The sequence below is a fragment of the Elephas maximus genome, chromosome 7 (assembly GCF_024166365.1).
Source record: "Elephas maximus indicus isolate mEleMax1 chromosome 7, mEleMax1 primary haplotype, whole genome shotgun sequence".
Taxonomy (NCBI): Eukaryota; Metazoa; Chordata; class Mammalia; order Proboscidea; family Elephantidae; genus Elephas; species Elephas maximus.
The window spans coordinates 104,739,708-104,811,796 of NC_064825.1; the positions used below are offsets into that span (position 1 = coordinate 104,739,708).

Here is a 72,089-nt window from a genome sequence, read left to right on the forward strand (position 1 = left end):
CCAAACCCAGTGCCATCAAGTCGATTCCGACTCATAGCGACCCTAGAGGACAGGGTAGAACTGCCCCATAGAGTTTCCAAGGAGCGCCTGGCAGATTCGAACTGCCAACTCTTTGGTTAGCAGCCATAGCACTTAACCACTATGCCACCAGGGTTATAGATTAATACAAATATTACCTCTTGTTCTCAATAACTGATCCCTGTTTTCCATGACTTTGAAACCAAGAGCATGGTTTCTGACTCTGAGTGGAACAAATGGTTAACACACTTAGCTACTAACCCAAAACTTTGAAGTTTCAAGTCTACATCTAGGCACCTCAGAAGAAAGGCCTGACCATCTACTTCCACAAAATCAGTTCTTGAAAACCCTATGATGTACAGTTCTTCTCTGACACATACGGGTTCCCCGTGAGGCAGATTAGACTTGATAGCAACTGTTTTTGTTTTCTAAGAATTTTTTCTGTTTTCCTTTAATTGGAAGAGAATGAATGATAGATCCATAGAAGTTTGAGTGGAAGCCTGGGTTTGAACCATAAGGCCACTTCAGAAAGGGGTCAAAACAGTTTTTTGCTCCATGTAATCTTTAAACATTTTACTTTACCTGTTTCTATGGCTATTCGTACCCCACAAAAGATGCAAAATTAAAGTGATTCATCGGAAAAGTCAAGGCCTAGAAGCACCTTCACATCAGTTGCCTATGGGATTAAAGAATGTGTGTTGTTTTCTTTTTATTAAAATTTTAGATGTCTGCCTCAACCACAAGAACCGGCTAATATGGACCACACACGCAGTGATACAGACAGAAATCCCCAGGGAACTGCCTGAGTCATGGCATGGAGCCTATGGAAGGTCTGGGCGATCTCGCTAGGTAGCAGCAAAGGGGCACTCAAGGTAAAGAATGTCTCCCCCCACTCTCAACACCCTCAGTCAGAGCATGGACAGGTGAGAGCTGATAAGGGCCCACACACACAGAGCACAAGGCCAAGGAGTAGCAGGGGACCATTTTTATCCCAGAGCCCTGAACATGTGCTATGTCACCCAAACTTAGCTTGTCAGCACCACTCTGGTAACCCAATGTGGTGCAATCCTGTGAAAAAAATAAATACTCAGCCTGCAAAAATCATTTGCTTGCCAGATGACCCAACTGGAGCTAGGGTCCCAGCCACAGGTCTTGGCATAACATCATTGGGGCTGAATAAGAGCTTATGGAGGCTGCTGGTTGACCCCATGGATGGGCTAGAGTATGGAAGTGCAACTTGAAAAGGAGAAATAGGAAGGGGCCTATGCAGTCAAGTCCAGGTTGGGGAGCCTCATCTGGAAAGCACCTCCAGCTTCCCAATACCGGGCACTGGAGAGCTTAGAAAATTTTCAGAAGACACTCTAAAGTGTGGAAGCAAGGATAGTGTTCTGCTGGCCCAGGTCTAAGGGTAACACATTGCTGTCACTTTGATTCCATACTGCTGTCTAAAATACCAGTTCTCCAAATCTATGAACATAAAGTGACAATTGAAGCAATTTATAAAGTCAGGGGAAAGATAATTGTTCCAGACAGAGGGAATAGCTTATGAATGCACAGTCCCTATGGAAAGAACATGACTTGTCACTAAGAGGAACAGAAAGGGGCCACGTGGACTGGCAGATCAGTCAGGGGTTGTCTATGAGAGAGGAGTTCAGACAGGTAGGAGAGCAGCAAGATTACTGCTCCCTGATCTTCGGCAACTGTAATGTTTTAACTTGCCCTTAGTGACATGGAGTGCAGTTGCAGTAGAGTTGAGTCATGATATGATCTTATTTATGGTTTTAAATCATTTCTCTGTGCTGAGGGTAGAGTATTGGGGTAGGGGGTTCAAAGTTAAAAGCAGGGAGACTCTGTAGGAGGTAATTGCAATAATCCAGGTGATTACAATGACAGCTTGGAATTAGGTGACAGCTCCAAAAATGATAAGAAGCCATTGAATTTGGGATACATGTTAAAGTTAAAGCCAACAGGATTTCTGGATAGAGTGGATGTGGGGAATGAGAAAATACAAATAGATCAAATGTGCCAACAGTCAAGATAAAGGATGATGTGGGTGGAATCAATCTCGGGGTGGGAGCAGAACCAGGAAAACAGCTTTGTGTTTATTCAGTTGGAGATATCTATTTGTCATTTAGATGGAAATACCATGAAAGCAGGTGGATGTCCAGGTTTCAAGCTCAAGGAAGATTCTGGGACTTAGATATTAATTTGGGAACCTTGGTCATGTAAAGAGTATGTGAAGGCAGAGGACTACGTCAACTGGGTTAAATGCTGCTAATAGATTTAATAAGATGAGAAACTGACAATTGCTGTTAAATTTTATGTTGCAGAGGTCTGAGTTGTCCTGGAGAATAGGATTTTCAGATAGTATTAGGTATTAAAGTGTGACTGACAGGAGTTTAAAGAGAATGGAAGAAGAGAAATGGGAGACAGGCATCACAGTGATCCCTTGAGTTCTGCTGCAAAAGAGGGAGAATGAAATGAGATATTACATAAAAAGGAAGTGATACAAGGTTTCTTTAAGGATGAGAGAGGTAATGGATTGCTTCTTTGCTAATGTAACTATTCCAAGAGAGAGGGAAGCATAGATGAAATAAAAGACAGAAGAGATTCTTAGACAAGTAAGTGTCCTTGTCTAAGCAGTGAGAAGATGACATCCCATGCAAAAATAAAGAGAATGGTTGCCTTTGGTAAGGGTCACAGACACTTTGTTTGAAACAGCAGTTAAGAAGGCAGCATATAAGTGAATGGAGGCTGGTAGAATGATAGATATAGTTGTAGGAGTCTGGAAGTTCTCTTTTGAAGGTTTAAATTATCTCGATTAAATATGAAGGAAGTGCATCAATGTTTCCCATTAAGTTTGACACTTGTGGTAGTTATTTAGGCAGGTACCTTTCTTCGAATTAAAGTATCCTCCTATTTTTTTCTTTGCTAAACCTTAGTATCATGAAGAGTTGTGAATTTTTCCAATTCTAATACAGAGGTGATCATATAATTTATCAGCTGGTATTAGTAACAAGAAGTCCCGATAACAAAAGAGTAAGACCAAGATTTGTTTCAGATGTCAGGGTGCCAAAAAAAAAAAAAAAAGTCAGACATTGAGCTGTTAAATAACATGCTTAATGAGTAAAGTCTATTTAACGTGAACTAACTTGGGGATCCCACAGAATGATAAGAAATTTGTGAGAACTAATTAACAGGGAATATCACAGCATTAATGAACAGAACAGTTCATAAATGTAATAGCTGATATAGATTCTGATATCACTTTATTTTTTAGCAGTGACTTAAAGTTTGAGCCAAGTAGTATGGGGCTGGTATTACAACTCTGTGATAGGGATATGGAATCCTTCAGGCTTGCTTTTCCACTAATCTTAACACACATCCTCATGGTCCAAAATGGCTGCCTGAATTCCCACACCGATTCCACAATCACAGAATTATCATTTAATATACCACCTTCATTTATATTTTATTGGCCATAATTCGTCACGTGGCCACCCCTAACTACATTGGATGCTGGGAAATGTCTTTTAGCTAGGAAGAAATGTGCCTAAAAAAAAAATTGCCATCCCTCGAATTCTGACTGGAAAAGTTTCCAGATTTGTGGTCTTTATAAGGAAAGCAGACTGCCACATCTTTCTGATGTAGAGCAGGAGATGGTTTCGAACACCCAGTCCTTATGTCTGCAGCCAAGGGCTTACTTACAGTGTCACTAGGGCTGCTCAACTAGGATCAGTACCCTAAAAGTAAACTTTTTTTTTTCAGTTAAAATAGCATCAGGAAGTTCCTATTCCTGATATCTAAGACATTTTTTTTCTTCTTTCCATAAAGGTTTTTCAAAGTATGGTTTGAATGGCAAGAAGCTTAATAATTTGATTCCTGTCTTTGAGTGAAATCTTTTCAGTATTATATTCTAAACAAACATAAAATTCAACTCACCTCAGATTCCCTAAGAGGATACCGAGCTGCCAACTCCAAGATATGAGTGATCTGAGGGTGGAAATAGCATTTTCTGACCTACCCATTAGTATTTTTCAGTTGCATTACATTACCGTCACCAATACAGTTTCCAGCCCCTATAAAGTATTTGGTCAAGCCCATTTTGATTTCTTTCCTCTTGAAATTTAATTTTTTTAAGTATAGTGTTTTATTTTTCATCAGAAACCACCAGCAATCTGGTTCACAATTTCCTCATGACATTTTTCACTTCCTTATTCCTGAAAGTATAAATCAAAGGATTGAGCAAGGGAGTTACGAAGGTGTAAACTATGACCACCATCTTGTCGAAGGGGAAAGTAGATGGAGGTCGGGCATACACAATTATGCATGGGACAAAGAACGAAACCACGACAGCAATGTGAGATCCACAGGTGGAGAGAGCTTTCAGCCGTCCTGCAGAGCTATGAGTTCTTAGCGAGAACAAGATGACACAATAGGAGATGAGCAACAAGGAGAAGATTATGATGCAGATAAACCCGCTACTGGCAACCAACGAAAGGCTAAGGATGTGAGTGTCAGTGCAGGTAAGCTTGAATAATGGGTTCAAATCACATAGGAAGTGATCGATAACATTGGGGCCACAGAAGGGCAGCTGTAAAATAAATACAATTTGTATCACAGAACACAAGAAGCCTCCTGTCCAGGCTACCCCCATCAGGATACCAAAGAGCCTCCAGTTCATGATAGAGGGGTAGTGCAATGGCTTGAAAATGGCCACATAGCGGTCATAGGCCATGGCGGTGAGGATAATCACCTCCACTCCAGCAAAGAAGTGCTCAGCAAAGACCTGGGTCATACAGCCCTTGAAGGAGATGGTTTTCTTCTCATAGAGGGAGTCTACAATCATCTTTGGGGCAAATGCAGAGGAATAGCAGGCATCCAGGAAGGACAGGAAGGCCAGAAAGAAGTACATGGGGGATCTCAGGAGTGTCAGGCTGCTGACAATGGTCACCACAACTAGCAAATTGACCCCAACAGTTGCCATGTAGCAGAACAAAAATACAACAAATTCCATTTTTTGAACACTTGGGTTCCATGAAAGACCCAAGAGGATGAACTCAGTTACAAAGCTTTTGTTTTGCATATTTCAGAGGAAAAGGTGGAAGCTACCACAGTGACCATGTAGAATCTGAAATGATGAGAAACATATTTGTCTCAAACCAGTTTATGATATTAACGTAGTCATCAAAGTATTGGTGAGTCCATAAGTAAAATTATTTTAAGTACTTTGTTGTTGTTAAAAATACAAAATTAGAAATTTCTTGAGCCATCAGCCAGAATTGAGGTTAAACTCTTTAAAAAAGTCAGAATTTCAGTATGTAGGTATGGAAACATTCATATGTGGTAGGGATGACAAATGGCTTTTAAAGTGGGTGCCAGCTTTGACCTGTTAGGTGTGGCTACCTAGAGTGAAATGTTGAGGAGGATTCTGAAGCACACCCAAGCTCTGAGAAAAGGAGGGGAATAGTGTATTAGTTATGCCTCCCATTGACATGGCATGGGAACCAGGATGACTTGAATGGGAAATGCATCTCTCTACAGGAGACTGTATTACCTGCAAATAAAAGAACAGCTAACATGAATTTTAAGAGACATTTGGAAATCATGACTACTCCCCCAAATGTTTCTTTAAAAGTTTGAGCTGAACAGGGCCTTTAAGATGAATTCCTTCATTCCGTATGAAAAATAAAGACCAATGGAAAAAGTGCCTAACTATATGCTTAAAGAAAATGAGTATATATTAAGTGTTGTTTTTTTTAATTCATCATTTTAAAATGAAAACTGAACCTGACAAAAATAATAATACCTACTTTAAAATGTTCTGTTGATGACTAAGTGAAATAACGCGAGGAAAGCAATTTCTCAGTGCCTAGTTTCTGGGATACAGTCCACGTTAGATTTTATTTTTTTAATAACCCTAGTTTGGGAGGTCAAGTTGAAAAATTAACAAAAGGTATATCTGGGATTTTCTGGCTCCAAAGCCAAAGTCCATTCCACTGGATCAATAATGAGTAGTGAGAACTTTTCTTTTCTGGGAGAACTTCAGAGCAAGGATGGCCTTTGTACAGTCTCCACACAGCTCTCAAGGTTAAAACCTTCTGATTCATTTGTTCATGTTTAAATTAGACACCTCAGTGAAAAGAAACTCCACATGATTTATAATCAGAAGGTAATGGCCCTACCATATATGTATATATCAAATACATATACAAAGGGCAACGACCATGGAAGTGAAGAATAGAAGCAACATATTCAACATAAGCCAGTCCGAAGACTTTATTAATTCTTAACCAATTCTTTAAATGATGTGACATAACATGATCAAGTTCAACTCCTCAAGGTATAATCATTTCAAGATTATATAACATTATTGTAAAATAGTTCATACTTTGCTTACCTAAGCATCTCACAAGACTATGATGAGGGCCAATTCTGAGAATGTGAAAGCGTTGCTTACGGCAAAGAACTGTTGTTGCAACCTGTGGTTATTATTATCTCACTCAATAAACCAGCTGCTTTCCCCATAGAAAGCATTTCCATGACTCAATCAGATAATTATTTCAACTTCTGACTTCATTTTCCATAGGTAGACACAGCTTTGAAAGATGACAGTATCCTTGTTTGTGCCTGTAATAGAAATTTATCACTCAAATCATTTCTATAATTATATGTTTGCTAAAGAGATGAATAAAATACTTGTGGGGCTTATATCAATAAACTGATTTTGTTGAATGCCACTTAGAATTGACAAATAAAACTAATGAATATACAATTTTACAGGTTAATGTCATCTGTTTGCTTTTAAACAGCCATTTTCCTTACGTCCCCATGGACCTAGGCAATCCTAAATTCTGCCAGCACTGTTAACTCCATATCCAGATGCAAGCTGTTACCCAGAAACAAACAAAATAAAAACATAAAACAAACCCAAAAGGGTCATTGGGTCTGTCAACAAACATATCTTAAATTATAAAGATTATCAATAGAATAAAGGGTTAACCTAACCGCAGAAGGCTATAACCACAACAAGCCAATTTATTTCTCAGGATACATAGGGCTTCAAACACTAAGAAACTGTATCAAAGGGGTAGGACTGAGTGCTCTAACTTGTTCAATGGACTGTGGAAGTGCCTACCAAAACTAAGTGACAATTTACCCCAGGGAACGAGTTAGAGATCTACCCAATATCACACATAGCCCACATCATAGACAGCAATTATCATATGACAGACCCTGGACCCCTGAGCCAATAGACCAAACTGTTAGAAAAGATAAACAAGAAAAGGTCATCCAATCTTCATCTTAGTTCTTTGTATTAACTTAAACCAAAGATAGTCTCTAAGTAATTTTCTCGTAGGCAATTATACCAATGACTGTGAAGAGCCCCTTGAAACACTATTACTCATAATGAATCCGCACCTGTCAAAATTGTATAAAAAGCACTTATTGATTATCCTTCTTTGGATTTTGGTTTGTTTGTAGCCTGAGTGCTTGCAGACAATTTCCCTTTTTTGTTTTCTGATATGTCACAATAAAAAAACTCTGTCACAGAAGGCTTTAGTGAAAGTTATCACTCTACAACAGATATAGGATTCAACAGTGGTCATTTTAGCCTAGGACAAAAGTAAGAGAGACAATGAAGTGAAATAAGTAAGAACATCAGCTCCAGACTCATACAGGCTTGGGTTCATATCTAAGCTCTTCTATTTAGTTATGTCTCATGGAACAAGTTACTTCAAATCCATGGTTTCCACCTCTGAAAAGTGAGCTAATAAGAATGCCTATTGATAGAATCAGATAACACAATACTCATAAATACATTCAACAGGAGATCAAGCCCCCAGACCACTGACACAGAGAAGAAATGTCAACATTTGTACTTACACTTAATTCCCCCTTTACCATGAGCAGGGCTGACAAATGTTTTTACTGATAAACTCTGACTCTTTCTTTTATTAATTTAAAAAGGGAAATTATTTTATTTGGTCATAGTGTAGGTATGCCAATTTTTTTAATGCATAGCACTGGTGAATGACCTTTGTAATCCTTTAGTAGCCCTCAAACCCACGAGTCGACTTCTAGTTCAGGCAGCTTCTTTATACAAAGAAAATCAAGTCATCTGTAAATTAATTGATGCCAATTTATATTAATGATTAAATAATGCTGAAAATGCAAAAATGTGAATTATAAATCTCACCATATATCATGTTTTTTTGAAAATTCTTTGTTGTCAACTCCTATTCTTTACGGAGAGAAGTCCGTTCAGTGGCTGGATAAAATGTGAATGCCATTTCCAAGTCTTATTTCTACATCTAAGAGAGAGAGTAAGTCTCACAGGCACACGAGGCAGAGAATGTTCCCCACTGCTTCTCAAGCGCTGTTTCCAATTTGGTGTCATGGAACAAAACACAGAGAAGCAAAAGTTTCCTCCTTTATTTCCAACTGGAATTTAAAGAGGTTTCCCTGAGAGGACATGAACCTGTAGAACTGCCTCTCAGTTGCCTCCCAGGGGTTTGAAAAGTTTCAGTCGGCATAATTATCCAAGACACTTTTACGTGGTTTGAAGTACATAAGCATTGGCAGAATTGCGACGTCCCAAATCAATTGCGAATTTTTTTTTTTTAATCTCCTTCTTTTATAACTACTCCTGAGAATCTATGTGAAGATGTTTTCACTTCCCTTTCTGTTCAGGAATATATCAATGTGTATGCTGGAATGGAAACACCTATGTTCTTACTAAATGCAAGAGCTCAGTTCTGGTATCAGGCACAGCATCTATACATGAGGATAGTATGTACTGTTCTTGGGCTGGTGTAGCAATGAGTGCTTATTAAGGAATAACATATTTCATATACAAATATGCAGAACTATGTAGATTAATCCAAATGTTATCTTTTTCTCTACATACCTGATCTTGATATTCCATGACTTTAAAAGTAAAAGCCTGATTTCCGTCCCTGGGTGGTACAAATCGTTAATGCACACACCTGTTAACCAAAAGGGAGAATGTTAATGTCCACCTTGAGCCTCCTCAGAACATGGTCCTGGCCATCTACTTCCAAAAAATTAGTACTTGAAAGCCCTATGAGGCATAGCTTTCCTCTGACACACATGGGGTCCCCATGAGTCAGAATCAACTCGACAGTAACTGGGCTTTGTTGTTTTGCTTGTTTAATATTTTCTTCTCTTCTTATATGTTATATGAAAAGAATGAATGACAGATCAGTTTACTCTAATGAAATGTAGCATTGTGATTGAAGTTTGAGGGAAAACCTGGAGATCCCCCATCAGTCCGCTTCAGAAAGGGGCCAAACCAAACACTTTGTTATTCCATTCAGTATCTAAACATTTTACTCCACCTACTTCTAGGGTAATTTTTAGCCCACAAAGGATGTAAAATTGAAGAGATTCATCAGAAAAGTTAAGGGCCAGAATCACCTTCACATCAAGCACCTATGGGAACAAAGAACAAGGGTTGCTTTCTTTTTATTAAAATTTTAGAGGTTTGCCCCGACCAGAAGAACTGATTGACATGAATACATTCCTTGTGATTCAAGGATAGAAATCCACAGAGAGCTGCCTGATACAGGCCCTGGAGTCTGTGGAAAGACTGGATGACCTTGTTAGGTACCATGAAGATGGACACTCAGGGTAAAGGATGTCTTCCTCCACTCTCAACACCCTCAGTCAGAGCACAGACAGATGAGAGCTTGATAAGGGCCCACACAAAGGGCCCAAGGCCAAGGATCAGCAGGGGACTATTTTTATCCCAGAGCACTGAACTTGTGTCCCCTGAACTGAGCATGTCAGCACCACTCTGGTAACTCAAAGTAGTGCAATCCTGTTGAAAAAATAAGTAAACAAAGATCCAGCCTGCTGAAGCCATTTGCATGCCAGACCATGTAACTAGAACTGGGGTCCCAGCCCCAGGACCAATCATAACTTGACTGGGGCAGAATAAGAGCTCCTGGAGAATTCTGATTGACTCCACAGATGGGAAAGAGTATGGAAGAGCAATGTTAAAAGTAGAAGTAGTCAGGGGTCCATAGAGTCATGTCCAAGTTGGGATGCTCTACCCAGAAGGCACTACAGACTTCCCCGTCACAGGCACTGGAGAATTTTGGACATTTTGCAGCAGGCACTCCAAAGCATGGAAGCAGGGACAGGGTTCTGCTTGCCCAGAGCTGGGCATTTTAGAGATCCCATTTATTTTTCCTTTCAAGGAGAGAGAATGAAATGGGATATTAGATACAAAGGAAGCAGAGTCAAGAAAATATTTTTAACGATGTGAGAGGTAATGGATTGCTTCTTTGATGATGTAACTGATCCAGTAGAGAGGGAAACATGGAAGAAATAAGAGTCAGAAGAGATCCTTAGGCAAGAGTCCTTGTGAAAGCAGTGAGATGAGTTCCCATGTAAAAGTAAAGAGAGACTGGGTGTCTTCGGTATGGGTTACAGTACTTCACTTACAGTAGCACTTAAAAGGTAGCATATAAGTGAATGGATGCTGTCAGACTGATAGATATAGCTGTAGGAGTCTGGAATTTCCCTTTTGATAATTTAAATTATTTCATTGAAATAGGGAGAAAGTACATCAGTGCTTCCCATTAAGTTTGATACTTGTAATTTTTTAAGCAGATACTTTCTTCAAATTGAAGTATCTTTCAATTCCTACTTTACTAAACTTCAGTATCATAAACAGTTGAGAATTTTTCAAATTCTAATACAGAGGTGATCATATAATTTACCAGATGGTATTAGTAACAACAAGTCTCCATAACAAAACAGTACGACCAAGATTTGTTTCAGATGTCAGGGTGTCAAAAAAAAAAAAAAAAAGTCAGACATTGAGCTGTTAAATAACATGTTTAATGGGTAAAGGCTATTTAATGTGAACTAATTTGGAGATCCTATAGAACTATAAGAAATTTAACAGAACAAATGAACTTGGAATATTGCATCATTAATGAACAGAACAGCTCATAACTGTGATAGATGATGTAGATTCTGATATTACTTTATTTTTTAGCAGTAACTTAAACAAGTTGGAAATTTATTTACCTCTTACATATAGGAAGTCTGAGCCAAGTAGTATGGGGCTGCTATTACAACTCTACAACATTAGGGTTTTAGGATCCTTCAGTCTTGCTTTTCCACTAACCTTAACACACTTCCTCATAGTCCAAGACGGCTGCCTGAATTCCCACCACAATTCCACATTTACAGATTTACCATTTAATATACCACTTTCATTTACATTTTATTCACCATAATTTGTTCACATGATCACACCTAACTACATTGGATGCTGGAGAATCTCTTTTAGCTAGGAAGCAATGATTCTTAAAAAAACAACAACAGCAACAAACAACAATAAAAACCATTGCCAACCCCTGAGTTTGGACTCAGAAGGTTTCTAGACTTGTGATATTTATAAGGAAAGCAGACTGCCACATCTTTCTGATGTAGAGTAGGTGGTGGCTTTGAACCACCACACTTTATGTCAGCAGCTAAGGGGTTGCCTACTGTGCCACCAGAGCGGCTTAACCAGGATAAGGACCCTAAAAGTGAACTTTTTTTCCAGTTAAAATAGTTTCATGAAGTTCTTATTGCTGATATCTAAGATTTTTTTTCTACTCTCCTTAGGGCTTTTCAAAGTATGGTGTGCATTGCAAGAAGTTTAGTAGATAATATGATTCCTCTTTTTAGTGATTTCTTTTCCTTACTATATTCTAAACAAACATAAAATTCAACTCTCTTTAAATTACCTATAAAGATACTGAGCTGCCAACTCCCAGATATGAGTGATCCGAGGGTGGTAATAGCATTTCCTGACCTACCCATCAGTATTTTTCTGTGGCATTACATTACTTTTTGACCTACAAGTTCCCACCCCAATAAAGTAATTTGTTAAGCCCACTTTGAATTCTTTCGTGTTGAAATTTAAATTTTTAAGTTTAATGTTTTATTTTTCATCAGAAACCACCACCAATCTGGTCCATAATGTCCTCATGGCACTTTTCACTTCCTTGTTCCTGAAAGTGTAAATCAAAGGATTGAGCAAGGGAGTTATGAAGGTGTAAACTATGGCCACCGTCTTGTCGAAGGAGAAAGTAGATGGAGGTCTGGCATAGATAATTATGCATGGGACGAAAAATAAAACCACGACAGCAATGTGAGATCCACAGGTGGAGACAGCTTTCCGCCGCCCTTCAGAGTTATAAGTTCTTAGCGAGAACAAGATCACAAAACAGGAGATAAGCAACAAGGAGAAGATTATGATGCAGATAAACCCACTATTGGCAACCACCAAGAAGCCGCTGATGCGAGTGTCAGTGCAGGCAAGCTTCAATAATGGGTTCAAATCACATAGGAAGTGATCGATAACATTGGGGCCACAGAAGGGCAGCTGGAAAGTAAAGACAAGTTGTATCACAGAATGCAAGAAGCCCCCTGTCCAGGCTACCCCCATCAGAATGCCACAGAGCTTCCAGTTCATGATACAGAGGTAGTGCAATGGCTTGCAAATGGCCACATAGCGGTCATAGGCCATGGCGGTCAGGACAGTCACCTCCACTCCAGCAAAGAAGTGATCAGCAAAGACCTGGGTCATACAGCCCTTGAAGGAGATGGTTTTCCTCTCATAGAGGGAGTCTACAATCATCTTTGGGGCAAATGCAGAGGAATAGCAGGCATCCAGGAAGGACAGGAAGGCCAGAAAGAAGTACATGGGGGATCTCAGGAGTGTCGGACTGCTGACGATGGTCACCACAACTAGCAAATTGGCCCCAACAGTTGCCATGTAGCAGAACAAAAATACAACAAATCCTATTTTTTGAACACTTGGGTTCCATGAAAGACCCAAGAGGATGAACTCAGTTACAAAGCTTTTGTTTTGCATATTTCAGAGGAAAAGGTGGAAGCTACCACAGTGACCATGTAGAATCTGAAATGCTGAGAAACATTTGTCTCAAACTAGTTTATGATATTAGTGTAGTCATTAAAGTATTGGTGAATCCATGAGTAAAATTATTTTAAGTGCTTTGTTGTTGTTAAAAATACAAAATTAGAAATTTCTTGAGCCATCAATCAGAACTGAGGTTGAACTCTTTAAACAGTCAGACTTTCAATATGTGGGAATGAAAACATTCACGTGTGGTAGGGATGACAAATAGTTTTTAAAGTGGGTGCCAGCTTTGACTTGTTAGTAGTAGCTACCTAGAGTGAAATGTTGAGGAGGATTCTGAAGCACATCCAAGCTCTGAGGAAAGGAAGACTATAATGTTTTAGTTATGCCTCCCATTGACATGGGATGGGAACCAGAATGACTTGCAAGGGAAATCCATCTCTCTCCAGGAGACTGCCTTACCTACAAATAAAAGAACATGCATTTTAACAGGCAATTGGAAATCATGCCTACTTCCCCAAATGTTTCTTTAAAAATCTGAGCTGAACTGGGCCTTTAAGATGAATTAATTCATTTCTTATCAAAAATAAAGGCCAATGGAACATTCCCTAACTATATGCTTAACACAAATAAGGATGCATTAAGTTTTGGTTTGTCTTTGCTTTTGTTTTAGTCATCATTTTAAAATGTAAACAGAAGCTGACAAAAATAATAATACCTACTTCAAAGTGTTCTGCTGATGACTGAGTGAAATAATGCAAGGAAAAAAGAAATTGCTCAGTGCCTAGAGTCTAGGATACTGTCCATGTGAGGTCTTATTACCCCTAGTTTACTATTAGCTAAGTTATGGTTTGAGAGTTCTAGAAACTAACAAAAGGTAGATCTGGGATTTTCTGTCTCCACAGCCAACATGCATTCCACTGGATCCATAGAGAAAGCGGTGAGAATGTTTCTTTTCTGGGAGAACTTCAGAGTGAGGATGGCCTTTCTACAGTCTCCACACACCTCTCAAGGTTAAAACCTTCTGACTCATTTGTTCATGTTTAAATTAGGCACCTCGGGGAAAAGAAACTCCACATGATTTATAACCAGAAGGTATTGGCCCGACTATGTATATACACACATACACATTAAATTCTTATGCAAAGGGCAACAACCATAGAAGTAAAGAATAGAAAAAACATATTCAACATAAGCCGGTCTTTATTAATTCTTTAATTAATTAAGACTTTATTAATTCTTAACCAATTACTTAAACAATGTGACTCAATACGACCAAGTGCAAGTCCTCACGGTTTATTTGTTTCCCAATTATATAACATTATTGTAAAATAGTTCATGCATTGCTTACCTAAGCATCTCATAAGACTACGATGAGGGCTAATTCTGAAAATGTGAAAGCCTTGCTTATGGCAAAGAAGTGTTGCAGATTGTGGTTATTATTATCTCACTCAGTAAACCAGCTGCTTTCCCCATAGAAAGCATTTCCATGACTCAACCAGATAATTACTTCAACTTCTGACTTCATTTTCCACAGGTAGACACAGCTTTGAAGGATGAGCGTGTCCTCCTTTATACCTATAACAGAAATTTATCACTCAAATCATTTATGGAATTACATGTTTGCTAAAGAGATGAATAAAATACTTGTGGGGCTTATATCAGTAAATTGATTTTGTTCAATGCCACTTAGAATTGACAAATAAACTAAGGAATATACAAATTTACAGTTTAATGTCATCTGTTTGCTTTTAAACAGCCATTTTCCTTACGTTCCCAGGGACCTAGGCAATCCTAAATTGTGCCAGCACAGATAGCTCCATATCTAGCTCCAAGTGGTTATCCGGAAAACAAAAACATAAAACAAACCCAAAAGGGTCATTGGGTCTGTCGACAGCCACATATTAAAATATAAAGATTATCAGCAGAATAAAGGGTTAACCTAACCACAGAAGGCCATAACCACAACAGGCCAATTTGTTTCTCAGGATCCATAGCGCTTTAAACACTAAGAAATTGTATCAAAGGGGTAGGGCTGAGTGCTCTAACTTGTTCAATGGACTGAGGAAGTGCTTACGAAAGTAAGGAACAATTTGCCCCAGGAAGGGAGTTGGAGATCTACCCTATATCGCAGGTAGCCCACACCACAGAAAGCAATTATTACATGACAGAGCCAGGACCCCTGAGCCAACAGACCAAATTGTTAGAAAAGAGATACAAGAAAATGCCTCCCAATCATGATCTTAGTTCTTTGTCTGTCCTTTAACCAATGATAGTCTGTAAGTCATTTACTCATAGGCAATAATTAAAAAAAAAAAAAAAAAATTTTTTTTTTTTTTTTTATTTATTCCAATGATTGTGAAGAGCCGTTTGAAACACCCTGACTCTTAATGAATCAGCACCTGTCAAAATTGTATAAAAAGCACTCATTGATTACCCTTCTTTGGATTTTGGTTTGTTTGTAGCCTGAGTGCTTGCAGCCAATTTCCCTTTTTTGTTTTCTGATATGTCACCATAAAAAACTCTGTTGCAGAAGGCTTTAGTGAAAGTTATCACTCTACAACAGATATAGGATCCAACAGTGGTCAGTTTAGCCTAGGACAAATGTAAGGGAGACAATGAAGTGAAATAAGTAAGAACATCAACTTTAGACTCTTACAGGCTTGGATTCAAATCCAAGCTCTTCTATTTAGTTATGTCTCATGGAACAAGTTACTTCAAATCCTTGGTTTCCACTTCTGAGCTAATAAGAATGCCTATTGATAGAATCAGATAACACAATACACATAAATACATTCAACAGGAGATCAAGACCCCAGACCACAGACACAGAGAAGATTTGTCAACATTTTTACTTAACACTTAATTCTCCCTTTACCATGAACAGGGCCGACAAGTGCTTTTACTGATAAGCTCTTTCCCTTGTTCTTTTATTAATTTAAAAATAGAAATTATTTTATTTGGTCACAGTGTAGGCATGCTAATTTTTTTAATGCATATAACTTTTGAATTACCTTTGTAATCCTTTAGTAGCTCTCAAATCCATGAGTCCACTTTTACTTCAGGCAGCTTCTTTATACAAAGAAAATCAAGTTGTCTCTACATTAATTGATGCTAATTTATATTAATGATTAAATAATTCTGAAATACAAAAATTTGCTTTATAAATCTCATCATATATCATGTTCCTTTTGAAAATTCTGGCGATGGCAATCTCCTATTCTTTTACTGAGAAAAGTCCATTCAGTGGCTGGATAAAATGTGAATGCCATTTCCAAGTCTTATTTCTACATCTAAGAGAGAGAAAAAGTCTCACAGGCACACGAGGCAGAGAATATTCCCCACTGCTTCTCAAGTGCTCTTCCTAATTTGGTGTCATGGAACAAAACACAGAGAAGCAAAGGTGTACTCCTTTATTTCCAACTGGAATTTAAAGAAGTTTCCCTGAGAGAACATGAACCTGTAGAACTGCCTCTCAGTTGCCTCCCGGGGATTTGAAAAGTTTCAGTCAGCATGATTATCCAAGACACTTTTACGTGGTTTGGAGTACTTAAGCACTGGCAGCATTGCGAGGTCCCAATCAATTGGGAATTTTTTTTTTTTTTTTTAATCTCCTTCTTGTATGACTACTCCTGAGATTCTATGTGAAGATGTTTTCACTTCCCTTTCTGTTCAGGAATATAACAATGTGTATGCTGGGTTAGAAACGCCTATTCTCTTACAAAATGCAAGAGCTGAGTCTTGGAATAAGGAGTAACATCTATCCATGAGGAGTCAAAAAAATATTTTTAACAATGAGAGAAGTAACAGATTACTTCTTTCATGATGTAACTGATCCAGTAGAGAGGGAAATATGGATGAAATAATAGACAAAGGAGATTCTTAGACAAAAGTCCTGTGTAAGCCGTGAGGAGATAAAGTCACGTGTAAAATATAGAAAGACTGATTTGCTTTGGCAAGGGTCCCAGATACTTCATTTACAGTAGCAGTTAAAAGGCAGCATATAAGTGAATGGATGCTCATAGTGTGATAGATACAGTTGTGGGAGTCTGGAAGTTTTCTTTTGATGGCTTAAATTATCTCCATGAAATAGAATGTTCATCTAATGTTTCCAATTAAGTTTGATTTTTCTGGTAGTTTTTTAGGTGGATATCTTTTTTTCAAATTAAAGTATCTTTCTATTTCCACTTTATTAAACATTTTTATCATGAGTAGTGGTGACATTTTCAAATTTTAATATAGAGGTAATCATGTATTTTACAAGCTAAGATTAGGAAACCCAAATCTCTATAGGAATCCTGGTGACACAGTAGTTAAGCATTTAGCTTCTGTCTTAGTTATCTAGTGCTGTTATTACAGAAATACCACAAGTGGATGGCTTTAGTAAACAGAAATTCTTTAACTCACAGTCTAGAGACAAGAAATCTGAAATCAGGGCACCAGCTCCAGGGTAAGGCTTTCTCTCTCTGCCTGTTCTGGGGGAAGACCCTTGGCATCAATCTCCTCCTGGTCTAACAGCTTCTTAGCACAGGAACCCCAGGTCCAAAGGATGTGCTCCAATCCTCATTCTTCATTCTTGGTGGTGTGATGTCCTCTTCCCCTTTGCTCTAGTCCCTCTCTTATATCTCAAAAGAGATTGACTCAAGATACAATCTAAACTTGTGGATTGAGTCCTATCTTATTAACATAACTGCCACTAATCCTGCCTCCCCCTCCACCATGAGCTTGTCAGTCTATAGTATTGTGGGGGCCTCCCTGTTGCTGTGATGCTGGAGGTTATGCCACCGGTATTCAAATACCAGCAGGGTCACGCATGGTGGACAGGTTCCAGCTGAGCTTCCAGGGTAAGACAAACTAGGAAGAAGAACCTGGTGGTCTACTTCCAAAAAGAATTAGCCAGTGAAAACCTTATGAATAGCAGCAGAACATTGTCTAATACAGTGCCTGAAAATGAGTCCCTCAGGTTGGAAATCACTCAAAATACAACTGGGGAAGAGCTGCCTCCTCAAAGCAGAGTCAACCTTAATGACAAAGATGGAGTCAAGCCTTCTAGACCTTCATTTGATGATGTGGCATGACTCAGAATGGGAAGAAACAGCCGCAAACATCCAGTAATAATCCAAACATGGAATGTACAAAGCATGGATCTAGAAAAGTTAGAAATTGTCAAAAATTAAATGGAACACAAAAACATTGATATCCTAGGCATTAGTGAGCTGAAATGGACGAGTATTGGCAATATTTTGAGTTGAACAATCATATGGTCTACTATGCTGGGAATGACAACTGGAAGAAGAATGGTGTTGCATTTATTGTCAAAAAGAACATTTCAAGATCTATCCTGAAATATAACGTTCTCAGTGATAGGATAATATCCATACACCTACCAGACCAGTTAATATGACTGTTCTTCAAATTTACCCACAAACCACTAAGGTCAAAGATGCAGAAGTTAAAGATTTTCACCATCTTCTGCAGGCTGAAATTGATCAACCATGCATTGATAAATACTGGTGATTGGAATGTGAAAGCTGGGAACAAAGAAGAAGGATCGGTAGTTGGAAAATATGGCCTTGCTGATAGAAATGATGTCAGGGATAGTGTGATAGAATTTTCAAGAGAAATGACTTATTCATTGTAAATTCCTTTTTTTCAACAACATAAACAGTAACTATACACTTGGATCTCACCAGTGAAATACACAGGAATCAAATCAACTACATATGTGGAAAGAGATAATGGAAAAGCTCAATATCATCAGTCAGAACAAGGCCAGGGGCCAACTGTGGAACAGACAATCAATTGCTGATATGCAATTTCAAGTTGGAGCTGAAGAAAATTAGAACAAGTCCACAAGAGCCAAAGTACGACCTTGAGTATATCCCACCTGAATTTAGAGACCATCTCAAGAACAGATTTGTCTCGCTGAACATTAATGAACGAATATCAGACTAGTTGTGGAATGACATCAAGGACATCATACCTAAAGAAAGCAAAAAGTCATTAAAAAGACAGAAAAGAAATAAAAGACCAAAATGGATGTCAGAAGGGATTCTGAAAGTTGCTCTTGAATGTTGAGTAGCTAAAGGGAAAGGAAGAAATGATGACGTAAAAGAGCTGAACAGAAGACTTCAAAGGTTGATTATAGAAGACAAAGTAAAGAATTATAATGACATGCGCAAAGAGCTGGACATAGAAAGCCAAAAAGGAAGAATATGCTGAGCATTTCTCAAGCTGAAAGGACTGGAGAAAAACTTTAAGCCTTGAGTTGCAATATTGAAGGATTCTACAGGGAAAATAGTAAGCAGTGCAGGAAGCATCAAATGAAGATGGATAGAATGCACAGTCCCTCTACCAAAAAGAACTGGCCTATGTTCAACTGTATCAGGAGGTAGCATATGATCAGGAATAGACAGCACTGGAGGAAGAGGTCCAAGCTGCACTGGAGGCATTGGTAAAATCAAGGGTCCAGGAATTGAGGGAATACCAATTGAGATGTTTCAACAAATGGATGCAGTGCTGGAAGTGCTCATTCATCTATGCCAAGAAATCTGGAAGACAATTACCTGGCCAAGTGACTAGAATAGATCCACATTTATGCCTATTCCAAAGAAAACTGATCCAACTGAATGCGGAACTTATTGAATAATATCATTAACATCACACACAAGTAAAATTTTGCTGAAGAGCATTCAAAAGTGGCTGCAGCAATACATTGACACAGAACGGCCAGAAATTCAAGCGGGAGTCAGAAGAGAACATGGAACTAGGCACATTATTGCTGATGTCAGATGGATCTTGGCTGAAAGCAGAGAATATCAGAAAGATATTTACCTGGGTTTTATTGACTATGCAAAGGAATTTGACTGTGTGGATCATACCAAATCACGGATAACATTTTGAGGAATGAAAATTCCAGAACACTTAATTGTGCTGATGAGGAACCTGTACATAGATCAAGAGGCAGTCCTTTGAAGAGAACAAGGGGATATTGCTTGTTTTAAAGTCAGGAAAGGTGTGCATCAGTGTTGTATCTTTTCACCATTCTTATTCAATCTGTATGCTGAGCAAATGAAATAAGAAGCTGGACTATATGAAGACGAATGGGGCATCAGGATTGATGAAGACTTATTAACAACCCACAATTTGCAGATGACACAACCTTGCTTGCTAGCATGAAGGAGACTTGAAGCACTTACTGATGAATATCGAAGACCACAACCTTCAGTATGAATTGTGCCTCATCATAAAGAAAACAAAAATCCTTACAACTGAACCAATAAGCAACATCATGATAAATGGAGAAAAGATTGAAGTCAAGGATTTCGTTTTACTCAGATCCACAATCAACACCCATGGAAGTAGCAGCCTTGGTGGCAAGGATGGCGAGACTATGTCTCACATACTTTGGACATATTAGGAGTGAGCAGTCCCTGGAGAAGGACACCAGGCTTAGTAAAGTAGAGGATCAGTGAAAAAGAGAAGACCCCCAACCAGACGGATTGACACAGTGGCTGCAACAATGGACTCAAGCGTAAGGATTTTGAGGATGGCGCAGGACTGGACAGTGTTTTGTTCTGTTGTGCATAGGGTTGCTATGAGTTGGAACTGACTCAAGGGCACCTAACAACAACAACAACAACTTGGAGGATACATAGAACAGATAAAAAATGCGTGAGATCTAATCGATAGGTAATAGTACATGAAGAGTCAGAACAACTCATGCAACAGAAGATGTAGATTCTGAGCATACTTTTTTTTTTTTTTAACAGTGACTTAAAGGAGACAGAAATGTATTTTCCTCTTACATAAAGGAAGCCTGGGGCAAGTTGTATGGGGCTGGTATGGCAGCTCCACAACATCAGGATTACAGGCTCCTTCTGTTTTGCTTTTCTGCTAACCTTAACACACATCCTCATGGTCCACCATCACTGCTTGAATTTCCACCAAAATTCCACATTCACAGAATTACTTTATATTATGACTTTCATTTACAATTCATTGGTCAGAACTTAGTCATGTGGCCACACCTAGATACATGGAATGTTGGGAAATGTAGTCTTTTAGCTAGGCAGTAAAAAAGTATGTCTTAAAAAAAAAAAAAAAGGAGAAAACAAAGCAAAACCTGTTGCCATCCAGTTGATTCTGAAACATATCAACCCTATAGGACAGGGTAGAACTCACCCTTCGGTTTCCAGGGTTGTGGTCTTTATGGAAGCCAACTGCCACATTTTTCTCCTGTGGAGCAGCTTTGCTTCATAGCCAAGCATTTAACCATGGTGCCACCAGGTCTCCTTAGTTATGTGTCTAGCTAGTACTTTAATGGGAGTTCTATTACTAAAAGGGAAGAGAAGAACAGGTGTTATAGACTGAATTGTGTCACCAGAAATAGGTGTTATAAATCCTAACCCCAACACCTGTGATTATAATTCAATTTGGGAATGTGTTTTCTTTGTTGTGTTACTGAGGCTGTTTTTTTTTTTAACCCGGATTAACCTGTTGCCCTCAAGAGGATTCTGACTCATAGCGAACCTACAGGACAGAGTAGAACTGCTCCATAGAGTTTTCAAGGAGTGCTCAGTGGATTCGAACTGTCAACCTTTTGGTTAGCAGTAGTAGCTCTGAACCACTACGCCAACAGGGTTTTCATTAGCGCAGGGTGTGTCTTAAATCAATTTCTTTTGAAATATAAAAGAACACATTGAGCAAGCAACAAAGCAAATAGAGTTGGGGGAAGATAAAAGCCATGCCGCATGAAATATCCAAGGAACAGAAGCTGAGAGACAAAAAGACCTCCCTCTAGAGCCAGAAGAGGAAGCCTTCCCCCATAGCCAGCACCTTGAATTCAGAGTTCTATCATCCTAAACTGTGACAAAATAAATTTCTCTTTGTCAAAGCTGTCCACTTGTGCTATTTCTGTTATAGCTGCAGCAGATAATTAAGTCAATAAGACTTCTGCCTCACCATGATTGCCTTAGACCAGAGATTGGCAAACCATACCCTAAAGGCCAAATTTGGTTTTCCACCTACTTTAGCTGTTTTTTCTTTCTTTTTTTTTTAATTGTGACAAGTATATTTATAACAAAACATTTGCCATGTCAACAATTTTTACACATACAGTTCAGTGATATTTGTGTTGTACAACAATCAGTATTATCCATTTCTAAATATTTTTGTCATCCTTAACAGAAACTCAGTGCCCCCTAAGCAATGACTTCTCATTTTCCCCTCCTTTCTGCCTCTGTTAACCACTAATAAATTTTATACACTTGCCTATTTTGTAAATATTTCATATAAGTGGGATCACATAATATTTGTTCCTTTTGTAACTCACTTATTGCAATCAGCATAATGTTTTCCAGCTTCATCCATGTGTCAGGACTTCTTTTTAAGGTGAGTAATACTCTGCCTTACGTATGTAACACATTTAGTTTATCTATCTGAGCCTACTTTTAACACTAGGAAAATTACCCAACAGATCAAAAATATTTAAGGTGAGGAATCTCATTTTGGTCCCTCCAGTTATTAAATTCTATAAATGAAATAAGAAAATGATTGTAATAAGGTTCTTACACAGGCAGACTTATCATGCTGTCACATACTTTTTCTTCTTCTTCAACGTGGAGCAAGGTGAATAAATATAAAACAAATCCAGGTATTTAATTCTAAAATATTGTAAGCAGGCAGCAAACATTATATTCTACTATAGGTATAACAAAAGTTAAATGGAAGCTATGTGCAAAGGTCTCGGTACTAAGTTTCTAGAGTCATCAATAAACCCAAGAAAGATTACTTTTTTAGTTGTTATTCCAATAGAGTCATGGTGATGCCCGTGTTCTTTTTGGACTTAAAGGTTAAAAAATAGTAGAACCCCTCTTATCAAGGCCCTGCCTAGTTTCCATATCTCATCCTGTACCAAATTCCCCTTGCCCTCTGTGTACTGATTACCCAGATCTTCTTAACTTCAGGCTAGTTGCTGCCTTAGGATTTCTGCATAAGCTTTTTTTTTTTTTGCTTGGGATTCTTTTCCCATTGATTTGTTTTGTGCTCCTTCTGTCTCATCATTCATATCCTAATTTAGAAGCCACCTCTCAAAAAAGACCCGTGTCCACCTAAATAGAATGCCCATCCAGTCGCACGTATACCACTCTATTATAATTTATTAAGAGTCTGTTATCACTATATGACTTTATTATCATCTTACATATATTTTTGTCTCCTCTATTGGAATATAAGCTCCAAGAGGAAAGCAAAGCTGATTGTCACATAGACCACCGTATATCCAGCACCAACTCAGCAATTATACCTCAATAATGAATAAACCTGGTGGTTAAGGAAAAATGTTGGTAATTTTTATAGCTAGAGAACTATTGTACATATAAATTTTGTACTTAAAAATAAAAATATTGATTTAAATGCTGTGCTTTATTTCAAATACTATAACCGATCATTACAATTATCATCATCATATATATCACATAATTTGTCTTAATAAGAAAATGATAACAATGTAAAATCATGCTATGACCTTTGACTTCCCATAGACCTAGTCAGGGGAGACCTTTAGAAAAGAAACAGTGTCTCTGTGGTGACAGCTTTTCCACAACAGGATCAGGGAGAAAATAAACACCCTTTGTATTTAGAAACCCACATCTAGAAGGTAACAGCAGGAATCTCTCTCCCATAGTTAAAAATAAAATAGGTCACTATCATTTCTCTTGTCCCATATCTGTTGCCCTCAAGTTGATTCTGACTGACAGCAACCTTATAGGACAAAGTAGAACTGTCCCATATGATTTGCTAGGCTGTAATCTTTAAAGAAGCAGATTGCACATCTTTCCTCCCCAGAGCAGCTGGTGGATTCAAACCATGAACCTTTCAATTAGCAGGTGAGTACTTAAGCAATGTGACACCAGGACTTCTTTCTTATCCAATAAAGAATGTGTAACTTCATGACACGGACACTGTCCTTGTTGTTGTTAGGTGCCATCAAATCGGTTCTGACTCATAGTGACCCTACGCACAACAGAACAAAATACCAACTGGTCCTGAGCCATCCTCACAATCGTTGTTATGCTTGAGCTCAGTTTTGCAGCCACTGTGTCAATCCACCTCGTTGAGGGTCTTCCTCTTTTCCACTGATCCTGTCCTCTGCCAAGCATGATGTCCTTCTCCAGAGACTGATCCCTCCTGACAACATGTCCAAAGTGTGTAAGACGCAGTCTCGCCATCCTTACTTCTAAGGAGCATTCTGGCTGTACTTCTTCTAAGACAGATTTGTTTGTTCTTTTGGCAGTCCATGGTATATTCAATATTCTTCACCAACACCACAATTCAAAGGGGTCAACTCTTCTTCAGTCTTCCTTATTCATTGTCCAGCTTTCACATGCATATGATGCAATTGAAAATACGATGGCTTGGGTCAGGTGCCCCTTAGTCTTCAAGGTGACATCTTTGCTCTTCAACACTTTAAAGAGGTCCTTTGCAGCAGATTTACCACATCTTTGCTCTTCAACACTTTAAAGAGGTCCTTTGCAGCAGATTTACCACTTGTCTGTCAGTTTGTCATACTGTGGGGGCTTCCGTGTTGCTGTGATGCTGGAAGCTATGCCACCAGTATTCAGATACCAGCAGGGCCACCCATGGAAGACAGGTTTCAGTTGAGCTTCCAGACTAAGACAGACTAAGAAGAAGGACTGGCAGTCTACTTCTGAAAAGCATTAGCTGGTGAAAACCTTATGAATAGCAGCTGACAAAGACACTAGAGTCTAAAATCCCTTGACTCCTGCATGAGTGGCTCTTAGTCTGTTTCTGTAAATGATAACAAAAGGCAGTGGAGAATTAACCATGTGGGGCAGCTCTACTCTCTCCTGTCCAGTTGCTATGAGTTGGAATAAACTCGACAACAATCAGTTTTTTTTTTTTTTTTTTGGAGTGGCTTCCATATGAAATAGCACACCACTAAACTGAGATTATGCTTGCCTTCAAAAAGGACACTTTGTAGTACAAAAACCAGGAGATTTCTAACTCCTTAGGCATTTATATGCATTTATCTTTACCAATTTTTCCCAACCATTGAATTTAAAAAGATTAAAAATCAACAACTAAGTCTCTTTTAGACTGACATTTATTGAATAATATTTATTAAGCATCTGCTAGTTGACTAGAGGAGTCCCTTAGTAGTACAAACGGTTAATGCTCTCTGCTGTTAAACAAAAGTTGGAAGTTTTAAGTCCACCCAGAGATGCCTCGGAAAAAAAAAAAACCTGGCAATCAACTTCTGAAAAAAATCAGCCCTTGAAAACCCTACAGATCACAGTTCTACTCCGACACACATAGGGCTGTCATGAGTCAGAATCAACTCCATGGCAACTAGTTAGCTGACTGGAAGTGTATAAACCACTAGGTTTACAGTGTGAATGAATAAACACCATCCCTGTCCTTACAATTATGATTTTGTGGACAAAACAGAGAAAATAAAAACACACTTACTTATAAAGTAAGTACAGTTTCTGCTTATTTATTGTAAGGATATAAATGGAATGGAAAGCAAGAGAATAACTGAAAGAAATTACTAGAGACAAGACTTCTAGAGGGGGTGGGTGGTCATCTGAAAATGAAGTTTTATATATATGTATAGGATTGAGCCAGATGAAGCATCTGGAGAAGGAGATGCCATCAGACAGAAGTGTGAGAACAAAAGCCATGAACTGGGAAAAGCTCAGGTTCTCCAAAAATCAGTTAAAAAAAAAAGAGAAGAAGAAGAAAAGAAAGACAAAGGGGGCTAGAAAAGCGAGCCTTGCGAAAATGATGAAGTACAAAATGTACCGGAGAGGTAGGCAGCAATGTGACTAGGCAGAGTACTGCAGTGTCTTGAGCAGATTTGTATGCTTAAAAGATGCCACTTAGTATTGTACATGCAAGAGATTTGATTGAATGGGGAGGATGAGACCTCACTGTACCTATAGGAAAAATTTGTTCATGGCATGGAAGCTAGTGACAATCCAGGATTTGTTGCCTCTTCCAGAGTTTCTTCATAGTATTTTTTACCTCTGCATTCCTCAGGGTGTAGATCAAGGGATTTAACATGGGTGCAATAATGGTAAAGGACACAGCCATTGCTTTGTCTATGGGATAAGTGGCCAATGGTCTTACATACAAGAAAATGCATGGCACAAAGAACAAGACAATCACTGTGAGGTGGGAGCCACAGCTGGAGAGGGCTTTGCGCCGCCCTTCAGAGCTGCAAGACTTCAGGGAGCAGTGGATGACCACGTAGGAGACAATGAGGATAAGGAAGATGGTCACACACATCACCCCACTGTTGTGGATGACCAAGAGGCCCAGAATGCAGGTATCCATGCAGGCCAGTGTCAGCAATGGAAATAAATCACACATAAAGTGATCAATGACATTGGGACCACAGAAGGGTATTTGGTACATGAAGAGAAGCTGTATTGTTGCATGCATGGACCCGCCTACCCAGGCCCCTCCCAGCAGCAGGCAGCACACCTGAGACTTCATGATAGTCATGTAGTGCAGGGGCTTACAGATGGCCACGTAGCGATCATAGGCCATCACGATGAGAAGGATGATTGACACCCCACCAAAGAAATGTTCTGCAAAGAGCTGGATCATGCAGCCTTCCAGGGAGATGGTAGCACTCTCAGAGAAGGAATCCACAATCATCTTGGGAGCTATGACAGAAGAATAGGTGGCATCCATGAGTGAAACAGAAGGAAGGAAAAAATACATAGGTGACCTCAGACTCTGACTTGCAGTCATAGTTACCACAATGAGTAAGTTTTCCGGTACGGTGGCCACATACATGATTAGAAACACAGCAGAGAATATTTTCCGTAGCTCTGGGTTCTTTGTAAGGCCCAAAAGGATGAATTCAGTTACATTGTTTTGATTTTGATTTTCCATTTACTGTAGGCTGATGTAAGCAAACTGCTGTGAGCTGGAAAATCTGCAAGAGCAATTTTTTTTAATTTTTGTAAAAACGTAATAATACAAATGCAACATTTGTCAATTCAGTATTTTTCACATGTACAATTCACCGACAGCAATTACATCAATTGTGTTGTGAAACCATTACCAATATTCGTTGCCAAATATTCCATTCCATTAACAGAAACTCAATGCTTCCTAAGTAATGATTCCCCCTTTCATCCTCTCTCCTGCCCCTAGTAGCTACTGTTAAACTCTGGTCTCTATGCATTTGCCTATTCTGGGTGTTTCATATTAGTCAAAGGACATACAACATTTGTCCTTTGCAAAAGCAATATTATTATATATTTTTATTGTGCTTTAGGTGAAAGTTTACAGCTCAAGTCAATTTCCCATTCAAAAATTTATACCCATTTGCAAACCTCACAATATGACAGCAATATTATTTTTAATTGATAATCACCAGGTGTTAGGCATTTTTTGTGCCCCATCTCACACCCTCTTGACCTATCTTGCCAACCATTACCCTCACAACCAGCTGTTCATAATTACAGCCTAACAATAGTTCGATTCTACAAATTGATCCAACACTACCTCCTCTCAAAGTCACATCTGTTGCTTTCTGTCCATGCACTTGCTGCTTGAGAGATTTTGGAGACCCTGATACATCATTCTCACACAAACACACACTTAGAAATATGAGGGATTTCACATTCCAGAGGGAAACTCTTGATCATTTGAATATAGGAGCCAGAAGATAAATGGTAACCAGCTTAACTCGACCTTGGGTTAACTTGCTTTCCTTCCCTCTTTCACTCTTCCCAGTTCCTCCATCCTGTTTCCCAGAATAAACCACCTACATACAAGGTCTTCTCTCAGCCTCTTCTTGGGGCCCAAGCTAGGATGCTGACCTTTAATCACTAGACATCCAAGACCTTGGGAATTTTCATGTGAATTTTCATTCATTTATTTCACGTATTTATTGAGCCCCTAGAATGTGCTATTTGGAAAGCCTGCAAGACAGAGAGGCCATATCCCAAGGAATCTCTACTTATTAAGGCCTATCCTCTGCTCCTCCCATCTACATTTCTTCCTTTTCAAATTGGCTTAGTGTTGCCATTGTTATTATTAATATCATTATGTATTTATAATATTCAATGAGTCTTTACTATGTCTCAGGCAGAAGAATATCCTATGAGATATTTCTGTCATTTTAGAGTTAAGATACTGAAGCTTTTAAAAAAAAAAAACAAAAAACTCATTGCTATCAAATTGATTCCAACTCATAACAACTCTAGAGGACACAGTAGAACTGCCCCATAGGGTTTCCAAGGAGCCTGGTGGATTTGAACTGCTGAACTTTTGGTTAGCATCTATAGCTCTTGGGGTGAAAGAATGACATCAAGGTCATCATATAACTAGTAAACACAGAAGCCAGATTCTTCTCCTTCTAAAATCATTTCCATTAACAAATTATATGGTACCTCTTACTCTAGTATCAAGTGCACAACATGTGTGAACCACTGCTTCATGATATAATTTCACTTTCTTAATAATCCAGTGAAATAGATATATTCTTCCCATACTCACCAGAACATTCAACAAGTCTAGAGTAAAGAACATGTTCTGCTTATATACATTAAGTACCCAGTCCTGAGCCTGTAAATTACAATAACTGCCTGACTGCCCAATTGTTTCTGGTAATTTCCCAGATGTGCTGATTACAGAAACTAAAACTTAATTCTCTTTCTCTGTTCCAGGAAGACCCAGGTTCACAATGTGATAGACACCATCTCTGCACATAAACATAGTGTATGTCATTCCTTCCATTCTTCCTTGGGAAGGGGGACTCTCAGATAGAACAAAGGGATCTAAAGATGAACCAAAGTATCAATAAATCAACTCATATTTTTTAATTTATTTTGGTCTGCTTTATGCTATTATCTTTTTTTTTTTTTTTTCCGTATCACAGGAAATGGGTGCTATCATGAATCCCATCTTGAGGATAAGGAAACTGAAGCTTAAAATCATTATCTCATCTATGATGAGTGTGGATTATGGATCCAAGTATCTTATTTCGAAGCACAAGTGCTTCACCGTTACACTCTACCACTGAAGAAGTGATCAGCAGCCTCTATTAGCTAGATGCAATTGTTTCTGTAGCAAAGAACAAATGATATGGTAAAAGCACTGTTTCAGTAGGCAGCAAACTCCCCTTTACTAAGGGTACTTGAGAACAGGCTGTCTTTTCCTTGACAGGAATGTACAAAGGGCGTTGCTTTAAATGGTGATATAAACTACATGTCCTCTAAATACTAAGAGTCCCATTCTTAGCATCACCCTTACCCCTTACTCAACAAAGCAAGCAACTTCCAGAAGACTCTTTTCAAATCTACACTATGGACCTACCCGAATTTCTTTCACCTGGAGCTCAAATAATTCAAAAGTTCTTGAATAGCTCTAATTAAATAGAAAGAATACATTCTTGGAAATCAGGATAGCTGGGTTTTATTCCACACTGTCTCTCTACTGCCTTAGGATACCTTGTTAGGATGCTTACCACATTGGGCCTCAGTTTCCTCCTCTGGAGTGTGACCTGATTTTGGCTGATGAAGGAATCCTAGGAGTTCAAGGGATACATCTCAGGGCTCTATCCCTTTCAAACACAGCAGCTCAGCTCATCTTCACTAAATGTTTACTCTTCCAAGTAAAATTTCATTTGAGCCAATTTAGGACTTGGAATGTTTTAAAACAACACACACTGGAATAGATTAAAGTGCTCCTCTGTTGAAATCTATTAATTTATCACAATTCGACTTTGACTACTAGTGCACATCTAAACAGAGCCTGACATTTATGACTCTCCCCCACAACTAGTCAACCTGCTATTTTTGTTCTTCTCCTTCCCACTGCAGTCAGGCCCATCTCCTGCTACAAGAACACACACCTCAGCCAATTATTTTGTACCCTGGGAAAGGCCATGGATTCACAGTGAGCAGACTTAGTTTTCCATTCCAATCAGGGACTGGAGAAAACAGCTGCCCTTGAGTCAATTCCAACTCACAGGGACCCCATGTGTGTCAGTGTAGAACCGTGCTCCATAGGGTTTTTGATGGCTAATGTTTTGGAAGTAGATCACCAGGCCTTTCTTCCAAGGCACTTCTGGGTGGACTTGAACCTCCAATTTTTCAAGTAGCAACTAAGAGTGTTAACTGTTTACACCACCCAGGGACTCCATCAGGCTGCTTACTCACTTCATGGTATCAACTTTCCTAACCTTCGAATCCTGCAAAAAATAAAAGAATGCAATAATAAGTAAAGTCAACATGTGTCAAGTACTTACCACTTGAGGGCACATGATTTTCTCTTTTAATTCCCACAAAAACTGTATGAGATAAGAACTATTTTTTATCGTTTTTTGAAATTCCAACCTGACTCTGATGCAGTGAATGAGGCTTAGGAACTTCTGAAACTTGCTTAAAGCCTTTTGGCAGGTACTTGATTGAGTTCACAGCACAGGCTACCAGCCACTATTGTCTACAACCCTTCCAAGAATTTTATATCCTGCCTCACAATACTGTAGTGAAGGTCAAAGGAAGTAAAGAGCATGAGATTCTTTGGAGTGCACTGTTCAAATATTCATGATTAATTTCCATTCATATAAGTTATTACTTCCTGCTTCCTCTGCCCATGCCCTCGGCTGGCATCCAATCCATCACCATCCCTCCTTTATGCCTCACTCCTAATACCCCGTTCACCAGTATCTTCATGAATATTTTGCTTGACATTTATGGTGTTTCTAATACTCTGCCTTTCATAAAACGCAGCAATGAACATCATTTTACAAATGTCTTTGTTTACTAGTTTGAATACTTTTATTGGAGAAGTTCCTAGAAACATCATCACCGAGACCAGAGGCATATCTCCGGAAAATAGTGCCTAAGGCGATTAGTTTTAAGTTGCTGAATGATGTCTCACAACTTGAGATGTAAACTGCGATGGTGAATAGAAACTGCTCTTTGGTGCCCTTCCCTTCCTCCCCTCAAGTGGTGTCCAGGGCCTGTCTCATACCTGCCATACCCTAGTTATGCTTCTACCCTAGATGTGCTTCTAAAAATATGCACATTTTTTAACTCTGATGGATTCTGTACCATTAAAAGCTTTGCCTTGGAGTTAATTTAGACACATAGTGACCCTGCAGGGCAGAGTAGAACTGCCCCATAGGGTTTTCAAGGCTGTAATCATTACAGAAGCGGACTGTTACATCTTTCTCCTTCAGAGCAGCTGGTGGGTTTGAGCCATGAACTTTTCGGTTAGCAGCTGAGCGCTTAACCACTGTGCCACAAGGGTTCCTTTCTATAGCATTACTCTCTCAAAATTCTGTTTTATTCCCATCAGTAGTGTATTAAAGAGTCATTTCCCTGCATTCTTACTAACATTAAAAAAAAACATTAGATATTATCAATCTTGCTTATATTCAACAAATTACAGAGTGAACAATAATATCTCATTTAATTTGCATTCATTCAATCATTCATCCAAAGAATTTCATTGATGACATAGGTAACAAATTGGTACCCAGAAAAAGCTGGGTGAAATACAGTGTAACATTTGTATAGAGATATACTGTCTATATACAACTATCCATATCAAACTAATAATAATAAATTGTTAAGCACCTGCATTTTTGTACTTGGCTAGTTTTTGATATAATTATCTTCTTTAATTCTCACATCTGGCAATGACGAGGCACACTTTATGACTGAGGAAGAGCAAAACAAACAAACTGCTCAAGGTCATACAGTTATTAATTGACAAAGTCTGGATTTGAATCTATTCACCATTGCACTTTACATCTCTAGTTGTGAGACATCATTCAGCAACTGAAAACTAATTGCCTTAGGCAGTATTTTCTGTAGATACGCCTCTGGTCTCGGTGATGATGTTTCTAGGAATTTCTCCAATAAAAATATTCAAACTAGTAAACAAAGACATTTGTAAAGTGATGTTCATTGCTGCATTGTAGGAATTTTATAGCTGATGTATGTTTCCTCTGCCTGAATTTCTCACAGAGATGATTTCTCCCATGAAATCCTGGATAACAAGAAGAGGTTAGCAATGTGCTCAGTGAGTGCCTCTGGGTCGTCATTTTTAATGAGCAATCAGCAGCCCTGCTTTCTTGGGAAGGTATGTGCCCCAAGCATATACATCATCAATAAGGACTTTAAAAGGACTATTGAATACACCTTGCTTTTCTTGAGAGTCGAGGACTTGTTAGTGAAGATGGAATAATCTCCAGTTGTGCTTTTGTGTAGGATGGAAGTTACTATATGATTGTAGACACAAAAATTAATGTTTACTTGGAATTCTTCTGCAGAAAGGGAGAGTTATTCTTTCTTAACTTCTCCACCCTCTTCCTAAGCAAATCACCAGCATCACTCCCAACACAACACTACCACCACCCTCTTCAACAGAGATGCTCACATATAGGTGTGTAAGTTTTTATGTTGATTGAGAGATATATTTTAAAGATTTCAACTCACCATGACATTGATAATGAAAACCAGAGATCTGAAATATCATTTACTAAGTAAAAGAAAAAAAAATAAAAACACCATGAAAATTTTTTCTCAGAGGCTATTACTAGAAAAATTAAAGTTAAAGAAATTGGTACAAAAGGAAACAAGATATATAGATATACAGAGAGAGAGAGAGAGCCCTGGCGGTGTAGTGGTTAAAGTGCTCAAGTGCTAACCAAAAGTTCAGGAGTTCAAACCCACCAACCACTCTGTGAGAGAAAGATGTTGCAGTCTGCTTCTGTAAAGATCGCAGCCTTGAAAACCCCATAGGGCAGTTATATTCTGTCCTATAGGGTTGCTATGAGTCAAAATTGACTCAACGGCAATCAATATGTACATATATATATATACTGTTGCTGTTGAGTTGATTCCGACACATAATGACCCTATAAGACAGAGTAGAACTGCCCCACAGGGTTTCCAAGGAACGGCTGATGGAGTCGAACTGCCAACATTTTGGTTAGCAGCCAAATGCTTAACCACTGCACCACGAGGGCTATATATATATATGTATTTTAATGTATTAAGTATATCTAAACATATGAGGGAGAATAGAAGGAAAACAGACAAAAAAATTTTTAACTATCCTCATCACACCAAGTGTTCCCATTCCTTTCTACAAGCACATCTTTGAAGCATGTATACACCCTCTTTTATTTGCTAATATCCATATCTGGATAAAGGCCCAAATATCAAATTATGACATTTCTGTTTTGATAAAGTGCCAAAAGTTATTAAGGTAAATGAAGTTAAAAACTGATAGCTCAAGGCTCTTACCCCGAGATCACAATTTGTGTAAACAGATCAAACAAACAGGTGAATTATTAGCGCATTTTAGGTATAATTGTGTGTGTGTTTAGATGACTCAATTATTTCAAAAATTTCAAAATAGCAGCTTAATTAATAGGAACATGTTTAATACTTAAGTTTTTAGGGCCATCTCCAAAGCTCAGTCTGGCGTCATCTCTGGTTTCTGAGAACCCAGGCAGTTACCCAATGATCTCGGCAGGAAGAGGGTAGAAGGCCATTGAGATAAATATTCTAGGATCACGTCAGAGTAACCAACCGTCGGACTCCAGCCAGGATTTACTCACATGAAGCTTCTTTTATAGAACAGCAAGAAATTAAGACACGTGAGAGTTTCAGCTTGGTTGTTCCAAATGTAGAGGCAAGTAAATCAGGACCTGTACAGCCAACAAATAGTCCTATTACTTAATGGGGAATTATTTTTATAGAACTCGATGGCAACAGGTAGAGTGTCTAATGATTTCAAAAGAAATTTAAAACAGGTGCTCTAAGTGACAAGGACTTATATAGGGAACAACCTTTGTGGTTGGCAGAGTAATTTAAATTTTCTCTAAATAGGAAAGATTGCCAAAAGACAGCCAGGAAAGCTATTTACAAAATCATTCCAGGGACGGTGCCTGCCATCTGGCTGTACTTTGAACTTAATTTGAAAGGAGTTTCCAATCCACATCTTAGAAGAAGCATCATTAATAAGATACCTGCCTTTGGGTAATGGACCTGTACTAAAAGGGGACAGAGAGCTATTTGCAAAAACTGGAAATGCACCAACTTGCATCACTGCAATTGCATCCCTTTGAGGCTGGGTCTCTGCTGACTCAGGAGCTAATCACCGTGCGGTGAATTCCCATCTAGCCCTCAGGGGCTGAGCAGCACTGGGACCAGGCCAAGCTGATGACTCACAAGCACAAACACAGATCCTAGTATTAACCATTCAATTATTTACTCCAGAACTAAGCTCTGTCCTTAAATAACAGAATGACCACAACCATCTTTCTGCTTAATAATATAGATCCAAAAAATAAAAAAGAATACAACTTATTCTTGGCCATCCAGCAAGGACCAGGACCGAATTTTTCTATGACCTAGCCTGATGATCTTTTCATCTTGTAACACTATCATTAAAATTATATCACATCTGACTTTGTGAATTCCAAAGTCAAGAAAGACCCTCTGTGCCTTGGGTTACTGGCACATTTGTATAATCACTTAGCATTTGATAGAACTTTTCCTTGATATTTTTAACATAATGCCTTAGTTGCATATAAAATTATGGAAGAATATATAATTATCTCATACAACAACTTTCTAATCTTCAATGGCAGTGCACTGCTGGATTGAAGAAAGATGTTCTTGGATTATTCATTTTATATTTGAATGTTTATTGTAAGACTCATTGAGTCATATTTTCATCCCCTACTCTAGAAACAATGTGAACAATTATTTTAAGGGCAAATAAAAAAGATGGTGCAAGACTGGGTGTTTCATTCTGCTATGCGTAAGGTTGCCATGCATAGGAACTAGCTCCACAGCAAACAACAACAACAAAAAGTTGGTTAAAGACAAAAAAATAGTTTCCACTATTAAGGACTGAAAAAAGTATCTCAGTCAAGAAAAATAAGGGTTAACTCTCTCTTACTTCATAAGAAATTTTATTCTCAAATACAATTTTTTCCAATTTAGATATATTTGAAGTTATAGCTTTTATTCTTTTCTACCTTCATTAATAAAAAAGATACTAATATCCTACTTTTGCAACTTGTTCATTGGAGTTTACAACTGGGTAATTCATATATTTGACCTTCCACTTGGGAATTTACAACTGGTTCATTGACATATTTGACCTTACACTTTGCAAGTCTCCTGAGAGGAAATTTTACAAAATATCATCCTCACAGATGATGGACAACCTCTGCATTTGGATCGTCTTTGCTAAATTACTACAATTACTCTACCTTCTCATCTAACGATTTATACATGGAACCTTCTAACTAAGGTCCCTGAGTGGTGCAGATGGTTAAGCATTCAACTACGAGCAGGAAAGTTGGCCATTTGAACCCACCCAAAGGTTCCTTGGAAAACAGGTCTGGTGCTCTGCTTTTGAAAGGTCAGAACCTTGAAAACCCTATGAGGCAGTTCTACTCTTATACACACGGGTCATCATGAGTCAGAATCAACTCAATGGCAACAAACAACAATGAGACATGCTTTTCCTTATCACACACAGATATATTATCTACCTATTTATGTACTTCATGTATCTCTGTGCTATATACGTACACACACACACACTTCAAACAACTACAAAAATCTACATCCAGTTATTATCTTTTGCATCACTCCTTAATAAAACTATTTTCTTCATTATACTTATTTCTAACAAACTCACATTGTTCATTTATTTGTTTACTTGTTTATTACTCATCTAATCCTCACTGGAATTTAAGTTTCACACAAACACGACCCTTGTCTATAGTGTTCTACACTATATGCCCAGTCTTTGGAACTGTCTGGCACACTGTAAGCACTGAACAATATTTCTTGGATAAAAAAATAAGCCAAAATTTCCTAACGTAATTGGCCACACAGCTGTTTTTCAAGTAATATATTGCATATAACACAGTATGCAATAACACTGGGAAAAACCCTTAAGAAACAATATTTACCTCTTCAAGATTCTACCTTCATGCCCAAGCAGAGTATTAATTCACCTGCATGGTTGAGTTGCTTTTTTTTCCTCCAAACTCCTCTCTTACTTATGGGTCACTTTCTTTTAAATTCAACAATTATTTATTCATTCCTTGAGTCCATTGAATCCCACTTTTTAAGTACACACACTCACTTGAAGGGTAGTACATTTATGGGAATGAGATCATTTTCTCTGACACAGGAATCAAGAAAGTGTGAGTAACCTGGGAAGCTGAAGTCAAGAAAGAGATGAAGGGAAGAAAGTGGATCCCTCAAAAACAATGGACAAAAGCCTCAAGGACAATCTTTATAAGGAACAGGTCTGTGTTTTGATATTTTTGCATCATGCCAGGAAGCATTGTGTGAAGTGAAAAGAATAAAGGAGACATAGTCTAAAAATTTGCCAGTGTTGCTTAACCTCATTGAGACTTGTTTTCTTCTTGTAGAAAATGGGGCAAAGGCCTACTAACAATGTTGTTATTGCTAGGTGCTGTCAAGTTCATTCTGACTCATAGCAACCCCATATACAGCAGAACGAAACACTGCCTCACCCTGTGCCATCCTCACAATCATTCTAACAATACTTGTGACTAGAATTAAGAGAGTTTTATTATATAAAGAACCTAACAAAGTGTACGCCTCATAATTGGCCCTTCACAATGGTTAGCTCACTACCCTCAATTAGATAATGACTAATATTCTCACTGATAAAACCAAAGTATCCTCACAAAGAAGATCCAAATATGATTTATCTTATTCATTTTAGGATAAAATTTGCATACTTCCTTTAAATAGAGAAAAGATTGAAGTTGTCAAAGATTTCATTTTACTCGGATTCACAATCAACACCCATGGAAGCAGCAGTCAGGAAATCAAAAGACGCATTGCATTGGGTAAATTTGCTGCAAATAAACTCTTTAAAGTGTTGAAAAGCAAAGATGTCACCTTGAAGACTAAAAGGCACCTGATCCAAGCCAAGGTATTTTCAATCACATCATATGCATGTGAGAACTGGACAGCGAATAAGGAAGACCAAAGAAAAATTGACACCTTTGTATTGTGATGTTGGCAAAGAATATTGACTATACCATGGACTGCCAAAAGAATGAACAAATCTATCTTGGAAGAAGTACAGCCAGAATGATCCTTAGAAGACAGGATGGCGAGACTGCATTTTACATACTCTGGACATGTTGTCAGGAGGGATCAGTCCCTGGAGAAGCATATCATGCTTGGTAAAGTAGAGGGTCAGCAGAAAAGAGAAAGATCCTCAATGATATGGATTGACACAGTGGCTGCAACAGTGGGCTCAAGCATAACAACAGTTGTAAGGATGGCGCAGGACCAGGTGGTACTTCTTTCTGTGGTACTTAGGGTAGCTATGAGTCAGAGCTGACTTGACAGCACCTAACAACAACAACATAGTAACATAGAATGACCTGCATAAAGAAGCATTATTGCTGGAAAATATTGTTACATGAGAAAAATATCTGCAACAAATTTGACGTAATTTTTCCTGGAGGACAAATTGAATCATTAGGACTGAAAGTAAATTTCTTATACAGAGGCGTAAACATAACACAGAAAGTATATTTTATTTGCAAAGAGAATATGACTGAGATATGGAAGTTCTGGATTTAAATTCTGTACCTGAGATCTTAGACATCTGACCTGAGACAAGTAAGTTAACTAAACCTCTTTTAGCTTCAATTTGCTTCTCTGGAGGATGGGCATATACTGAAACTACCAACTGAGTACGTAGATGAAATGACCTAACATTCGTTTAATGTAAATACATTTACAGAGCTATAGCTTTGGAACCTTACCTTAAGTCTTTGTGTTGAGATTAAATTAAATTAAAAAAAAAATGTTTACCTTCATTGTTTCAAGTGGCTCCTCAAGTCTTGGTAAGAAAAAAAAGTCCTTTATAGTCATGAAAAACTGCATGCTACAAGCACATTTGAGAAAATAAGATCATATTAAAGGTAAATTCAAAATGTCTAGCTTATATTTTGTGCAGAGAAAAATTTAGAAACATGAAACGAATTGTTTCTTCTATTAGCACCTCTTGCTTTTCTTGGTAGATTAGTGGTGAACAACAACAACAACAAAAAATCAGAAATGGTTTTTTCATTCCCAACTGTCTATCCTCCCCCCACTCCCTGCCCCCATATCCAGGAACTTCTTTTCTCTTTTTTGCTTACTGCAGGCAAAACCAAATAAACAAAAAAAAGAAGAAGAAGAAGTCCTGAGACCAAGGTGCTGTGGAAAAGCCAGTTTCACCCAAGTAACATACGATTGAAGAATTTCATAAAATAGTGGTGAGACTGGAGCAAAGTGTACTCTAGAATCACCAACAAGGGACTTGCAGTCCTTTCTCTGATGTATATCCTGAATGTATGCACAATGAGCACTGGAACCTCAATAAAGTACATGAAAAACTATCGAAAGCGCCTATCAGAGGGCCTAACCACCATTAAAAAAAAAAAATGCTCAATAAATGTTAGTTTCTGGGCCTTGTTTTGGTCAGTGATCTGCAAAACTTGAAAATCCTCTTTCACAGTTTACCACAGATATGATCCTTCCTATCTATTTACATCATCATTTTCTGGCATAATGAACAGCCTAAGCTACCCTTGTCTTCAAAAAACTTCTCATGGCATTTTTTACCTTTGTGTTTCTCACTGTATAAGTGATAGGGTTTAACATGGGAGTGAGGATTGCAAAAAAGACAGTCACCAACTTGTCCACTGGATAGGTGGCCACGGGACGCATGTAAGTGAATATACACGGCACAAAGAAAAGTACAACTACAGTAAAATGGGAGCCACAGGTGGAGAGGGCTTTGTGCTGCCCTTCAGAGGCATGGGATTTCAGGGAGCACAGGATGACTATGTTGGAGATGAGTAACATGGAAAAAATGAGCAAGCACATGTCCCCACTGTTGGCAGCCACCACCATTCCAAGTATATAGGTGTCTCTGCAGGCAAGCTTCAGCAGTGGGAAGAGGTCACACATGAAATGGTCAATGGTATTGGGGCCGCAGAAGGGCAAGTTGATCACCAAGAGAATCTGCAGTGTAGCATGAAGCATCCCGCCAATCCATGCCACAACCACCATGAGGTGGCAGAGTCCCTGTTGCATGATGGTAGTGTAGTACAGGGGCTTGCAGATGGCTACATAGCAGACATAGGCCATGACAATGAGGAGGATGATCTCTGACCCTCCCAGGAAGTGTTCCACAAAGAGCTGAGTCAGGCAGCTGCCCAATGAGATGGTTCTCCTCTGGTAGACCAGGTCAATGATCATTTCGGGGGTGGTGATGCAGGTGTAAGAGGCATCTATAAATGACAAGTAGGTGAGAAAGAAGTACATGGGAGCCGAAAGTGTGGGGCTGAAGGAGATGGTGATGACAATAAGCAGATTGGTCAGCACAGTAAATAGGAAAATGCACAAAAAGACAATGAAAAGTATTTTCTGCAAGTGTGGATTCTGTGTGAGTCCCAGGAGAATAAATTCAGTCACGTTGTTGGGAGGCATGAGACGATCCATTAAGGGAATGATGTCTTTCTGAGACCTGAATTACCTGCAAAAAGATCAAGAAAGATACCTAATTAATGGTGAAAGGGTTATAGTTTGAATTTCACAATATACAAATAGGGTAGTTGCCATAATTATGCAGCTTGTCTTTAGCATCCTTCACCATGGTAACTGGCTCAATTATTCTTTCCTGCTTCCTCCATGTGCTTTCTCCTTATTTTCAGAGACACCTAATCAACTATAAAGCATCTTCTGTAGGGCAACAACTGATGTGTAATTTACTGAGAAAGTACTCGGCAATATACATGAGGGGAACTGGATTCTCGTCCTGCTTCTGCCTCCAGGTGACTTTGCTAAGTCCTTTCCCTACGCTTCTGAGCTCTCCTCTACACCTGGGAGCTTAGTAGTCGTAACTGTGAAATTTATCTTGGGAGCTTCTAAGTACTGCACACAGGTAAGAGTTATTCCTTCTTCCAGGAGAATTTGCATTCGAGCCCCCAGTTCTAATTGCAGAATGAATGACATTATTGTCTCCTGGTCAAGAAATATCTATCATAAGGAGACAGATTAGGGAATTTTGTAACCAGTTGGAAACACCCACCACAAAACATATGCTATTCATGTCTGTTTCCTTGCTGTGCCTACTAAAGTGTCAAAGAATGTCTGCAGTGTCTGGCACTTACCAAGTAATGAATGCTTGGTGAATTGACACACTTTCTATACAACCCTGTGTAAGAATATACATGCTTCGCTAGTCCATAAACCTAGGAACCCAAGTGCTCTGGTACTTCCACTCTGTTTATTACTACTCTCTATGAGAAAAATAAACTTTTGGAAGGAAGTTGCATTCCAGTTTAACGTTTCCAACAAATTTTGTGGGGTGAGTTGAAAATATTAATTGGCTCTAGGAAACAGCATAGTACCAGATTATTGACTGTCAAGATAATTATAATTTTGGCTCATTAATACTGTTTATTTTATGAAATTATATTGCAATGTAATTTAACTTAGTTCCACTCAGTAAAATTACAGCCTTAATAAAATCAGATAAAACAAACAACCAACCAAAGCTCTTGGATAGGTTTTCAGTCCACGAAGTTCTATCAAGAAAAGGGAATCCTTATTTCCAAAGTTTTAAGAATAGAATTTTAACTTGTAGAAGAGGAAGAAATATATTTTTGGTAAGATAAATAAAATGTTGAATATATATGAATATATACATGCATATATATATATAATATATATATATACATGCAAACCTATAAAATCTACTTATTACATGTTCACTCATTCAATAGATATTTATTAGACTTTCATTTTGTACATTAATATATATGTTTGACTACATAAAGTCATGAAAAAAGTCGTTGTTACTGCTTTAGTGATACCTCTCCCTAGCACTTTATTAGCAAAGAGCAATGGCTCATTCATCCATGAGATGAATGATCCTCCTATGTCTTTTGTGCTCCTGCTATATGAATTCTTATGCCTTCTTCTCCCATCCTGCCCAGCAGGTCCATCATCCGTCACTCTTAGTTACAAGATTTTGCATTATTTATACAGTGAGGATAATCATCCCATATTTGGAAGCATAAAATTCCCAGAGAAAAGAGAAAACATAAAGGAAAATTTATTCTTTAAAAATTATGTATTTTCTTTTCAAAGGTAATTAGATAAAGTGCTTTTATTTTTTAATTGGCCAAGATGAAAATCTTACACCTATGTGACAACACAGTGCAGCAGCTTTTTTGCAATTCCTTTATTGTGAGGTGGACTCCCGCAAAAGAGTATGATGTACACAAAGGAAAAATAAGGCATTATTTATAAAAAGTGTTTTAACAATAGCTATGAAGAACTGGAAATCACTTTGTCTTTTTCCTTTAGTGCAATAATATTTTTCATTGAAAGTATTTTAAAAAGAAAAATTGTTATGTACAAATACGTTCAACACAATTATTATTAATAAACCAATAAAAAATAAAACTGCATGGCATGTCCAGCATTAGAAAAATGGTGAAGCCAAATATTTTGCATTTCATGGAATGGTGTATAACTTTTAAACGGGATTTTTTTTTTTTTTAAAGAATTGTGTAATGTCATAGGAAAACTCTTCTCATCATTTAAGTGGGACAATCTGCATACGAATTTGGACATCTAATTTGATTCTAACTAATTTAAAGATATTTCAATTGAAAGAATGGAAAATAATTTGAAATGTTGTTATTTGGTTGTTGGAGGGGGGGGGATGAAAGGTGACCATGTAGTTTCAAGGTCCATTTAAATCTGAGATTTTATAATTATATTCTATTCTCAAAAAAAAAAAAAAAAATTCTCACCTATGAACTTATCTGACACAGCTTCATGCCCAGGGCCCCAAGCCACCGTTAAATCACCCAGGCAGAAAGAAGGAATAAGTAAAGTTGTAAGATTTAAAGTGCCAATAGCTCAGCTACAATAAAACTCTTTGCTGATTTATAAATGGCACCCTTGAATACTTTCTCTTGAGGCTTAAAAGTGTTGCTACATATTCTACTTGCAGGCAACTTCTCTGAAGTTTCTTAGCTGTAGCTAATGAGACCTCAGGAGTATTTCGTCATCATTAGCAGAACTTGCCAACCACCCAATTATTTCCAGTTACCTAACTGAACATAAGAGGAGGACTTTTACAACAATCCATCTTTGATTTTTAAATTCTTCCCTAAGTCTACAAGAAGAAAAATCACATGACAAGGGAAAAAAATGAGTTGACCACTTAAGAATAAACTAAAAGATATTAGAATCTGGATATTTTGATAAGAAATTAGCTTAGTGGGCAGTTTCTAGGTGTTTGGCATTATATAAACAGCTGCTAACTTAGTTGTCTAGTGCTGCTATAAGAGAAATACCACAAGTGGATGGCCTTAACAAAGAGAAATTTATTCTTTCTCAATCTGGGAGTATAGAAGTCCAAATTCTGAGTGCCAACTCTAAGGTAAGGCTTTCTTTCTCTGTGGGTTCTGGAGGAAGCTCCTTGTCATCAGTCTTCCCGTAGTCTAGGAGCTTCTCTGTGCAGAAACCTCAGGTCCAAAGAATGCACTCTGCTCCTGGCATTGCTTTCTTGGTGGTATGAGTTTCCCAGGTCTCTCTGCTCACTTCTTTCTTTTCTATCTCAAAAGAGATTGTCTCAAGACACAATCCAATCTTGTAGACTAAATCCTGCCTCATTAACACAACTGCCACTAATCCCATCTCATTAATATCCTAGAGATAGGATTTATAACACATAGGAAAATCACATCAGATGACAAAATGAAGGACAATCACACAATACTGGGAATCATGACCTATCCAAATTGATACACATGTTTTTGGGAAGCACATTTCAATCCATGACATGTATGTAACTATCTGACTTTTTAATTCTTCGCTATAATATTTTGTGTCTTTATCAAGCCACCCTTTATGTGGCTCACAATTTTTAAGTGTTGTATTCAGGCATACAGCAAGAGACATACATGATGCCTTCATACTGAGTACATTGTTAAGTACTTCCTCATAGCAGTTGATTCTCTAATCCTGGAATTAGACTAATATGATAATGAGGAAATAATTTCATGTCTTGAATTATTTATACACAGAAGTAGTTTATACACTGAGCCATTTCTGCAGCCTTTTAAATTGAGTCAAACAATAGCCCTATGTAATGGGAATGACACAGCTATCAATATTCGCATTTTATAACCAGGAAAACTAAGACAGAGAATCAGGAAATTGACCGCCAAGGTAAAAGAAGAAACTAACCCTCCTGAATCCTGGTTCAAGTTTCTTATTCTTAGATTATTGTTTTACAGCAGAAGTGTCATGGCACATTTATGTTGACATCCATTTTGAGTATATTACAAGTCACCTATTAAAAATAATAAAATGCCATTGTTTGAAAAATTACTTTTAAAAACAAAATAAATTCAGTTCAGAAACATTCCTATACAGGACCACATTTATTCACCTATGTTCAACTCTGCTGTTTAAATAAAAGGAAAAATAAATTGTGTTTAGCTTCTGAATTGGTTCAAGAGGGTACAATCACTGCGAGCAGCATGTGTAGTGGGAGAAAAATAATTTAAGAAAGCTGTCTGTGACCATGTGACTAAACTTATTTTGACTAAACATCTGACTATTATAGTGCTTGTCATAGCAGGTTCTATAGTTTGAAAGGGGATGTGAAACTATACAAAGAACTATAATTAATATGGATTTCCATATATGAAAATGTCTTCAACTTTGTCTTTCAACTCTGGAATGAATGTACAAAGTCAGAATTAGTCAAATTAGCATGTACTTCCAAGGTCATTTTGCCCATTCTCCTAAAAGATTGAAATCCATTCACAGTGACCCATTAAATTGTCATTAATCTCTACTAAGCAACTAAAGTGGTGAGGAGAGAGATTTCTTTAGACTCCCTTACACCTGTCTAGTCTAGTTCTGCATGGCTTAGAGTAGTATGAAATAGAGAAAGGGCAGAGTCTATGGTTGTTGTTGTTAGTTGCCTTCAAGTTGGCTCCTACTCATGGCAACCCTATGTATAATGGAACAAAACACCATCCAGTCTTTCACCATCTTCAAAATCTTTGATATATTTAAGACCTTTTTTGGCTATTGTGACAATCCATCTCATTGAGGGCTTCCCTTGTTTTCACTAACCCTCTACTTTACCAAAAAAGATGTCCTTTTCTAGCAGTTGGTTTTTCCTGATGATGTGTCAAAGGTAAGTAATCAAAAGTTTCATCATCTTTATTTCTAAGGAGCATTCTGATTGTATTTATTCTAAGACTGTTTTGTTTACTTTTCTTGCAGTCCAACGTATATTCAGTATTCTTCACCAACACCACAGTTTGAATACATCAATTCTTCTATGGAGTTAGGTCTGAATCAGTCAGGGTTGGCTCCGAAGGTAATTTTCCAAAAGGGGTGTTCCTGAAGCTATATCAGAAAAGCTTGTTTCCATAATACAATTCCAAGGAAAGAGTGGAAAAAACACTGGAGAGACAGTAACACAGATTTTCAAACTGGAAAATACATTAGAATAAAAACATGAGAAATGAAATATGCATCAGCTCACAGTTGGAAAGAAACCAGTTGAGCTACAGTTTCATGTATGACAGATTTAGGGACCGATTCCACACCAAAAAGAAGTGTGGCTGCCAAAGTGTTCATCTTATGGCCAACTTCATACATTTCAATCAGCAGAGGTCCATGTTTTCAAGGCAATCAAACCTTCAAGAACAGAGGTCTTATCCTCAATTATTTAGTCCAGGCCAAAGATCCTTTCATCAAAAGAAAACATCTCCCGAGCTGTTTACCAAAAATGGAAAGGTTTAAGGTGGTGGGCTGTGGCCAACTCTTGGCCTGTAGAAATATAATCTCTTATGACTCTTCCAATTTTACTTCTTCCAAATGAAGTAGAATCAAATATAACAATATTTAAGGGAATAAAAATGGAATGAACATAATCAAAGAGCTTGGAAACACCTCCTAAGTTACCAAAGTAAACTACCAATAAATATAGGGAGACCTATTTAAGATCATACAATGAGATGGTGGCACAGTAAGGAAAAAAAAACAGTGTCTACTGATCCTGAAGCTGGTGTTCTTACCCTCCACTGTGTTTCACAGTCATAATATCTTGCTAATTATTGTTGCATCTTAGAGTCCTCTGAGTTCTCGAATAAAACGTATGATACTCATGAGGTGGGAGGCACTATGTCAAAGTGTCCTCTAAAGACATCTATGGCATACATTCATCTTGTGGTCTCAAACTTCATTTTTTAAAAGAACCAAAACTTATTTGCAACAAAGTCTTATGAGTTAGGTAAGTTCTTTAGCTGAGAAATCCTCCTTTGACCAACTGAGGAGTAATGATTTCTCTTTTCTTGTATGCCTTATGCTTAAGCCATCTCTGGAAGCAGTTTGTAAAGAGGAGTCTCAGATATATACTTAATAATGTTAGATTCAAGTAACAATATAGTGAATTTTTAATAGTGAAATTGATATGTTACAATGTGTTTTTGCGGAAAAAAAAAAACAGCACTTAATTACCACTAAGGAGCCATGGTGACCCAGTGATTAAGAGTTAGGCCTGTTAACCAAAAGGTCAGCAGTTTGAATCTACCAGCTGCTCCTTGGAAACCCTATGGGGCACTCTACTCTGTCCTATAGGATCTCTATGACTCAGAATCAACTCAATGGAAATGGGATTTTGTTTGTTTCTTTGTTTAAATGATTTTAAATCTAATAAAATATCACTTCCTATGACACATGGAGCCCTGGTGGAGTAGCGAAGCGTTTAAGAGTTTGGCTGCTAACCAAAAGGTAAGCAGTTCAAATATGTCAGTCTCTCTTTGGACCATAGGGTACTATAGGGTCGCTGTGTGTCAGAATCAACTTGATGGCAGCAAGTATAACATAAAATTAAAAAAAAAAAAAACCAGACCATAACTAAGGATAACTAAGTACTAAAAAAAAAAGAATTACATATAGTGAAAAAGTCACAGGATGTGAAGTGAGTTTGAGCACAAGACTGATTTATTTGTTCTATGATCTAATTATTTAAATTTTATGACCCCCCTATTTTTTTTCCAGTAAAATAATAACATGAACTAAATTTCAATGTTATAGGGTCATTGTGACCATCAAAGGACACTTTAGAATTTCACTTAGGTTTAAATACAATTAATTTTTATTACTGACAGCTTTTACTTGACAGAACAAGAAGCCCATATAATTTTAAACATTGGTATATTGTCAGTGTGTTGAGAGAGTATTAGCAAGTATTTTCTTTCTAAACTGTATTCTGCACTGTCCTAGATACCAGTAGCCAATATGGGTTCTGAGTAACAATAGCTCACATGTGCAAGTCAGTTATACAACTCTGCAATTAGAGAAGAGAATTTTCAATTTGCAACAAAGCAAGAAAGGCTTTGATGTAAAATAAAGGCTGCCTTTGATCCTGATACAATTTGAAATGGTTGAAAGAATATGGGATTTGTAATTAGAACAAATGCAGATTCAAATAGCTCTGCCTCTGACCTTGGGCTGATCATTTAGCCCTTTTTAACTTAATTTTTATCATCTGTAAATCAGGATAGTTATTGCAAAGTGTAATGTGAAGGATCATTTGTGTGGCCTGTCTACCCACAGTCTTGTAACTCCCAGCAGCACTCTGTGGTAGGGTAATTGTGGCCCACCAAAGGGATTGGTCAGTTTTGCCATCCAACTGGGCTTGAAATGAGCCACACCAAATGGGGTAGAGAAGAGATCCCACTGCCACCAAAGAATAACAGCCAGAAGCCAGCACATTGTTTGGACCTGGGGCTCCTGTGCTAAGAAGCTCAGAGACCAATAGAGGCAATGAGCTAAAACCCAGAAGATGGTGAGAAGTGGTGGGAAGAAAGAACTGGCAGGAGAAGGCTTGGTGGGCTTCCTGGCCCATGAAGAAAGTTGAGTGCCTTTGGGCAGTTGCCTAGGACCAGCGAGAGTTGTGCCTGTGAACACAGCTGGGAAGAGGCTGTCCTGATGGAAGAGCTGTATCTTGGACGTTCTTGGGCCTGAATTGTAACTCTTACTTCCCTAATAAACACCATATTCGTGAGTATTGTCTGTGAGTACTGTGTGGCCCTTCCAATGGATTACCGAACCCAGCAGAGAAGTAGAGAGCGCCATGGAGGGACAGCTGGTATCAGAATTAGTAAAGACGGCGGAGAAAGGAGGCACATATGACTTCCGCCAAGAATCAGTTTTGGGCTGTTGATTTTGATTCTCCTTTCCGTTTGTGAAGTTAGAGGAGGTCAGATACCACCTCCATGCCATTCTTGGGCAAAGGTTCTATGGGAGTTAAGTGATATAGGTGGGAAAGAGCTATATATATACATATATATGTGCATATATGTACATATATATACACACACACACACACACACAAACCCACAAACATATATATGTAACATAAAAATATAAAGATTATGATAGAAATAAAATCTTCATATTGGGTTATTTATTATCTGAAATTACATTTCTTTTCAGTAACATTTTGATGGCATTTTTTACTTCTGCATTCCTTAATGTGTAGATAGTGGGATTTAACATGGGAGTGACGAGGGTATAGAATACAGTTATGGCTTTATCCATGGAGAAGGTGGCTACTGGTCGCATATACATAAAAATACAGGGCACAAAGAACAAAACAACAACAGTGATGTGGGAGGTACAGGTAGAGAGGGCCTTTTTCCTTCCTGCAGAGCTGTGAATCCTCAACGAATGCAGGATGAAGACATAGGATACCAACAACATTACAAAGATAATCACAGACATTACCCCACCATTGGCAGCAATCAGGAGACCAACAAGGAAAGTGTCTGTGCAGGCAAGTTGTATCAGTGGAAAGACGTCACACATGAAGTGATCCATAATGTTGGGGCCACAGAATGGGAGCCAGAAAGTGACAAGAATCTGTCCAATAGAGTGGAGAAAACCCACAGTCCAAGACATCCCCACCAAAAAGCAGCATACATGATGGTTCATGGTGGTCACATAGTGCAGAGGTCTACAGATGGCCACATAACGGTCATAGGCCATGACCACAAGGAGGGCAATCTCAGAACCACCTAAGAAATGTTCAGTAAAGATCTGTGTCATGCAGCCATTGAAGGAGGTGGTTTTTGTCTCAGAGAGCAAGTCAGCTAGCATTTTAGGGATTATGCAAGAGGAGTAGCAGGCATCTATCAAAGATAAGAAGGCCAGGAAGAAATACATTGGGGACTTCAATGTCTGACTGCAGATTATGGTGACCACAATAAGCAGGTTTCCTGAGACGGTGACAATGTAGGTGATAAACAAAACAACAACTAGAACTCTCTGCATCTGAGGATTCTGTGTAAGTCCTATTAGAATTAAATCAGTCACATTCGCCCTGTTTTCTTTCATTTCAGTGCTGATGATGGACACAGATATTGGGATTATCCTGTAAAGACAACATTCTTAAGAGCAGAATGACAAGCATTTCATATTTTGTGTTTTCAAATAAGACCAAAACATTTTAATAAATAAACTGTTTTCCTTCATGGCGTACAGTAAGAGAAAAAATATGCTTTTTCTATTTTACAAACATATTAGAACCATTGAGGCTGTCTAATCCAGCTTCTATTGATGCTGGAAACCCATCTACAACAACTTGTGACAAGTGGTCACTGGGCATTTGCTGGAGGACATCTAGGCACAGGGAGCTCATCACATTATAAATTCCTTCTCAGCCAGCAAGAAATGTTAGACAACTCATATATGTGCGTGCGTGAATCCCTGGTGGTACAACAGATAAACACTCGGTTGCTAAACAAAATGTTGGCACTTCAAACCTACCAGTCGTTCTGTGGGAGAAAAGACCTGACCATCTGCTCCCATAGAGATTTCAGCCTAGGAAACCCTATAGGGCAGTTCTACTCTGTCAAATATGGTTGCTGTGAGTCAGAATCAACCACACAACACACAACAAAAATGACACACACACACACATATATACATATATATACACAAGTGTGTGTATACGTATCTGTATACAAGGAACCCTGGCGGAGCAGTGGTTAAGAGGTATGCCTGCTAACCAACTATTGATTCTAGTTTCACACACTGTTGATACACAGATTAAGACCAAACCACCTGGCTCTTCCATTCAAGAGCCCTTTAAATAGGCCACAGAGAAGCAAAGCTGCACCTGCCTTCTTCACCACTTTATCTCCAGATCTACTTTAATGTTTGACTCAGAGTGGTAGTCAATAAATATTAAGTGTGCAAACAAGTTGGAAGACAATTTACTTATTTCTCCTTTGTTTTCTTTTTCCAAAATAGGAGTGTTCACCATCTTACCTAGAAAAACAATTAAATAAAGTGTTGGAAAGTGAGCTAGATATACTCCCCTCAGCCCTTCAGATCTATTCTCACTCTTCTCCTCCATGGCGGGCTTCCATGGTGTTCCTCAATCAGGCCTTCTTCTTCTCTGTCCAACAGGAAGTGGTAGATAAATGTTAGGAGGACAGGATGGGAAGGAAAGAATGTCAGGGTTTATTATCCTGGGTCCTTCCCGTGGTTTATCAGTAACAGGGTACCTTTAACTAGGGTTACAGCTCTTGTTGGGTGGATATCTCCTACAGTTTTATTTCCTTTTGTAGTAATTTCTTCCCCTTGTCCCCTCAGGCCTTCTGGTGTTAATGATTTCCTATTGGTAGCTAGCCCTGGCAAGCTTTATTATCACCCTTAATTAATTTCCTTCATACCTTGATAAATAATCTTCATTAAACTTTTTTTTTAATCTGCCTTTTTGAGCATGCTGTTTCCTGTTAGAACTCCAATGGATATGGAAAGTTTGTATTTTTTCTTGGTAAATAATAGAAATAATTGAAAAAATTTTAGGTTATTTAAAAATAATCTCTACTTCTTTTGATGTATAGCTGCTAAATAAATTTAACTTCTGTGAGAAAAAAATTGTGAAAGACTTTGAAATATAAAAAGACTACTGGCTATCTTCAATGAAAAGCTATGTGTTGTCTATAGTACTCCCCTTGGGATTACATGATTCTATGAGGATTATGCCTTTCACTGTCTTTGAGCTATTTTACAACTCTTCCAGTTATAGAAAACTGATAATGCAAATAATTCTTGTCCATAAAATTGGAAACATTGTCTGATGGGGTTCAATTGATTTCCCTCAGTTATTGTGGATAAAGTCAGTTTTGCATCTATTTGTAAATTCATGACACATCCCTGACTGAACAAATGTGCTACACTGGATTCTCCTTTAAATGGATTATAACATACTCCTGGTTCCCTCCTTAATTAATGTGTTAAATAAAAACTTTGTCATGTATTCATTTTATATTTGTATGAGAGCCATGATTTTATATTTTTTGGAAAAGTCTTTTGTCTTCGTGTATTAGAATTAATTAGAGAGAAAGCTGAAAAACTCTCAAAAATCCTGATTCTCTTTCTCTGTGTCTTATTGCATTACGGGTTTTTCTGTATTATTTTATTCGGGGGAGTTGTTTTAATTCATTTATAAAATCTTTTTTTGAGACTTTGAAATCAAATATAAACAAGATATGATATTAAAGAACATTTTACCAGCCCCTCTAACTCCATTCTCAAAGAAAATTAGAGAAAATGAATGTCATGGATTTAATTATGTCCCTCCAAAAACGTGTGGATCATTTGGGCTGGGCCATGATTTCCAGTTTTGTGTGGTTGTCTTCCATTTTGTGATTGTAATTTTATGTTAAAGAGGATTAGGGTGGGATTGTAACAGCCTTACCCAGGTCACATTCCTGATCCAAAGTAAAGGGAGTTTCCCTGGCATGTGTTCTGCACCAGCTTTTAACTCTCAAGAGATAAAAAGGAAAGGGAAGCAAGCAGAGAGTTGGGGACCTCATACCACCAAGAAAACTGCACCTGGAGCAGAGTGCATATCCTTTGGACCTGGGGTCCCTGTGCTTGAGAAGCTGCTCAACCAGGGGAAGATTGATGACAAGAAATCTTTCTCCAGAGCCAACAGAGAGAGAAAACTGGCTCCTGGATCTGACACCCTGAATTTGGATTTGTAACCTACTAGACTGCGAGAGAATAAATTTCTCTTTGTTAAAGCCATCCACTTGTGGTATTTCTGTTATGGCAGCACGAGATGACTAAGATAATGAATATCCTTATTAATCAAAATAAAACCTGTGGAGTCTGGGGAGAGAAGGGGGAAAAGGATTACCTAATGAAATATAGTTTTGAGGTCCATTTAATAATCCATTTGTCAAATATTTATTAATCATCTATTATATGCGCAGCACTCTAGAAAGTTGAGAGATAGCAGTGAACAAACAGATAAAGTCTCTACACTCAAGTAGCATACATTCTAGTAGGGGGAGACAGAAAATAAACTAATAAAAAAGAAAGTAGATAGCATTTCAGATTGTAACATATGCTATAGGAATATTAAGCACGATAATGGATATTTGGAATCTGGGGTAGGTTGTTATTTTCTATAAGGTAGTTAGAGAAGGCTTCTTTGAAAAGGGAACATGTAAACTAGACTAGAAAGAAGTGAAGAAGGATACAAGAAGACATCTAAGGAAAGAACATTCCAGACCAAAAAAAAAAAAAAAAATCAGGAAGTGAAAACACTCTGAGGAGGGAATGTGGTTGGCATCATTGTCTAAAGGAGATCAGTGTGGCTGGAGAGCAATGAACAAGGACTGATAAGTGGCAGGTCTGACAAGGACTGATAAGTGGCAGGTCTGATAGGGCTTTGTAGATCTTTTTAAGGGGTATTAATTTATTCTAAGTGAAAAACAAAGCCATTGAAAGGTTTTGCACAGCAAAATGGCATGGCCTGACTGAATCTTAGAATTGATTGTTCTGGCTATTGTGTGGGGAATAGACTATAGAGGGGCAATAGTAAAAGCAAGGAGATGATTAGTTAAGAGGTTATTGTAAGAATTCAGCAGAAACTTGATGGTGATTTGCACCAGGATGGGCGCAGCAGAGGTAGATGTATGATGATAGTAGCTTCAATACTACCTGCTGATGGACTTGATGTGGGGTGTCAGAAAGAAAGAAGGGTAAGAATTACTCCAAAGTTTTGGACTTCACCCCATGAAGGACATTGTTGACCTTTATTGAGACTACTTCATGTACAGATGCCATGATTAACGTGGCTAACGTTTACTTGGGTGCCTTTGAAATACCAGGCACATTTAATCCTTGTATCATCATTGAGTCATACATTGTTATTATATTTATTTAAAAGATGGAATAACTAAGATAGAGGGTAAGGAAATTTTTGGATGTTAGTAAGTTGTAACCCTAGACTTACACTGAAATAAAGAGTTAGCAAAGGTAATTCTGTAAAATGTGTTTAACCTCTGAACCTCTCAACGATTTTCTGTCAAATGAGGACAACTAGCTTGAAGGGTGGCTGTCAGAGTATCAAGACTACTAGCTCTGCAATTGGCCCAAAGTAGAGGCACAATCAATATCAACTACTTTTTTTCTTATTGAAATTTTTAGGAGTAGGGTATGTTTACTGCCTCTGAAATTTCATAACATACGACTGTGACTACTGAAATTATATTGTTCTTTCTATGAGGCTGTATGTGTGCCACCCAAAAGCAAATACTTACAAAAAAGGATGAGGACACATTTTACTCTCAGTTATCTGCAAGGTTTTTAAGAACCTAGCATGAGCCTTTTATGTTTTTTCTTCTTTATCAAAGTGATTGTAAGGTCTTTCACACACACATGCACACACACACCACCGCCACCACCACCACCACAAGCACCACCATCACCAGAATTAATGGTTAATTTTGGCTTTGAGTAGATAGAAGCAGAATCTGTCACACGATTAGTGTTTTAATATGAAGGTGAAATCTAATTTTATGACATCAATATATAGATTTTCTTACAAGGTTGTCACTCACTGATGCCCTCCCCCCCAATCCCACCTTTTTTTTTTTCTTATTGCTAAGCATTCCCCATCCCCCAAAAGATCTCTGCTGTCCACTGGTCTCCAGCTCTTTCTCATACCTCCTTCTTATCTTTACCTCCATTTTCAGATCTCAGAGTGAGTTCTGAGGAAATTAAGGACTGAAGAAATTAAGCCTACTTTCCCCACAGGACATACGAAAATGTTTCATAAATTATAAAGTTTTGCATAAAGGTTAGGCATTATTATTACATGCATTGATCAAAAACTAATATTAAATGATTGCTTCTTATATTCTTATACGGTAGGCACTGTGCAAAGCACTTCACGTAAATTACCTCTTTTATTTTTTTTAAAGCACTCTATATAGTAGGAAGGTTATTCTTTCTATTTTACATATAGGAAAATTGAGACAAACAGGGAGTTAGCCTTTTACCCCAGAACATATGGTTAGTGAAGAGTAGGTCAGAAGACTAATTCAGCTCTCTCTGGCTTCAAATCCAGCTCTTGACCTTGACCCCATGTTATCTCCCATGTAAGAACTTACCTAAGTAGTTAATATGATCCTTCTTTATTATTTGTCTATCAACAAAGGCTATAAGAAGGTTCTCATCCTAACTTGTGGAGGCATAAAAATGGATTCAAAAAAACACTTAGGAATTTGAACTATGCCTATCTCTTTACTTCCCCTGAGAATTTTCCATCTTCCCTCTCAGGAGAATTTAGAACAAGAATTTAGAACTACTTACATACTTCTTTGGGGTCCTTGTGGCACAGTGGTTAAGAGCTACAACTGTTAATCACAAATTTGGGAGTTCAAATCCACTAGCCACTCTTTGGAAACCATATGGAGCAATTCTACTCTGCCCTATAGGGTCACTATAAGTCAAAATAAACTCCAAGGCAATGGATATATACTTATTTGTTTAAGTCAGTTTGTAACGCATTACTACCCCTGTCCAAATAGTATTTCTAACCCACTCTAAATTCATCATTAAGAGTAAGTAGGCCCCTGAGTGGCACAAACAATTTTCATTTGACTACTAACCCCAAAGGTTGGTGATTTGAACCCACCCAACAGCTCCACGGAAGATAGGCCTGATGACTTGCTTCTGTAAAGATTACAGTCAAGAAACCCCTATGAATCAGTTCTACTCTGTAACACGTGGTGTAACCATGAGGCAGAATCAGTATGATGGCAACAGGTTTGGTTTTGATTTTTTGGATAATATATTGAGCACTTACTTTCACATTTAAACTCAATAACCCCATGTGTATATTATTCCTGATTGATAGATGGGAAAGCCGAGGCTCAGAATGCTTCATTTCACTTGCACGGTGTGGTATAACGACTGAGCAGTAGAACTAAAAGCCAGCTTATTCTGTTTCAGTTCCATTATGTGTCCTTTCTAACTTGAGTTCTCCAAAATCAGTAGTCTCTGCAAAGAGTTGGACCCCATTTCCTACTGAGCAGAGTAAAATCCTATTCATATGACCGTATAATGAGAATTTTCTGAGAATTTAAGTACATACAGGCCAGAATGTGATTATATATAAATAAGGCGATAGATGATAGATGACAGATAGATAGATAAATGGATGAATAGATGGATGCATGGATGTATGGATGGATGGATAGAAGGATGAATGGATTGGTTGGTCAGTAGCCTGGTCTGTCGGTCGGTCAGTACGTAGGTAGGTACATAGATTCTTTTCATTTTGCAAATGAGGAAACTGAGACTGAGAAAAGAAACAGACATTTACAAAATTGCACATTCAGACTGTGGTAGACTAAGGATAAGTATTCAGATTTCCTGAGTCTCAACCTGTTTATCATTTCCCTACATGGAATAGCTGATATTCTCACTTGTTACAGAGTAATTCAAACAAAAGGTATTGCTTTGTCTAATTGATCTATATCATGGCTTCAATAACTGTAATGGATTGAATTGTGTGCCCCCAAAATATGTGTCAACTTGGCTAAGCCATGATTTCCAGTATTGTGTGATTGCTCGCCATTTTGTCACCTGACATGATCTTCCTGTGTTGTAAATTCTGTCTCTAGGATGTGAATGAGTTGGGATTAGAGGCAGTTACGTTAATGAGACAGGACTCAATCTACAAGATTAAGTTGTGTTTTAAGCCAATCTCTTTTGAGGTATAAAAGAGAGAAATGAACAGAGAGACAGAGGGACCTCATACCACCAAGAAAGTAGTGCTAGGAGAAGAGTATGCCCCTTGGACCTGAGATCCCTGCACTGAGAAGCTCCTAGTGCAGAAGAAGTTTGATAATAAGGACCTTCTGAAAGAGCAGACAGAGAGAAAAGTCCTTCGCCTGGCACCAATGCCCCGAATTTGGACTTCTAGCCTCATAGACTGTGAGAGAAAAAACTTCCATTTGTTAAAGCCGTCCACTTGTGGTATTTCTGTTATAGCAGCAGTAGACAATAAGACAGTTAGCCACATTGGTTTCCAAATGATACCAGCCTTTTGGGAAATGAAGATGTTGAAAGATCATAAGCAAATAGCCTTTGAATTTGTTCTAAAGGATTTATCATATAAAGACAAATCACAAAATGTAAAGATCAATGATACAGAATTTTTAAGCTTCTGCTTTCCACACATATTAAATCTGTCTTTCCATCTTTTTCCAAGACAAGCAAGTAAATTAAATTTGAACGTGATAAGAATCACCCCCACATCCTTCAAATACCTTTGGTAACCTACAAACACAAACTCTACATTATGCAAAAGAATGGATAATTCAGAAAGCAGAATCAAAATCCCAAATGTATTTTGGGAAAAGATGCATGGAAAAATCACTACCAGAAGTACTGGACAGATAACCAAGGACCTGGAAATAACGTGTGTCTAAATAGGTTGTCAAAATTTCTATGGAACATCACTTCTGTTCACCTCTCATGTTTCCCCTTTTTGAACTTAAGTGTGTATAGAAGTTATCCTATACATGTCAGAGGGGGCGGGAGGTGGGGGACAGTGGGGCTGAGGAAGCAGATAATGTATCTCTAGTTCATAGGTCTTCAGATTGAATGGAACTACACCTCAGTAGTCTCATCCACACTTGGACATGATTTAGATGATAAGATACTGACCCTTAAGTCAGAACTCCATACTGTATTTGGATGAGGGTTGAGGGAGGGACCTTGTGAAAGGGGACAGTGAGTATATTTTTCTTGTGGAGGGGATGTGCATTGCTGAGGCCAAAGGACATATTGTGGCGTATTATATTTCTACCACATTATATCCTGTTATATATGCTTTTCCAGAACATTGCCACTTCCTCCTCAAATGGTGGCATCTATGCCCTTTCTATTTGAACACGGAAGGGAATTTATGACTCTGGGGACTAATAGGATATGACAGAAGTGATTCTATGTGACTTCCAAGGTTAGGTAAAAGAAAAAGACAATGTGCTTCTACCTTGCTCACTCTCTCGGTACACATACTTTTAGAGCTCTGATTCACCATGTAAAAGTCTCCATGCTTGAGAGACTATATGGACAGACAACACAGAAATAGAGGGAGATGCCCAAAGAGTGCCAGTTATTCCAGGCATCACTTTTCAAGACTTTCAAGACCAGGTACCAGATATATTATAAAGAAACCTGTTAGATGACCTCATCCTCAATCACTTCTGATTTTAACCTCCTGAGAAACCATGAACCAGAAGTACCCAGCTGAGCTGCTTACCAATTCATGACCTAGAGAAACCATCTGAGATAATAAAGTGGTTGCTGTTTTCAGCCACTAAATTTTGGAGCAATTTGTTACACAGTTATAGTATCTGAAACAATACAGTAATTTAAACACTATAGTATTGGCTCATAGATAGACAGACCAATTGATCGAAATAGAAATTCAAGAAACAGAACAATGGATCCATAAATATTTTATATATAATAGTGACAGCATTGCAGGGTAGTAGGAAATAGAATGGTTGTTCAATATATAAAAAAATTTTTTTTTTTATGGTGCTGGAAAAATCCAGTTATCCATATTACCACCTCAAACACTACCTTAAAATTCAAGCTGTATATAGATTAAAGACATAAATGGGAAAAGCAAAGCTTTAAAATTTTTGAAGTAAATTATCTTTTTAACCTCCAAGCAGGGAAGGACTTTGAGAAGTAGTTGCATTGGCCTTTCCTTCTGAATCCAGCTTCCTAATCTCTGGATCACAGCTCAGATTGTCAATTCTTGATCTCAACTGGGTCCACTCCAATATCCAAAAGCCAGCTCCTCCAATCCCTCCAATGATTATGTAAGTTTTTAATTCTGTGTACTGAAACTGCACACACACATTTGTATGTGAATACATGTGGATCTGTTTCTGATGACACACGGGTTCGTATCTGCCTACTGAGATGACTATTTGACTAAACACAGGTCTATATCCATTTACACATGATGCCATAGTTTACCATACAATGGCATGTATCTGATCACATATGGCCTGTACTCAACCACACGTGGTTTTTTATGTGACCTTACAAGGGTCTGTACTCAACCAGGTATGGATCTGTATTCAGCCAAACATGGATTTAGCTATAACCAACCTCCCATATATCTGTATTCCATCCTTGGGTGGTGCAAGTGGTTTGTACTTAATGAATAACCTAAAGCCTGGTGATTTGAACACACCCAGCAGCCCTGTGAAAGAAAGACCTGTTGATCTGGTTCTGTAAAAGTTACAGCCAAAAAAAAAAAAAAAATCCTGTGTGGAAGTTCTACTTTGTAACAGATGGGATCATCATGAGTTGGAATCAATTCTATGGCAATGGGTTTGGCTTTTGGTTCTGGCCATGGGAAAATTTTTGATTTGGTCCAATGAGATGTAATTTGGAAGAATTAATTGATATGTAATGTCTTATTTGAATAGTTTACTAGTGTTTTCAGCTGTGGTTTGAATTATAGACTAAGTGAAGCCCAAAGTGGAATTAAAAATCTTTCAGAAAAAAAAAATTATTTCAGGATAAATTCATTTTAAGCCACCAAGAATTGTAGCTAACGGTTCTTTGCAATTTCTCTACAACTATGCATTGGTCCTTGGCCCTGTTTTAAGAGCTTTCCTGCTATTGCTAGACAGCATGGTCTCCTACCACATTAGTGACTTTGGTTGGCTTAGTGGAATATGTTGTTATTCTGGGCATAATTGTATGTCATTCATTTTAAATATTTAAGTGACCACTTCTGGGGGTTATGCCAAAGGCATTCTATTGTTTTTTGAGCCAATGCCTGGGTTTTTTGTTGTCATCTACACGACCCACTTTAATCTTCCCTCAGAACACCCATAATGCCTTCCGTAACAGCATTCTGTACCACTTCATTTCTTGACTGTCCATTTCTCAAGAGATTGTTTGCCTGACCAAATGGTGAGTGCATTAACCACAACCCATGAGTGTGTAAAGAGCCAGACACAGCTCTGACTGTGAGAACCAAGTGCTTCCTGCATGCTGAATATACTGCTCATACATCTGGGCACTGGGTAGAATGAACTTTGCCTTTTTTGACTAAGTTTGTACCATTCAGAGGGAGAATTTCAGCAGATTTCCATATTGAATCACACCCTTCTACGTGAGAACTCTCTTTTGAAAACAAAGTATCTTGTTTTTCTTTAGCAGGAAGTGAATATTGCATTCATATCTCACAACAAGAGAAGTGGAAATCTTGCCAGAGTTTCCATTTTGTTTTGAAAAATATGCTTTTGAATATGATAGACTTCGCCTGAGCCACATTCCTTGCTATACATCTGTATGTACTGTTTTGTTTTTTTAAGTTTTGTTATGCTGATCAATCTCTTAGCAAATGAGCCTCTGACATCACCCATGACATAAAGGGCACTCATGATGTCATTTATTCATGTCTCTATGAGAGCCCAGTGATCTTCTACTAGTTGTCGTTCAAATAGCATGCATCTCGAAACTCTATCAGGGAACTTTTGAACTCTACCTCCTAGTGTTGTTCATCACAGGGTGGCAGCATTAGGCTTCTGCCAATGTGTCCATCTGCATATGTTCATAAAATAGACATTTCCAAAGTTATCTGAGCACTAGGATTATGGCTTTCTAATGCAAAGCTGTACTAAGAAAAAAAGAAGACAAAAAACAGAACTGATACATCTTAATTGTGGTATTAGCAAAGGATAATTAACATGCCATGGACTGCCAGAAGAATGTAGTGAATTAACTTAGAGTGTGCTCATGTCTAAACTTTATCTCACAAAATTGTGAGTATGCTAAGCATATCCTTGGGAAAAAAGTAAACATATATTTTGCTTCTTTCCACATATAACTATGCCTAACATTTCTTTGATTCTAAAAGTTCATTTCAAAGCAGAACAATATGGAAATTTTGTTTAAATTTTGAAAAAGTAATGAGAGATTATAATGAAAAGATTAAATCAATTAACACTGGCTCAAAAAAACACACTCATACACATAAATTAATCAAATTCATATATGCATTTAAGATCAGGGTGTTTCAGTTAGGTTGCTTTTGGTTGCAAATGACAGAAAACTCAACGAAAAAATTTTTGAATATGAAGTATTTATTAATTGGACAACACAACTGTAAACTTCAAGGTTATGGCAAGCTCCAGGGTTAGTTGATAAAATATACCAATTTTGTGTAAAGGAGCCATGCATGCCAGTAAAATTTTAGCTGGTTCAAATTTAAGGTACCAGTCTGAGGTCCTAGTCAAGTTGAGTCTTGGTCCAACTGAGAATAAAGTGATTAAATTAAGACACATCCTCTTGGATTGGGAGTTAAATCTTTATGCTGTGACTATTGATGAAAGCAATTGTTGATTGTGTTTCAGAAATAGATCAGTACGGTTCCAGCTGACCTAGATCAACATTTGTTCCTATCCAGAGCTGCAGAATTGTGCCTATCTGCCTTTTCAAGAATTGGAAGTAAGTATCAGTCACTTAGCTAGTTCCAATGTTCTCTGCCTCTGAGCCGTAGGGTTTATTGGGTATACATGCTCTAACAGTCAGAGTAAGGCCTTCCTCTACTAGGAATGTGGTTAGGCAAGATAATCTGGGGCTTGTTCTCCCTTTATTTTGAAATAAACATTATCTGCATTACCTAAAGATTTACTAATATAAAACTCATAATTTATTATTCAACTTATTTTAGAATTTTCTCTTCACATTACAGACTTTTCTCATTACTTGCTTGTCTGCTACTTTTTCTTGGCAAGACCCAAGCCTTTTTCCTTTAGGGATTGTCTAGGGAGGAAAACTGTCCAGGAGAGGTAACTTCACTTGAATTTCTTGCAAATATTTAACAAACAAATTTAAAATGAACTTGCATTGTCTTTCATTTAAAACAGTGATGATGTAAAAAGCCACACACTACGTCTGCATTTATAAATGGAAGAAATATTTCCTGACAGAATGACCCAAAAGATTTCTGAAAACTCCAATTCCTATCCAGGCTGGAGGCTTTCTTTAATTGGCATCTAGATCTGTAGATGTTTTCTTGTTATATTTTCTGTTAATACATATCTCTCATTGATTGTAGGAATTTCTGGAAGTGTATGATTCTCTGAAGTTGGAGGGATGTAGGGGCATTCTTCTAATGAGGAAAGAAATGGTCTTTGGATATGCTTTTTGAATGACTGAATTGCTGAAAAGTTCTGCTCCTACCTGTGAGAAAACTCTGTCTTGGCTCTTCTGGGAAGATAAATCCCAGCATTTGCCTTGTTAGGTACAGAATTAATGACTAGGGACATGAGTGTTACCCTAAATCCTCGGTCAAAGTAAAATACTTTTTGGTCGCTTCATCTTAATTGATTAAAAGGAGAAAAATTCAAATAACTAATATCAGTAATTTTTCCTTTTTTCTTTGTGTCACTAAATAACAGGCTTGGCCAGGTTAATTTCCATTAATTTGCCCAGTTTTTACAGACTCATGCAAACATACCATCTTCGTTATTCTTTGAACACATTTTCCCAACAGGTAAGAACATTCATCTATATACTATCTTTGTACTGTAAAAACTGACCAAAACCAAAATCAAGCCAAACCCTTTGTAGTCGAGTCAATCTTGATTCATAGCAACCCTATAGGACAGAGTAGAACTGCCCCCATAGAGTTTCCAAAAAGCACCTGGTAGATTTGAACTACTGACCTTTTTTTTTTTTTTTTTTTTTTGTTTAGCAGCCACAGCACTTAACTACTAACCATCAGGGTTTCCGTTAAAAACCGACAATATTTTTAAATGTCTCCATATTCCTTTTTTTATATTCCAGACATCCACTTTGGATACATATACACATCCACATTTATCAAAAACACACACACACACATATATATATATACGATGAACAGCTTGTATGGAAGTATGAAAAGTGTAACCACTTGGAACTATTTCTAGATCCACTGAGCACACGTTGCCATGTGTTCTGTGTTTGCAGGTAAATACATGAGGTATCTGCAATTATTCTCAATGAAAGTAGCCCTGATTTTCAGGACCAAGGACAAGACGCAAGAGGAGAGTTTTTGAAACCTCTAATGGCACTGGGGTTTTTGGCTGGGGGGTAATGGAAAACACGCATTATAAATTTACATGATATATTGAAACATAGCTAATGTCTTAAATATATTTCATTAGGTTAATTCTGAATTTGTAAAATTAAGCAAGAGAAACACAAAAATTAATCAGAATATAGTCTACTTGACTTTAGTATTTTAACCTGATAGACATTTACTGTCCACTTCCCAAATAACAAAAGAAACATGTTGTGCATTAAAAATAAGTCTATAGATTTGTAATTTTGGTTCATAGGTAACGTGATATATTAATAAATATTTAAAATTAATTTAAATGTATTTGAACTAAATCAAATAACCAAGCCCGTTGCCATTCAACTGAGTTGATTCTAACTCATAGCAACCCTGTAGCACAGGGTAAAACTACAGGGTTTCCAGGGAGTGGCTGGTGGATTTGAACTGCTGACCTTTTGGTTAACAGCCAAGCTCTTAACCACTGAGCCACCAAGGCTTTGTATTTGAACTAACCCAGTAAAACCCAGTGCAGCTGAGTCGATTCCGACTCATAGCGACCCTATAGGACAGGGTAGAACTGCCCCATAGAGTTTCCAAGGAGCGCCTGGTGGATTTGAACTGCCTAACCTTTGGTTAGCAGCCGTAGGTAGAGAATTTAAAACTATGTATTATATCAAGTGTGTCAGGGTATAAAGAACAAACGCCTGTTGTGTTTGCAAGCTTGATATGTGCTTTTATGTGTGAATATTTTAAAATCATGACAACAACTTTTTTCGGATATATACAAAAAGAAACAGAGGATCAGTAAATACCTTGTCTACTGTAACTTACAGAGACTTATAAAACTGTAATTGTAATGTACTATAGAGGTTATTAGGGAACCCTGGTGGCGTAGTGGTTAAGTGCTACGGCTGCTAACCAAAGGGTCGGCAGTTTGAATCCGCCAGGTGCTCCTTGGAAACTCTATGGGGCAGTTCTACTCTGTTCTATAGGGTCGCTATGAGTCGGAATCGACTCTACGGCATTGGGTTTTTTGGTGTTTTTTATAGAGGTTATTTTTGTTGCTATGGCATTTTAGTTTCTATTTGTAAAAAGCCAGGTTCTTATAAAAATATGTTAAAGTTTTTTTTTTTTTTCTAGAAAGGTGTTAACTTAGGCGTTTAAGTTGAAATCCTACTTTTAGTTTTTATAGTATCAAATCTTTGAGGACTGAAACTGTAGTGGATACTTTACATACTCATTTTCTTTACATGTAATTTAGCTGGCCAATAGAATATTTATTTCAGTGAAATCCAGCGTTATTAATAAGATTAAGAACATTAGATTTTGCAGAAGATAAGTAGTTAAAAAAGATTTAGATATAAACTATCTTTACCATTATATTCTTCAACAGATGTGCCTTTATTAATCTACAGCTTGTAAAATGATAGAACTCCTGAGCCATCCGGACATAGAGAGCTCTCATTACAGCTGGTTTCTAAAAGAAAGCTCAAAATTCTTCTGCACATGTTACCGGCCCCACCAAACCAAATCAATATAAATGAAATCAGTTTGTCTACATCTGAGGTTTAGTCATTCAGCAACTTTCTCCAACAATGAATAATCCTAAAGTTTGTGTTTATATCTATATATGTACTATTCACTCTTATTTGAATTTGTCCTTAACCATAAGAGCTAAGGACTTTGAGGAGTCAATGCTCTTGTTCTTTTTGTTGTTATTTTCTTTGTTTTTCCTTTTGCATTTTCTTTTCTTTTTCCCCCTTTTTCTTCCCTTCCTTTCTTTTTTCTTCCCTTTCCTTCTCCTCTCATCCCATCTTTCTTTTATCTTTTTGTCTTCTCTTCCTCTTCACCTTCCCTTGCTTTCATTTTCTTTTCTTTTTTATTCTTTATTTTCTAGGAGGGTCTCTGTTTATTTGCAATGGCTTCCCAAGAAGCCTCCTGAGTAAGTTCAGGAAGCCTCAGAGGTTGGCCTTCCGGCACTCTTTCACTAGAAGAAATCTTCCTGAAGAAGATTTCTTAAGAACGCTATCCACACTTAACACATTAATATTACTCATGTATAATATTTCTCAAATATAATATCCCTGCTTCCTGATTTGATTCTTCTTTTCTTTCATTTTCTACTTTTTAGGTCCATCTGATGCATGGGTACAATCTTTTCCTTTTTTCTGCTTAACTTCCGTCAATATACATAGCATGACAGGTAGATATTACTACAGATATGCAGCAAAATAGATAATTCTTACAATGTACAGTTTTATCCTATGTCCAAAACTGGGTGTTCATGAGTTATAGGTCTATAATATTCTTTTTATAAGCAATGTACATATTACCAAATGGACAAAGATCCAGATGATTTGTATTGATCCTATGTCTATAGTGAAACATTGAAGAGCAATAATAAAAGTTATGATTTATTGATTCTTTATCAGGTTCCAGGCAGTGATCCACACACTTTACATGCAAAAAAAAGACACACACAGCCTTAAGAGATAGGTATTATTAGTATCCCCATTTTACAAATTCTGAAACTGAGACACAAAGAGGTTTATTAAGTTGCCCAAGATCACATAGATAGTAAGCGGTAAAGGTGGAATCCAAACACTGTTTTTCCAGAGTTCACATTATTCTTCACTGCTATGTTCTAAGGATGTCCTGGGCCGTAAATAGCCACACACTGAGTGAGATACCTTACCCATTTTCTGGTCACTGCAAAGGTCAAATCAAAACACTGGCTAGCATTTTCAAAGTAACATTGATGAGCTTGGAGATTGTTGTTTAATTATAAATATATAAATAGAAGTATCCAGCAGAATAAAATTAGGTGGGTTTTCACTGAAAGTATCATAGACAGTTGAACTAGGAAGGATTCCAAGATTATCTAATTTAATCCTTTTATTTTCCATTGAGTAAACTGAGACAGACTAGTAACTAAATTTAGAAAATGACTACAACTCATACTTTCTGATGCTGAGTTTACACTTTTTCTTTGAATATGCTCCTTTTTGAAATCTGGGCATTGAAGTTCTAATTTTGACCACTCTCAGTGCCTAAGAAGCATTATATGTAAAACACTGTTCCACTGTCTTCTACCTATCTTTACAGTGTCTATTTTCTCCCCCCATCACTACCCAGCTCACCCCCAATTGGTTTGAAAATACTGGCTGCTAAAGTACTAGTTGGTAACTTCAGTTAAAAAATATTTGCTGAAAATATAGATCATATTGCAAGGGTACTCACCACAAATATTACCAACTTACAGTAACAACTCTATCCCAAAAGAGCATAGAAGTGTGTTAAGAGTGGTGGGATAGGCAAAGTGGAAATAGAAAGCATTATGGACCCTTAAGAAGAGACCTACAATCTATGTCCAAATAATTGCTACAGGGAATATTGTGCTAAATAATTGATACATTTCAAATTCCAGCCTCTTCAAATTAAGGATTCATGAAGACCGGACAACCTTTGAGGCAGGAGGGACTGAGCTTCTAATAGTGGAACATCAAAATATTTAATGAGATATTCCTGAAGAGGGGTTATTTTTGGTGCTATATAGATCATATTGTAAAGGTACTCACCACAAATAGTACCAACTCTAAGTACTGATTCTATGTAAATTTATTTATTTAGAGTTTATCTTCACCACCAGAGAATAAGTTTCTTGAGACCAGAAATAATTTCCTTCATTGTCATTGCTGACTTTAGTGCCAAGCACTGTCATATTCTAAAAAAGGATTAACTGTTGGGTCTCTGACTGCTCTTGTCTATAGAAGATCCATTAACATTTAGAGATAGAACCTCTTATTTGTAGGTCCAATCCAGTCATCTGAGAAGTAGAATTGTTGAGGAAGTTGGGATATTTGGAAGACAACCCCAGTAGACATTTCTAAATGTTTATTACGTATAAGTCACTGTAGAAGGTTAACTTCTTCAAGTGCTCCATGACCTAATGGACATACTAATAATTGTGTTCATGATTTCATTACAGGTCTTGTTCTACTGAGCTCCCAACTCTGAAACAGATTGTTTCCAGTTTTTGTTATCATAAGCAGTGTCATTGTGGACATTCTAAAAGAAATTATTTTGTGTTAAATAGGGTATTTACATGTTCACTTTTACAGATGGTTGCAATTTTTTCCTGAAGTGGTATCATCAGTTATACTCCTGCCACCAGAGTTGAACAGTTCCATTACTCTATATACTTACCAACACGAGATATTGAAGATGCTTGATATTTTGGTCATTCAATGGATATAAAACTGTGATTTCACTGTGGTTTTAATTTGCATTTCTTATTTCTATTGAAGTTGAGCATGTTTTCATACGTTTATTAGATGTCACTTTGTTCCCCTCTTCTATGGCTTGTATAGCATATTCTTGCCTTTTGCCAGTTTTTCAACTGGGTTGTCTTCCTGTTATTAAATTGTTTGTGTATCCTGTGTATTAATTCTTAAATTTCATTTAAAAGTAGTACAAAAGTCTTTTCCCTGTTTCTGGTTTTTCTTTTTACACTTGTATAATTTCATTTGAAATACTTCTTAATATAGTTAAGTTTCTCAGTCTTTATGTATTTGGTTAACACTTCTACGTCTTACTTAAGATGTCCTCTAATATAAAACCAAAACTTGTTGACATCAAGTAGATTCGGACTCATAGCGACCCTATAGGACAAAGTAGAACTGCCCCCATATGGTTTCCAAGGAGTAACTGATAGATTTGAACTGCCAACCTTTTGGTTAGCTGCCAAACTCTTACCTATTGCACCACGAGGGCTCCATCCTCTATTACAAGGACAGGAAACATTCTATATTGTCTTCTAAAGATTTCAAAATTTTGAATTTTTAATATCTGACTTAAATCTACTGAATATTTTATTTTTATACCTAAACATGACATCAGCACAGCAATCTATTCTTTCTGCCTTTTTCATCAACATAGGATCCCCAAATAAAAATGGGACTAATTCCATTTAAACGTAATGGAAGAATGGCTGTGTTCATTGGCAGACACGTTTCTTTCTTAGTAACTAGGGCTTCCAAACATAGCCAGCTCAAAATTTTGAGTACACAAAGAAGAAATGCTTTAAGTGGTTTGTTATGAATATTAGACATAATAGTGACAAGGGCCACTCTGACCTCTATGTTTTGTTCACAAGCTTTTTATTCTGGCTACAGGAGAGATGGTCTTGGTTTAAGTATATACCACATTCTGTGGGATAGCATACCAATGCTATTTTTGTTGTATTTTTTTTTCCAGGCAGCACTATCGTAGAGTATTCAGAACCAAATCCATAATTTTATCATGTCTGATGGGTAATGGGAGCATTAGTAAGACCAGTAAAGTTCATGCATATTGGTGGATTACTTTGCTATGAAATATATTTCTTGTTCATAGATAATCTTTGGTGAGACTTCATGGCAATGATTAAAAATTTTCTTGCAAATATACATAGAGCAGAGCTAAGAAGAGAACATTATCTGTTCCTGTGAAGACAAATCACTGCCTCTTTCATGATTGACTGGGTCTAATATAATAATAATAACCACCTGTCTGTCAGCTTGTTGTACTGTCATGGTTGACGTGTTGCTGTGATGGTGAAAAATATGCCATCAGTATTTCAAATACCAGCAAGGTCACCCATGGCTGACAAGTTTCAGCAGAGCTTCCAGACTAAGACAGGCTAGGAGGAAGAACCTGGCGATCTACTTCCAAAAAGAAAAGAAAAATCGACCAGTGAAAACTTTATGAATAGCAATGGAACATTGTCTGATACAGTGCTGGATGATGAGATCCTCAGGTTGGAAGGTGCTCAACATACAACTGGCAAAGAGCTGTCTCCTCAAAGTACAGCCGACTTTAATGACATAGATGGAGTCAAGTTTTCAGCACCTTCATCTGCTGGTGTGCCACAACTCAAAATGAGAAGAAACAGCTGCCAGCATCCCTTAGTAATGAGAACATGGAATGCATGAGGAATGAATCAAGGAAAACTGGAAATTCTCAAAAATGAAATGGAACATTTGAAGTTTGAAATCCTGCACATTGTTGAGCTGAAATGGACTGGTATTGGCCATTTTGAATCAGACAATCATATGGCCTACTATGCTCGGAATGACAAGTTGAAGAGAAATTGCATCATATTCATTTTCAAAAAGAACATTTCAAAATCTATCTATCCTGAAGTACAATGTTGTCAGTGATAGGGTAATAGTGATACACCTAAAAGGAAGACCAGCTAATATGACTATTGTTCAAATTTACACACAAACCACTAATGTCAAAGATGAAGAAACTGAAGGTTCAGACTTCTGCAGTCTGAAAATGATCAAACATGCAATCAAGATGCAATGATAATTTTTGGTGATTGGTATGCAGAAGTTGGAAACAAGGAAAAACAAACAATAATTGGAAAATACGGCCTTGGTCATAGAAATGATGTTAGAGATTGCAAGATAGAATTCTGTAAGACCAGTGGCTTATTCATTGGAAACACCTTTTTTTAACAACATAAACGGCGACTATACAGGTGGACCTTACCAGATGGAATACACAGGAATCAAATTGACCACATCTGTAGAGTGAGACAATGAAGAAGCTCAATATCATCAGTCAGAACAAGGACAGGGGCTGACTGAGGAACAGACCATCAATCAGTCATGTGTAAGTTCAAATTGAAGCAGAAGAAAATTGAAATAAGCCCATGAGAGCCAAAGTACAACCTTGAGTATATCCCACCTGCATTTAGAGACTATTTCTCAAGGCTAGATTTGATGCACTGAACACTAATGACCAAAGACTAGATGAGTTGTGGAATGACATCAAGGACATGATACATGAAGAAAGCAAAAGGTCACTAAAAAGATGGTAAAGGAAGAAAACACCAAAATGTATGTCAGAAAAAAAAAAAAAAAGCCCTGAAATTTCCTCTTGAAGGCAGAACAGCTAATGTATATGGGACAAATTATGAAGAAAAAAGAACTGAACAGAAGAGTTCAAAGGATGGATTAAGAAGACAAAGTATTATGATGAAATGTGTAAAAACCTGCAAATACAAAACCAAAAAGGAAGAACATGCTTAGCATTTCTCAAGCTGGACTACTGAAAAAAAAAAAAATAAAATAAGCCTTGATTTGCAATATTGAAGAAATCTATGGGAAAAATATTAAACAATGGTGGCAGCATCTAAAGAAGATAGATGGACAGGAGAAAGATGTGGCAGTCTGCTTCCGTAAAGATTATAGCCTTGGAAACCCTATAGGGCAGTTCTACTCTCTCCTATAGGGCCACTATGATTTCGAATTGACTCCATGGCAATAGGGTTTTTTTTCTTTTTCTTTTTTTATTACTCCCTACTAAAGAAGGAGTCCTGGTGCTGCAACATTTAAGCACTAGGCTGCTAATCGATAGGTTGATGATTGGAACCCATCCACTGGCTCTGTAGTGGAAAGACCTGTCTCAATCCGCTTCTGTAAAGATTACAGCCTAGCTTAGGAGCAATGAGTTTGTGACAATTGTGGAGGGAAAACTCACAAAAAGAGGAGGAGAATGTTGCAAAACTCAAAGAATATAACAAATGTAACTGAATTGTACATGTAGAAATTGTTGAATCGGTGTATATTCTGCTGTGTATATTATCAACAATAACAAAATAAAATAAACTACTGAAAAAAGAAGATGGAAGGAAAACAGTCATTGTACTAAAAGAATTGGTGAAGTTCAGCCATTTCAGCAGGTAGCATATAATCAAGAACTGATGGTACTGAAGGAAGAAATCTAAGCTGTGCTGAAGGCATTGGTGAAAAACAAGCCTCCAGGAATTGATGGAATACCAGTTGAGATGTATCAACAAATGGATGCAACCCTGGAAATTCTTCACAACTTCAACCTTTTCTCCATTTATCATGATGTTGCTTATTGGTCCACTTGTGAGGATTTTTGTTTTCTTTATGTTGAGGTGTAATCCATACGGAAATCCCAGTGCAGTAGTGGTTAAGTGCTATGACTGCTAACAAAGAGGTCAGCAGTTCGAATCTGCCAGGTGCTCCTTGGAAACTCCATCGGGCAGTTCTACCCAGTCCTATAGGGTCACTATGAGTCAGAATCAACTTTAAGGCAGTGGGTTTGTTTGTTTGTGTGGGTAATCCATACTGAAGGATGTGGCCTTTGATCTTCATCAGTAAGTTCTTCAAGTCCTCTTCGCTTTCAGCAAGCAAGGTTGTGTAATTTGCATAATGTAGGTTGGTTTCAGTTATAATATAGAGCTCATAAAATGAAACAAATGATATATAATGTTAAATTCAGTATTTTGAAGGACGTTCTGGAGAAAGCCTTCTTATTTTCAGCAGATCATGTCACAGATGTAGCTGCTCACATATAGAAAAAATAGAACCCAGCTTTAATGCCAAAGTTTCATCATGGAGAGTGAAGCAAAAAACATGGGAAAATTATTGTGGGAGAAGGTTCCAAGGACCCAGTTTCTAAAGAACTCTTGTGTGCAAGGCTCTATGGAGGAAACATAGTTGAGTAGGGCATCAAATTTTTGGCCTAGAGTTTCTGTCCTTCTCAAATTTATTATTGACCCTTTGGTTTGCAGGCTGTGACACCGAGTTCAACATCTTCAAAAGAAAACATGAAGAATGGGAACATTGTGACTGAGTTTGTCCTCCCTGTACTCACTCAATATCCTAAAGGGGGAAAAAGTTTCATTTGTCACATTCTTACCCATCTACATTGTGAAGGTAGTGGTCAGTCTGCTCATCATGGTGACAATCATAGCCAGCCAATTCCTGGGTTTCCCCATGTGTTTTTTTTTTTTTTTCCTCACCTATTTATCATTTACACAGACTGTGTTTTCTACTTCTATTGCTTCCAAAATGATCAAAGACATGTTCTACTAGAAAAAAACGTCTTTTCCTTCCATGCTTACATGGCACAAGCCTTTATAGACCATTTATTTGCTACTGCTGAAGTTACTCTTCTGGTGGTGATGGCGTATGACTAATATGTGGCCATCTGTAAACCTCTTCATTATTTGGTGGATATGAGTTCTCATGATGAGGATAGCCTGGATTGGAGGCTTTCTGATTCAATTCTCTTTATTTATCAGCCCCCTTTCTGTGGCCCCAAAACCACTGACAGCTTTGTGTGTGATGTGTATTCCTTATTGAAACTTGCTTGCATGAACACCTACCTTATTAGACTTTCTGTGATAGCCAATGGAGAGGCAATTTTCACTGTGACAATCTTCATCCTACTAGTCTTCTATGGGGCCATCTTACACTCCTTGAAAACTAACTGTTTGGAAGGGAGACACCTGTGCATCTCATATGACTGCGGTCATTTTATTCTTTATTTTCTATATCTTCCTATATGCAAGGACCACATCTCCCTTCCCACTGATATATTCATGACTGTGGTTTTAGCTTTCATAACCCCTATGTTGAACCATTTAATCTATCTGTACCCTGAGAAACTCAGAAATGAAAAATGCCATGAGGAAACTTTGGAGTAAAAAAGTAACCTTAGTTGGAAGAGGGCTGTAGCCCTCATTCAGAACATGATATTCATTATTTCACAGAGCCAAGGAATGCTTTCACTATCAGTGATCCCAGTCTTCCCAGTCTTTTTTTTTTTTAATCACTTTTTTGTTGGATTCTTTAGACTATTTATTTTTAAACTTATATATAAATTATTCTTTATATAAATAGAATATGTTATAGCCCTTAGAGACAAAGAAAATTTCATAGGTTTAATGCCCTATGTATTGAATCATACTGTGTTAATTTTCCTTTGTGGACAGCAATATTTGGTTTTATTTCAAATTCTTATTTGTGAAGCATGGTACCTTCCTAAAACATAAAAATGTGACCTAATTAAACATTTCTTTTAGTCCAACACAGTGAGATCTTAAAATTAAAAATTAAGATTTTTAAAAAAGTTAATCTAACAAAAAAATAAGTGACTTTGTCAAATTAATGAAATATACATGGCATCATAGATGAGGATAAATTCATAAGAAATGAACTTTGTTAACTTTGTACTGTGATGAAGCAAAGATAACCAAGTAGCATATGGTCGATTTTGGGAATTGTGACTGATTTTAGAACAGAAAAGTAGTTGAACCCTGTTTAGTATATCTAGTTAATCGACCTCCTCCAATAGTTGAAATACATGTTTAAAGTCATTCATATCACAGATAATTCAAAAACAGTTGCAATAGTACATCCACAGGGAACTGCCGGAAGTTCAAGAAGAATTCAGAAGAGGACGTGAAATGAGAGATATCATCGCTGATGTCAGATGGATTTTGCCTAAAAGAAAGAACACCAGAAGGATATTAACAGGTATTTTATTGACTATAGAAAGGCATTTGTGTGGATCATAAGAACTTATGAAAAATATTGCAAAGAATGGAAATTGCTGAACACTTAATTGTGCTCTTATGGAACCTGTAAAAAGACGTAGAGGCAGCTGTTTGAACAGAACAAGGGGATACGGTATGGTTTAAAATCAGGAAAGGTGTGCATCAGGGTTGTATCTTTCATCATACTTATTCAATCTGTATGCAGAGCAA

At 37.6% G+C, this 72,089-nt stretch overlaps 5 protein-coding genes across 5 annotated transcripts; all 5 read right to left on the bottom strand.

Moving 5' to 3' along the window:
* Window positions 1–4,201: 4,201 nt before the first annotated feature.
* LOC126079843 (olfactory receptor 4C15-like) lies at window positions 4,202–5,104 on the bottom strand. Its single transcript, XM_049891209.1, has one exon. It carries the CDS (start codon window positions 5,102–5,104, stop codon window positions 4,202–4,204), a length of 903 nt encoding a protein of 300 aa, XP_049747166.1.
* A 6,882-nt stretch (window positions 5,105–11,986) lies between these two features.
* On the bottom strand, window positions 11,987–12,922 carry LOC126079813 (olfactory receptor 4C15-like). The gene has a single exon (XM_049891186.1). It carries the CDS (start codon window positions 12,920–12,922, stop codon window positions 11,987–11,989), a length of 936 nt encoding a protein of 311 aa, XP_049747143.1.
* A 10,820-nt stretch (window positions 12,923–23,742) lies between these two features.
* On the bottom strand, window positions 23,743–26,857 carry LOC126080163 (olfactory receptor 4C6-like). The gene is made up of 2 exons (XM_049891446.1): window positions 25,951–26,857; window positions 23,743–23,786 (listed from the first exon to the last, which is right to left on the bottom strand). Exons 1-2 carry the CDS (start codon window positions 26,855–26,857, stop codon window positions 23,743–23,745), a joined length of 951 nt encoding a protein of 316 aa, XP_049747403.1.
* Window positions 26,858–38,577: 11,720 nt separating this feature from the next.
* Window positions 38,578–39,504, bottom strand: LOC126080164 (olfactory receptor 140-like). The gene has a single exon (XM_049891447.1). The coding sequence runs from the start codon at window positions 39,502–39,504 to the stop codon at window positions 38,578–38,580; it is 927 nt and encodes a 308-aa protein (XP_049747404.1).
* Window positions 39,505–47,517: 8,013 nt separating this feature from the next.
* LOC126079815 (olfactory receptor 140-like) lies at window positions 47,518–48,450 on the bottom strand. The gene has a single exon (XM_049891188.1). The coding sequence runs from the start codon at window positions 48,448–48,450 to the stop codon at window positions 47,518–47,520; it is 933 nt and encodes a 310-aa protein (XP_049747145.1).
* Window positions 48,451–72,089: the final 23,639 nt, after the last annotated feature.

Coding starts and splice junctions, on each gene's coding strand:
- LOC126079843 (XM_049891209.1), bottom strand. CDS start 5,104: ATGCAAAACAAAAGCTTTGTAACTGAGTTCATCCTCTTGGGTCTTTCA.
- LOC126079813 (XM_049891186.1), bottom strand. CDS start 12,922: ATGCAAAACAAAAGCTTTGTAACTGAGTTCATCCTCTTGGGTCTTTCA.
- LOC126080163 (XM_049891446.1), bottom strand. CDS start 26,857: ATGGAAAATCAAAATCAAAACAATGTAACTGAATTCATCCTTTTGGGC. Junction 23,787..25,950: donor TACTATGAAGAAACTCTGGA/AGAGGCAACAAA, acceptor TGGTTTGAATCC/ACCAGCTGCTCTGGGGAGGA.
- LOC126080164 (XM_049891447.1), bottom strand. CDS start 39,504: ATGGATCGTCTCATGCCTCCCAACAACGTGACTGAATTTATTCTCCTG.
- LOC126079815 (XM_049891188.1), bottom strand. CDS start 48,450: ATGAAAGAAAACAGGGCGAATGTGACTGATTTAATTCTAATAGGACTT.